This window comes from Cryptomeria japonica, chromosome 8 (assembly GCF_030272615.1).
Source record: "Cryptomeria japonica chromosome 8, Sugi_1.0, whole genome shotgun sequence".
Classification (NCBI taxonomy): Eukaryota; Viridiplantae; Streptophyta; class Pinopsida; order Cupressales; family Cupressaceae; genus Cryptomeria; species Cryptomeria japonica.
The window spans coordinates 550,191,720-550,263,808 of record NC_081412.1 but is presented as its reverse complement, the minus strand read 5'-3'; positions in this window follow the sequence as shown (position 1 = coordinate 550,263,808).

Below are 72,089 nucleotides of genomic sequence, written 5' to 3'. Positions count from 1 at the left end.
TTGGTTTGCCGATAGGCACAATGTTGGAGATCCATTCTGCATAATCAATTGGCCTAATGAAACCAACATCCAGGAGTTTCTTGAGTTCTGTTTTGACTAGCACTGCAATCTGGGGATGCATCTTACGAAGCTTTTGCTTGATTGGTTTGGCTCCTTCTGCTACGGTGAGGTGATGCATGACTAAATCTGGATCAAGCCCAGGCATGTCTGCATATGACCATGCAAAGTTGATCCGACGCTTCTGGAAGAACTCTATAAATTTAGGCTGTTCCTCTGGAGTGAGAAGAGATGCCAGATGTATGATATGAGGATTTTCAGGAGTCCCCACATTGTATTCTTTGGTTTCCTCGATGAGAATTGTTGATCGTTCCTGTTGTGCATTAGCAGGGAGAATGTCAAACCCTTCATCCTCAGGTGCCTCAAAGAGGTTTTCACCATTGGATACGCTCTTTCTTTTTACTTTTGTGGGATCAAACAGTGCCACAGTGTGGTTTTCACTGGAAGATCCATGTTTCATTGTTATATTTTTGGAGCTAAAAGGTTTGGCATCCACCCCGAAGTATGTTGCGCTATTAAGTTCAATGGCGAATCCAGCTTTGTGATCCCCGCTTGGTAGATTATCCCGTAATTCCAAAAAGTCAATGATAGCCTCATCATTTTGGAAGAGGTCAAGACATGGAGGATTTGATTGGTTCCATTCGATGAGTTCAGGGTGGATAATGGGCATTACTTCATCGATTAGGTTAAGTTCGTTAGATGTATCAGTGAGGGTTAAGACAGTGTGGCAAAGGTCATTGATGGTACTCTCCCTGTTAGAATCAGGCGTAGGATGAGACGTAGGGTCTGTGGAAGATGTTTCTAGCTCAGGTACCCAAGTGGTCTTTATCTGTGCTTCTCCGTAAACAGGGATGTCTTTGCGTGGTGGAGGTGGTGATGTGTCTTCCTCATCTGAAGTATTAAGCTGCACCGAATCAAATTCCCATTCATGTGAGTCAGTCTCTGAATCACTTTCCAGCATCCGATTGCTATACCATACTGGGATGTCTTTTGAGTTAAACACGGCAGGTGTGATTGGTTTATGTATTTTTGTAGTGATCGGTGCTGCAGGAATTGTGATGGGGATTAAAGGATTTGCTACTGGAAGTATTGGCAGTGTTGACTTAGTTGCTTCTGCTGGAACTGCTGGTGCCATAGACGCTGCCGCATGTTCTGATACAGTTGCTGCTGCTACTGGTGTTATTGATGTGATGACTACTGCGGATGAGATGACTGGTTCGATTGGTGGGATGTCTGGCATTGGTGATAGTTGCGGTGGTGTTGTGAGCCTCGAAGGGGCAGTGGGGATAGTGCTTGATGGTGCTTTGATTATAAAAGGTGTCCTCTTTGTAGTAGGTGGGCAAAATGGTTTGCTGGGTTTGCCTTTGAATCTGAGTTTAGGAAGGATCTCTTTTTCAAAGCCTAGGCCGGTATTACCTTTGGGCTTGAATTCTGGTAGCAGAGGTTCGTGTCGTCCTTGTTTGCAGTATCCCAAAGCACTCTGACCATCATATCCCATTCTTTCCATAATGAGGAGTCCTTTACCATACTGTTCCGTAGGAAGTGTAACTCGCGGTTTATCAGTGGTGATGGGATCTTTATAGAGCCAGTCTGCTAGGTCCTCATCTTGTGTTTCTTCCTCTTGACTCTTTCCAAGGATGAAAGGCATCAAGGCACATGCAGGCGTGAGTAATGGTTGTTGGAGTAACTGTGGTGGTTTACCATATGTTCTAGGGGAAGTGGGCATCTGTCCTACACAAAAGAGTTGACTCAAGTTGTATTCCTCGGGACCTTCCTCTGCGATTTTCATTTTAAGCTTTTCTTGCTTGGGTATAGGGGTGTTTGAACTGATAAGAGAGGCGGGACTTACATATGATGTGGAGGAAATGGCTTCCCTATTATTAGGAACAGTAATCTCTGGTTGATGGCTGATATTATGGCAAAAAGCAAAGGGATTTGCATCACCCAGAATTGTGATCTCTGTACCATTATGTGGGAACTTGATACATTGATGGTAAGTGGATGGAACGGCTTGCATGGCATGTATCCAAGGTCTTCCTAATAATAGATTGTATGCTAGAGGAAGGTCCAGAACCTGACAAATGATGTGCTTTACCACAGGGCCCACTCAGATTGGTAGTACTATAGCTCCTTTGGATGAACGCTCTGCATCATCATAGGCCTTGATGGTGATCTTCTTATGAGGATCCACTGATTCTACTGCATAGCCTAATGCTATGACCAACTGTAGTGTACAAATGTTCAGGCCTGCTCCATTATCTATCAAGACTCGCTTGATCCTGTGTTGGTTGATAAAGCCTTCAATGTGTAGCGAAGCATTATGAGGTTGTTGGAAAGAAGAGTTGTCACTTTCGGAAAAAGTGAGACAAGGTGATGACTTTAGATTTCCAACCATGGCTTGAAACTGGTCCGTATTCAGGTTTGCAGGGACTGACGCCTCTTGGAGTGCATGATCCAAGATAGTTTTATGAGAAGGTGATAGGCGTAAAAGCTCTAAAATGGATATGAGCGCAGGGGTTTTATCTAATTGTTCCACAAGATTGTATTGCTTTGGGACGGAGGTGGTGCCTTGTGGAGCTGCCTTGATGGTGACCTTGCCACGACGCGTAACAACATTGCAATTGGAGTTGGGATTTTTGAAGGTTATAGTTGCAATTTGTTCATTGGCATCATACAGGTGATTTACAGTGTAGTTATACGCAGCCTGCGTATAATCAGTGGTATCAGTGCCTCGCCAGGAAGTGGAAGGACCCCTTTGATCTTGTGATGGAAGTGGATTCTTGAACATCTGATGATCATTATTTGTTGTTTTTGGGTCATGTCCTTCAATCTCAATTTCTCCTCGATCAATAAGATCCTGAATAAGATCTTTCAATCGGTGACAATTGCTTGTCTTGTGTCCTCGTCCTTGATGGAACTCATAGTGTTCAGTATCTCTCCACCATGCCGGTTTGACTTGAGGCTCATAGTTTGATAGCTTAGGTAGAGTGACCAAATTCTGAGAAAGGAGTTGTCGCAACACTGTTTCAATGGGTTCCCCTAAGGGAGTGTATGTGCGTTTTTGTTTTTGTGGACGAGGTCTTGGTTCATCTTGAGATGTGATGCGACCTTGATTGGGAGGAACATTTGTGTTATTCTGAGGTGGAGGATTTTTTCCTGCAAATCGAACCACAGGTTGTGCATTTTGGATAGTTCAAGCATCCACAACCCCATCATTGACAATATTCTTGTTTTTGTTCCAGAAGTTTGGTTTATCACTATTGAAGCGCGGACGAGGACCATCTTTTGGTTCATTAAAGATTTTGATGAGTCCTTTCTTGATGAGTGCCCTTTCACATTTTAAACCCTTGGTGATCATATAGTTAAAAGAGTCTGTGTCTTTGACATCTAGGTGAAATTCCATTTCTTCGTTTAAGTTGGAAATGAAAATTTCCACTAGTTCTCGTTTAGGTAACTGAAGAGAATGTCTGCTAGACATTTGGTGCCATCGTTGCAGGAATACTGAGAATAGTTCACCTAGTTTTTGTTTGGTATTGCATAGATCAGCCATGGTGATGTCGCGTTCAATGTTATAAGAGTAATGAGATAGGAACTTCTGGATGAGTTCCTCAAATGTTCTAATGCCACCTGGTAGTCGAGAAAACCATGATGTGGTTGTTCCTCCCAAGCTTTGGGGAAAAAGGCGCATTAGGTATGTGTCTTCATATGCCACTTCAAGACAAGCGGAATGAAATTCTCTGACATGATCACGAGGATCTCCCTTTCCTCTATATTTTTTGAATTTTGGTGTTTCGAACCCGCGTGGAAAGGGTGGCATATAAAGATTCCTATCAAAAGGATAGGGACAGATGTCGTTAAGTGAGAATTGATTGGTCTTAACACCACTATGAAGTTGTTGGGTGAGATTCTCGACTTGTTGCCGCAACATTTCCATTTCATTTGGAGGAGGAGGTGGTGGGTTACCTCGAGGAATGTTATATCTGGTGTGATTTCTACCTCTTTCCTCCTCATGGCGAATTTGTCTTTCTGATGCTTGTCTTAATTGGGCAAGATCAAAGTCAGAGGGGAGTTTGGCTCCTTCTTGAGTGAGTTTTAAGAAGTGAGCATCCGCATTGCTCCTGAGTATTTCATCAAATAATCTGTTAAAGTGAGGGTTATGCTGAACCCTTTCGATTGTTGAAGGAGTGGGAGTACTTGGGTTTTCACCATTTGCATTTCCTCCAAGTGCTTCTTGAAATTCATTGAGGTTGTCCTCTTCTTCCTCAATTTCTATTTCTCGTTGCCTTGATCACGATCGGGTTTGAGCCATTTTGTTTACAAGTTTTGTTTTGAAGTTGATTGAAGATGATGATGAGTTGTTGATGAAAGATTGATGATTTAGTGGATTGTGTGGTATGTAGATCTCTAGAACTCTAAAGTAGATGTAACCGAAATTCCTTCTTCGAATTGCTTGCTTGTTTGATAAGTTTGAATGTGATAAGGTGTAGAGAAATCTGAGATGTGTTATAGATTTTGACTACCTAGTAATGAGAGGATTCACTCATGAACTAGTTTTAACCTGCGTAGATGTATCTCTTAGGATGAGCTTATCCTAGATGTAGAAATAATCTAAAAGGTGATGTGATGTGTTTGATTCAAGCAATATCTAAAAAGGGATCTTGGGACAAGAACCTTCAAATGTTTTGAGAGTTGGAACGGATTGATGATGAAGTGATGATGTATGAGTAAGATACTGGATGTTTTGTTTTCAAATTAAATAAAAACTTTGTGTTACAAATGGAACAAACTCTACCTGTTCCCTTTCAGGCATTGGTGGCACTTCTCGAGCTATGTTGTAGGTGATACAGATGTTTGGGAAGAAATTGGGATTAATCTTCCCTCCTTGATTTTTGTGATAACTCAGAGCTCTATATTGCATAAAAGCTCTGCGGTTCAATGATTCAGAATCAAACTTGTTTGTTTTACCTTGAAGGTATAGACACATGCGATGTAGAAAGACTCTATGTGAGACAAAAATTTGTCTATTAAGATAGAAGAATTTCCTCCTTTTGATCAAAGCTTTTGAGCTTAATGGTCTCCTTTTTAAGTTGATATTCTGATGACACTTTTTCTTTCGCAAGATGTGAAGAATGGTCATAAAATTTGACTCTTTGTTTGTTTTGCACTTTGTTTTTGGTATTTCTGTTTGTTTTTGATGTGTTTGGTTGTTTTGAAAAACGTTTGGTTGGATGAATACTTTGTTTTTGGGAAGTGATTTTCTGATTTTTCTTTGACAAGAAAACAAAGCAAGCACACAAACACAAGAATGTTGCCTAAAAGGCACAAATGAGTATGGGTCTAGATCAACCCAATCCTTGGACTTTGTTTTTGACCCTTCCTTTAGATGTATTTTAAGGTGTATTTCCAAAGCCTGAAGTCAGCTCAATTTGCACTAGGTCTGTAAAATGAACACACTTCAAACACTTTTTATCCCTAAGGTCAAATGGCCAGTTGTGATAAATTTAGCCCACATCTTGATATTTCTTCGACTTTGGTACTACATACCTTATGAATCTCGCCTTGGCAGGTAAGGATGTGATATACTAAGTCTTGCACGAGCATAACAAATAGATGATCCCTATGATGGGGGAGTCACCACTTTTATCAAGCCACAAGTGACTTTTCAAAAAGCTATGTTTCTACTCAAGGAAATATGTATGGTGAGTATCTTGGGAGCAAAACCATCTATGCTCTTGCACTAAATTATATCTCAAATATCCTCAATCAATAGAACGAGTGGGCTTCTACTTAAAGGTGTTTAGTCATGTTCGATGTTTTTGGACATAAGTTCATTCTGCAGTGACTCACTTAAGAGCCTTGTAAATGGTGGTGGGGCCCATTTGTCCTTTCGGCCAGTTACACTGTAGGAACAGCTATACCCAAGGCTATAGCTTTTGCTCTCACCTGATTTCTATAGCGGCTCAAAGGATTTACCGCTCGAGGTCGTTCCCAAGAGTATCGATCCCTTGGCAGGCCTCTCTTAAAAAGATAAAATTTTGAGTGTTACTAACACCTTTCTCTTGCACCTAGGACCACGAGAGCTAAGGGAGAGGATAGTGTGTGTTAGAGGTAGGACCACCCAACTGACTCTTTGCACAAGCGTGCCAAATACGTAAAACACTTGTTCTTTTTAATCCAGCATTTGCAAATGTTATTTAACTATTTGGAGATGTTGCTCCAATAGCCATGGTGTTCGTTTTAACTTCAATGGCAAAATGTGTTTGTAATCTAAAAATTTAGAAATCCTGGTCAACTTAATGAAAAACACGTTTTGCTTGAAGTAAAATTTGTTTGCAAAAAAAGATCAAAACAAGTGGATTGTGTATTTTTATTTGCACCAAATTTTTGAAGTGTGGATTGCAAATTTTAGGTCCCAATTGATGCAATGAAATCAAATTTGTATTGTTAATTTTAAGCACCAAAAGAAAATGAGTCCTAACTAGAAAACAATGAAAAAAAAATTTTGTTGCGTTTTTAAGTTCTTTTTAAGCACTAAATGAAAATTTTGTGACTTTTATGTTGGGTTGTTAACCTACACGAACAAAAAAAACAAGTTAGTAAAAACCAATGTTCAAGGGGGGCTTCCACAAGCCTAAGATACTCAATTTTTTGGTTACAAAGCGACTTGGACAACTCTCTGTCGCAATAGTGCTATTCTGCTTTTTAGACAGAAGCGCTAATTCATACAATAGTGCTAGTCTGCACTTGCAGAAGCGCTAATTTACATAGTAGTGCTGAAATAATAGAAAAATCCGAGAGGTCAAAAGCGCCAGAAGAATTTTAATAGCGCCAGAATTGTGACAAAAGCACCAGAATGTTGTCAATAGCGCTGAAACTTTTTCAATAGCGCTATTTTAGGGACAATAGTGCTAAAAGAAAATGTTTCGATAGCGCTAGAACGTGTTCAATAGCGCCGAAGTACAACCTGTGTGGCAGTTTCAACACGCAAAAATGTTAGTGCTCAAAAAAAAGATCAGAAGGTTGCGTGTTTGATTCACGTCGGGTTCACCAAATGATGCCCTCCTAAATGGCACAAGGTTAGTCTATGATCAAGTAACACAAAAACACACAAACATTAGTGTTAGTCAATCTAAAACTAAACATATGAAGGCATACCAAAAGAGACACAAAGAGACATGCTAATACATCTTATAAATAGAACAAAGATCATGAGACATCTCCAACTGCCTCTTAGCATGGCCTTAGCTTCTTCTCCCTTGTTCCTCTCCTCTCCAAGTTCCAAAATAGTGTAGCTCTCAGCAGCTTTTTGCACTATGGATGCTTATGGAGGATTGAGATTTGTAGTATAGCTCTAAATGATGAAATAAAAAGCTAATACTAATGCTAAAATGATGTATTTTAACCAAAATGATAAGATGTTAGATTGCTTATGCTAAAATGCTCTCTAAAATGTCTATAGCTTAGATGCATACAAGTTTTCAGGATCTGGATTATGAAGGAATGGGCTCTATTTATAGGAAAAATGGAGCAATGGATGGTCAAGATTAAAAGGTTTAATCAAGGGCCAAGTTTGAAAGTTGGGGATCCATGTACACAATTGGCACCAATGAAATGGTGACAAGTGTCAACATAGGGTTGGGTTTGAAAGAAGAGGTTGGAGGCATTAAATGCCTGAGAAGACCTCATGGTTATCTAAAGGCTAAGAGTCAAGCCTAAATTAAGATTACCCACTGGATTAGGAATTAATCCAAGAATAAAACCTTTGTGCAAATGATTAAGAGATAATCATGGTCAAAGCATTAAAGGCTTGATGAGACCTTTGGGTTGGATAGAGGTTGAGTCAAAACAAATGTTTTAACCATGTGGGAGGGTTGAATTAACCATTAATGGTTATTGGAGACTTTGGGGATTAAGTGGTTGAAAGTTGGAAGCCTTTAAAGGTTATCAAAGACTTTGAGGAATTAAGTGGTTGAAGGTTGAAAGCCTTTAATGGTTATCAAAGACTTTTAGGCTTTGAGAAGTGACTCCATTTGGCTTAGGAATGTGACAAAGTTTAGGGAATGGATTAGGCTAATTAGGAAGGGGTTAGAAGAATCTAGAAGGGGATTAGATTTTTGCAAGTGGATTGGTGGGTGAGGGAAAATAGGATTTTATTTAAAATAAAAATTCATTTATTTCAATAAATGTGTGCAAGTTGTATTTGTAGGAAAATGCAAGTGGGGTGGGGATTTAAAATGATTTTAAATAAATGTTAATTTATTTAAAAGAGGAAAAGGGGGATTTTAATTAAATAAATAGATTTTATTTATTTAATTAATTGGAATTTGATTTTAATGAATTAATTAAAATAAATTGAATAATTTATTTAATTAATAGAAGAATGTTTGGAGATGAATTAATTAAATATTAATTTAATTAACTGATGGCTAGTGGATTTTTAACCAAATAAATAGCAAATATTCATTTAATTAAAATGGACAAATTTATGTGACTACAAGTCTAATCCATTTTTGTAAGTCAGTGTGACTTCTTTTGTAATTCAGTAGTGAGCTCTAGGCACTTGGCCTTCCTGCATGTGCAGGCCCCTTTTGTAGGCAGTAATATTCTCTTATTGGCCAATAAGTGAATATTGTGGGTCACAAATCCCACCGAGGTTTTTTCCACATTGTGTTATGGTGTGCTTTTGATGTTGTGGTTGTTGTTCTTATTTGCTGCATCATTTCTGGTTTACTGGTACACAGTTTTAATATGTTTTTCATGTTATAAGTTAAGAAAACTATTCAACTGATTAGATACTGATTCGCCCCCCTCTTAGTATCTTTGGGAATCCTAAAAATTGGTATCAAAGCCTGGTCCTCTATTTTCAAAAGCCTAATAGCTTGAGGAAGATTCTGAGACTAGTAGAGATGGAAAATTTGAGAAAGCAATTAGAAACAGCTCTTTCAGACTATTATGTAGAAAAAGTAAAGAATATCAAACTTGAAGATGATCTAAAAGCTGCTCAGGATATTATTCAACGACTTCAAGAAAATTTCACTATAGCAAGGAATAAAAGAAGAGAACTTTGTCAGAAGATACAAAATGAGGAAGATGAAAAGGAAACTCTTAATGATCTGGTGAACCAGCTAAGACAAGATAATTGTACAATGAAGAATGAGATGCAAGATATGACTATGAAATTTTGTAAAGAAATTGAAGATAGAAAGAAGAATGAAGATGATTTGGCTAGAAGACTAAATGATGCTGGAAATGAAAATACAAGACTCAGTCATGAAAATGACATGTTGAAGACAAATTTGATGCACACACAAAATGATAGAATTGAACTCATGAGACAAAAAGGAATCCTGGAGAATAAACTGAGTGTTGCAAATCAACACAAGGAGAAATTCAAGAAAAGTTCAGAAGATTAGTGTAGATCTAGAAATTATCAGAACACTAATACACCCACCGATCAATGTTCTAAATGCAACAAAATTGGTCATAATTTAGAAAATTGCAGAATGAATGTAAGATGTTATGTTTATGGAAGATTTGGACACCTATCTAATCAATGTAGAACACATACTGGCATAGGATATGGAAAAGCTATTCAGAAAACAATGTGACTTGTTATTCTTGTAACAAGATTGGACATATTGCAAAATTTTGTAGAAGCAAGACCCCACCGGAAAATAACAAAGGTCCTAGTTTAAAAGGTAAAGAAAAGGTTGAAGAGGTAAAGTAAGAATTATCAAAACAATGGATCAGGAAGTCAGATTAGATTGTTGATGGGAATACTCCTCAACCGCTAGAACTGAGTAACACTCCACCGGCAGGAGACTCCTCATCTAACTGAAGGAAAATACTTTGGGGGTTTAGAAACAAACTAAAAAATATGCTAACATACCCTCAGTTGATGGTGAGAAGTTGAATTACATCTTTACTGGCAGATGTGTTAAGTGGCGACTTAACCGTCAAGCATTAAATGCGGTAGTTGGAGAAAAGAACATTATAAAGCAAGTATTTTGGCTCTTTTTTATTCACCGAGCATTCAAATCTTCAAGAGCGCAAAAATTATCGAGCGAAGGAATTATTAGTGAAGAAGAGAAGCATTTCATCCAAGCACTCATCCCTAAGGAAGATTGAGGTATTTATAAACATGGCATCCTCCTCTATTCCTGAATTTATAACAAACCCTACTATAATTGAGGTTATCAAGTGCCCTAGACTCATTTTCAAGCTTGTTCCCGAAATAGCTAAGAAAGATGATAACATAGGTGCATTCTCTCAAATTCCTAAAGGAGTAACATATGTTGACGATCCTAGAATATACATACACTGTCATATAGAGGAATTAGGAGATGATGAAATTAAGAAAATGTATAGAAATGTGATTTTGTGATGAAAATGGCAATATCAAACTGGAGCACAAGGTTGTGGAAACCCTAGGTTTTCTAGATATTCTTAGCATCCTTTATTTTCTTGAAGATGTGATAAGAATAGTCCTAAGCAGAGTCCATGGTGAATTCAATTCATAAAATCACCAAAGAAGTCATTAAAGTAGTAACAGGGTTACCTTCCACCGGTAGCCGGCCTGACATAACTAAAAGGGTCTCAAATGACACAATGATAGATCTAACTGACACAACATTTGACAAAAGGTCTCTAAGGGTAAATGATGTGAAGGACATCAATGTCAGACTTATCAGTATGATCTTAGGCTACAAAGCTACACATGCAAATAGGTTGAACACAGTATCTAGCCTATGTATTAAAAGTGCATATGACATGGTCAATGATAATGCTAGAGTAGATGTGTGTGGATGGCTCAAAGATGAATTGATAGACAATTTGAAAAATATCAAAGGAGATAAGAAAGGAACCTTTAGATTTGTAAATTTTCTTGTATGTTTAATGTTGTACATTACTAAGCAAGTACCTAGTATTGGTAGAAAAGATTTTGGCTTTGATATACCGGTAGGAAAGAAACTGTTGGATCTATTAAACAACATGGGAGAAAATAGAGAGAAAAACATAAACGAACATTTTCAAGCACTAAAGGCTCAAATAAAGACAAGAATAAGACTATCACAGGCAATTGTAGATAAATATCAAAAGGAAATATGCTTTGTAATTAAAAAGGATGAAATATGGATGGAGGCAGTAATCCCTAGGACAATCTAGGTAACTGAAATGGGATATGAAACAGATGATAACATTATTGAAACTTATGCAAAAGCCCTCCTTGAAGAACCAAAAGAACCCTCTGAGAAAGTCTTTGGTAGTGTTGAAATAATAGAAAGTGGTATTCAGTCTAGGAAAAGAGTCAAGAAAGTTGAACAAATAGTAAGGAAAGGCACTAGACAAGCAAAAGCAGTTAAGGAAGATGTATTGAAGAAAACTGGTATCAAAGAAAGTGAGTTGGAAGGACTTCAACTAGAAACTCATCTTTCACCGGTTGCAACTTCTTCTGAGAGTGATATGCCAGTGGTATTCAAAAGGGTAGAAAGGAAAAGAAAACCCTCACTGATACCCTCACCCACTCCTAGAAAAACAAGACAAAAGCAACAAGAAATGAGGCCTCCAATTAAGAAGCTAACTCCTAAGAAGAAGAAGGTAAAACAAGATATTGCTCCACTGGATAAACTCCTTAGTGAAATAACAGAAGATGGAAAGTTGAAAAACATTAGCAAACTGTACAATACACTTTCGGCTAATGACAAAGAAAGCATAGAAAATAGTGTAATTTTACACTTGGATATATACAAGAAATTTTTTATGGAAATTGTTGATGAAATACCCAATGACTTGTATAGAAGACTAGAAGCTAGAAGAGCAGCCATTGTTGAGCTGGACAAGAAGATAAAAATTGAAAAATTGCTTGTAAACTCACCTGATGAGATAGACAAATTAATTAGTGAGGCCAACCAGATAGTATTTTCAACTGCTGACCGACATGTAGCACTGATGGCAAGAAGAGTGAATGAGATAATAGAAGAAACTGTAGACCAATGGGACATATTCTTTGTTGAAAAAGAGAAAAAAGAAGAGCTACTAAGACCTAAGACCATCAGGGTATACCAAAAGGACAAGGATAAGGGGAAAGGAAAGGTAGGTGGACCTCCAAGCCTAAAGAGAACTAATAACTTACCCTGACCTCCTTCAGATACTCCACTGGTAGAAACTACAGATAATCAATCAGCTATTGAGAGTATGGAGACTCCACTAGAGGATACAAATCTGGAATCCAAAATTTTGTACACTATGAATATAGACACACAAGAAGTAAATGTTGTGGTTGACAAAGAAACCATTACGGATAAAAGGAAAGATGTGGCTATTGAGACACCAGCTGCAGATGTTGAGGTTGAGGTCAATTATATTATAAACATAAGCACAAAAAAACCTACTCAAACAGAGCAATCGAAAGAAGACACCACTGGTAAAACATTAGAAGAACCGATAGATGAAACTGAAAAACAATCAAGAGAACTAGAAATGGATAGTGCAGAGGTACAAACTAAGAAACTGAAAGAGCATACAGAGACTACATCTGAGAAACCGGCTATTGAGAGTTAAGAGAAACCTTCTGAGACACAAATGGAGAAGCCTTTTGAGACACAGATGGAGAAATCAGAACAAAAATAGGTTGAGACATAGGTTTAGACTGAGACAGTGCCATCAGCTATAACTGAAAAGCCTAAACCTTTGCTAATAGAAATGCAAACACAAACTGACCTACCATAGGTCGAAACAAGCATGGTTATCACTAAAAAATGACAACATGGATATTGTGAAAATAGTTGGGCAGACATCTGGTACATCAATAGTAGAATTCCAACCTACAAATGTAACAGAGGTCTTACTGGACTCAATAAAGAAAAACACAGAAAGTAATGCACAAGCCTATAAGGCTATCAATGACATGATACCTATTCTCAAATTGGTAGCACCCAAGTGCATTGTGGATAACAAATATTCTTTAGGTCAACTAGACACATTGTCTAAATTCATCACTGACAACATTTTGACAGTTGATCAAATAAATGAAGACACATTCAAAGAAAGGATGATTAAGGAGAAGGAGAAATTCTTTGAGGAAATAGTGAAGAAGACTAAGGAACAAACATAAACCTTATTATCAACAATAGGAGAAACAATTTTGGATTTTAAGAAAATGTATAGGGATATTTGCAAAACAGACATCTTGACACAAGACAGATTCGGAGATCAGAAAAACACAAACTAAGATTAACAATATTGTTGACAATCTAATAGGCACATCAGATTCATTTTTGGAGACAGAAAAGAAAATTGCAAATCTTGAAGAGAAAATTGAGAAGTTAGAAAAGGATAAAGCAAAGAGCTTAAAATGTAAACTTGGTCCTAAACTAGATTACCTCATTTCTTTGAGAAAAGAAATTTCTATGGCTCTGGTTCCCAAACTTAAGACACCTGAAGAGAAAATGCACATACTCACCGATACAGTTCAGAGAACACAAGAGGCATTAGAGGATAGCAAAAGATTCAGTGACAGTTTAAATTGTTTTTGGTGGATATATTCCTGATTGTAACCCACTGATTACAAAAATTTAGGTAGGAACCTCACTCCACTGACAATGAATGACAATGTTTGTCATTGATGTCAAAGGGGGAGTAGTGTGGTGAGAAAAAAGATCAGAACAGGACATCATCAGCACAGGGGGAGCATACATTTTTGGGCACACAATTTTGGTAAGACAATTTTGGCAGATTCTTTTTGGGCATCTTTTTGGACACTTTTTTATTTTTTCTCATGAGTGTTGCCATCAATGCCAAAGGGGGAGATTGTTGGCAAATGCACACTCCAATGAGAAATTGTAGGTGATTGAAGGTATTGTCATTGATGCCAACCTTACAATCATGTGATACCAGCAGGTAGACACAGGCATCGACACCGACAGACTCTACACCGGCATACAGTTCACCGGCACCTTGGCCGACATGAATTTTGTATAAATGTATTTTGTAATTAATTGTAAAATATTTTGTAAGCCAACATGGTGGATTGTAATATCACTCATATATGTATGAGTTCATTATATATTATTTAGAATATAATACATATGCGAAGTATGAAAAGAAGGTAGCTGACCTAAGATGTGAATTATTGGATAAGGGTTTATTTATATTGCAAAGCTTAAACCGGTACTAAATCTAGCATAGTAGATGCTGATCTAAAGTAGTACAAGACATTGAATTAGTATAATCCATTTTTGTAAGTCAGTGTGACTTCTTTTGTAATCGAGCAGTGAGTAGTGAGCTCTAGGTACTTGGCCTTCCTACATGTGCAGGCCCCTATTGTAAGCAATAATATTCTCTTAGTGGCTAGTACGTGAATATTGTGGGTCAAAAATCCCACCGAGGTTTTTCCCACACCAGGTTTCCTCGTTAAAATATTGTGTTATGGTATGCTTTTCATGTTGTGGATGTTGATCTTATTTGCTGCATCATTTTTGGTTTACCGGTACACAGTTTTAATATGTTTTTCATGTTATAAGTTAATAAAATTATTCAACTAGTCAAATGTTGATTCACCCCCCCTCTCAGTATCTTTAGGAACCCTAACATATTATAGAGATCATTACAATCAATTACAAATCAATATCGGCCATTGAATGATCATAAATCGTCACAACAAGTCGATCTAGTAGAAAATCAAATTTGCCCTTAGCACATTATGCTAAGAACTTTTCACATTCCCAAGAAATTCATTCTCCAAAAGTGCCAAAACATCTTTCAAACTCATCACGTGATTTGTGTCATGTTATCATCAACACATGAACTTGATGTAGATCACCGCCAAACCAAAAATCCATCATAAAAGCTTATCTATCAAACCACAAGTGACCAAACATGGCCAATCATTTGATTCCATCAAAACCTATCTGCTTTACCAGTTAAGGTCCTAATTTGCAGTCTTGCTTGTAAACTCTGTCAAAATGTCAAACTCTTACTCCAGTAGACCAAATCACTTAGCCAAGAAGTCAATCACTAAAAACCAACTATAAACATCAATAAACATCAGTTGAACCCGGTTGCCATCAATGCCAATATAAATAACCAATCATGTCATCTTCCTCTACCAGTACAGTCATCCACCATCATCTCATCTTCATCAATTATGACAAACATGCCAACAAAAGTAACTTTGCATGCCGAACTTATGTCAGCCATTGACATAACAAATCAAAACCTTTGTCGTTTTACTAATTTAAGTGACTATATCACTATCAGTTAAGTGTTCATCAGAATACTTGCTCTGTTCATCAAATCTCACTTGTCTAGTTGAATCAGCCAATGCGGTTAAGAACTTAGCTCCAAATACCTGTCTCCATCAACGCTATAAAACTGCATCATCCAACTCTTCATGAATCCCTGTACCGATTGAGATCCTAATTATCGATTCTTTGCTAAACCGACTTTTGTACTGATCAGACCTTACTAGTTGGCTTCCAAGACTTAGATGACCATAAAAACATTGTTTCCATCAATGAAAACACAACACTTAGTCATCAAACATGAATCTCAATCTCTTCATCACATTCACAAATTAATCATTTACTAGTTGCAAATCACCAACAATCTTTACCGGTTAAGTCAAATGCCAACATAGTGGACTCATCCATAGGAAAAGGAATAGATTCTATTAGATAGTTCAAATAACTGAAAGACAGCTGAGAGGGGGGGGTGAATCAGTTGTCACAGATTACTAGGAGCATTAGAAATTTAAAACTTTAATACCAGAACCCGAAGCAATAATACCAGAATAACAGTTAATCCAATTACACATAAACAATAATCATAGAATAAATACCATCCACACAACACCAAGATTTGTATGTGAAAAACCTGATAAAGGGAAAAACCATGCTAGGAAGCCTACCCATAGTCAGATATAATCATTTCCAATATCGGTTCCTTCTCATAAACTCTGATTTGACTTTTGTTCAGGTCATCTACTTTAACATTAGCTTTCACCACAATTCTTTGCAATCTATATGCTTTTCTTTCATTAGAATAACCAAAAAATATGCCTTCATTACATCTAGGATCAACTTTCCCAATAGTATCATCTCTCCTGATATAACATTTACTGCCAAAAATTCTAAAATACTTAACTATAGGTGTATTGCCAAACCATAATTCATAAGGTGTCTTACCGGTTTTTCCTTTGATATGTACTTTGTTGAAGGTATAAACCGTTGTACTCACTGCTTCTCTCCAGTAGATATAAGGTAGACTTGTTTCCATCACCATTGTTCTAGCAGCATCCAAGATAGTTCTGTTTTTCCTTTCCACAACTCCATTCTGTTGAGGTGTCCAGGGAGCAAAAAATTGTCTTCTTATACCATGCTTGTCACAAAAGTTATTAAACTCACCAGATGTGAATTCTCCACCATGGTCTAATCTTAAACATTTAATCTTTAATCCTATCTCAGTTTCCAATTTAGTCTTAAATATTTTAAACTTTTCAAATGCTTCATATTTTTCTCTCAAAAAGTAACCCACATCATTCTATAATAATCATCAATGATTAGCATGAAACATATATCACCATGAAAACTTTTAACTCTAGTAGGGCCACACAAATCAGTATGAATAAGATCAAGAACATCATTTGATTTATCTTGTATACTCCTAAAAGAGGTTCTAACCTATTTACCTATTTGACATTCTTTACATATCGGATTGTAGGGCTTCATAATCTTAGGTATATCTCTAACAACCTTAGTTGAACTGATCTTCATAATGTAATCAAAATTCACATGACACAACCTTTTATGCCATAACAAACTCTCATCAATCTATATAATCAAACATGTCTTTTCACCAGAGTTCAAATGAAATTTATTACCTTTTGTTTCTATATAGGTTGCAATCTCCAAGCCAGATCTATTAATGATTTTGCATTTTCCATCCTTGAACTATAATTGAAATCCCTTATCTACCATTTGTCCTACACTTAAAAGATTATGCTTCAAACCTTCAACATAATAAACATTGTCAGTATTTTTCTCACCATCCAATGATATTGTTCCTTTTCCTTTAATCATACATGCCTTGTCATCCAAAATCTAACTAGTCCACCATCAAATTCTTGCAAAGACAAAAACTTCCCTTTATCTCCAGTCATATGATGTGAACAGCTAGTATCAATTACCCATTCATCATTGTCCTCTATTCTAGTATCAAGTTCCTTCTCATCAGGTACATTCTCTTCTAGTGCTGGATCATCTTCCTTGATAGCCAGGAATACCCATTCCTTCCCATTGTCAGATCCACTAGCAGAGTCTTATGTCGATTCATCATCTGAATCAGTAATGCCTTCCTCATCCGCTATGTAGCATGATTTATCTTTTTCTTTCTTAACTCTATACTTGTTCTCATATCTAGGGTTAGGCTTAAATGATCTTGTAACTCTTTCTTCAAATCTTAAATTTCTTTCAGGACATATCGATGCAAAATGACCAAGCTTATTACATGCAAAACATTTAAAAGGTGCTTTTCCTTCATACTTACTTCCTACTAGTCCTTTTAGCAGTCTTCTAGAAAATAGTTCTTCAAGTTGCTCAAACTCATCATCTTCTCTCTTCATATCTTCTAATTCTTTTGCATATAAAGATTTCCACTCTTGCTTACAGATTGTAGATGTAGATGCATGAAAAGTAGGTTCAGTCTTCATAGCTCCAGAAGGTCCAATTTCCTCAAGCTCAAAAGTAGATAGTTTTCCAACCAAAGTATCTATATTGATAGATGTATTAGCCATTGTTCTTAATTCATTAATAATAGTAGCCTTCATTTTGTAAGCCGATGGTAGGGCTCTCAAGACTTGTGAAACAATCTCATCTTCACTTAGAGTTCCACCACAACATTGATTTTCTATAACAATCTCATTTACCCTTTCCATGAATGCAGTAATTCTTTCATCCTCTTCCATCTTCAAGTTTCCATATCTCACCCATTAACCATCAAGTTTAGCAATCTTCACTGTAGGGTCACCTTCATTAAGAGTTTGCAACTTATCCCATATAGCCTTTCTAGGTGATTTGTCTATTAATCCCATTATTTGCATATCAGAAAGTGCACACAAGAGGGCTTCTCTTTCTCTACAATTATTCTCAAGATCCTTGTATAGGTTTTCTAGAGGAGGATTTCCAGATCCCGGATTATAGGGTGTGACACCATTCTGTGTGATCTCCCAAATCTCCTTGCCAAGACATCTCAGATGAGTCTCAATCCTAATCTTCCATACTATGTAATTTATTCCTTCAAGTCTCAGTATATCCCTTTGAAAGATAGCTCTAGAAGAACTGGATGCACTTGAACTGTCAGTCGCCATAGGATCTTCCTCAAGTAGTTAAGCTTTCTGCAGAGAGGACTAAATCTTTGATACCAATTATTAGATAGTTCAGATTGCCAAAAGACCACTGAGTGGGGAGGGTGAATCAGTTGTCATAGATTACTGAAAGCATTAGAAATTTAAAAATTTAATACCAGAATAGTAGTTAATCCAAATAAGAATAAACAATAATCATAGAATAAATACCATCAACACAACACCAAGATTTGTACGTGGAAAACTTGGTAAAGGGAAAAACCATGGTGGGAAGCCTGCCCACAGTCAGATAATACTTTTGCAGTAAGTATGTGAATTTACAATGAAGGGGCCTGCACATGCAGGAAGGCCAATAACTGAGAACACACTGCTCATCACAAAAGGAGCATCACTGACTACATATAAATGTAGACTACAATCCAGAGAAGTGTTGAACTGCAAAAGATAGCATCTCCTATGCCTAAGGATAGTTCCAGTTAAACTTAATACCGAAGGACTAAATCCTCTTAAACAAACCCAATTCAATCTCCAAGGATTGACCAACTCCTCGACCTGAATGATATTACTTTATTTGCACATTACATTCCTTGACCATGACCTCTTACATTAACCATGATGATCTACAATGAGATCTTACATCTTATTTATACAAACCCTCGACCATAAACAATCAGGTCGACCACCAGACAATAAACCAATTACATAATTACAAACCATGCTGGCCTTAGACCAAACAAATAATATCAACACATAAGACATCCCATAAATACAACAATAGGTCCTATCCACATGCTACATTAATGTCAGTCCATAACCTAGATCAACCGAGACCAAGTATAGGTCCACACACTTCAACAATGATCTCAAACCGCCAAGTCTCGAATCATGATCATCAAATGCATCCTAAAACTCCATCAGAAGTTGTACCAATACCATTTATGTAGTTCATCAAAGATCTCCACCAAAAGCTCTGCCGGTGAAACCCTCGCTGGAACCAAAAACTAATCTTCTAAGAAAGAAGGATAGCATCCAATCACCAGACCAAAACCAACTGACCAAATATGAGTATAAGTATCATGAACAAGCCAATTCCATCACCAGATTATACCGAAGTCTACCGGATCATGCCGGATCCAAGTTAACTAGAAGCCACTCATCTTACTAGAACTAGAAGGGTGTCGGTAAAGCATCCAAATAGCTAGTGTTGACATCAATGACAAAACATCAATGCAACACATAATCAATTCCACCAAATGGCCAACAATCTCCCCCTTTGGCAATGATGGCAACATTATATGTGAAAAACATATAAGTACCAAGAAATGCCAAACAAGTCTCCCCCTGTGGAAGATAGCCAATCAATCTCCTGCATATATCTCTAAATATCAATATCTCTCCCCCTATGAATAATATTTCTCCCTCTTTGATAGTTACTTTTTCACATCACTATCTCTCCCCCTTTGACATCAGTGCTAAAAATCTGACAGAAATATCAAAGAAAAAACATAAATCTCTGAATCTCAAAGCTGAATACTCCCCCTAAGCAGTAGCATCCCACATCAGTGCTAGAATGAATAGTATCTTTGATAATGCATGTCAGACTAATGCCAAACCGCATCAATCAAGTCTATGTCGCAGGGGCAGAAACCCCCAATCTGAAATGATTCCTTGGATAAAGGTTTAGTGAAAATATATGCAATCTTCTCTTTAGTGTTCACATAAACTGGTATAAATTCATTTTCTTCCACCTTCTCCTTCAAAAATTTATACTTGATAGATATGTCCTCTGTCTTAGAATGAGATACTGGATTCTTTGATATATCAATAGCAGCAGATTTATCACAGTGAATAACTATCGGTGCATCACAATCCACCTTTATATCCTTCAACATTTGCTTCATCCATAAAACTTGTGTACAGTTAGTAGCACCAACAACATACTCAACTTCAATAGTAGATAAAGAAGTACATGACTGTTTCTTGTTGATCCATGAAACCAACTTCTTTCCAAGAAAGAAAGCTCCAACAGAAGTACTTTTCCAATCATCAACATCTCCAGCCCAGTCAACATCTATATATGCACATAAAGTAAATTTATCATCCTTAGGGTACCACAAAGCCATATTTTGATGTACCTTGCAAGTATCTAAAAATCCTTTTCACCACCATGATTCTAGCAATATGTCTGCCACGTTATTGTAATAACACAGGCCGGACATGTATGCACAAAGAGTTGATCTTGGCAAGGAGAAAACTTGCACATGGCAAGATTGGGGGATAAGATGCATTTCACCCAAGAAGGAGGTTAATTTCATCCAAATGCATAAAATACGACATGATGAATATCTTTACAAGATGATCCTATGGGTAAAATGCAATAATGAGGTGAATAAGGAGTAAGAAACTCTATGGTAAAGACAAAGTAAAAGGTTAGTGCTCAGAATTAAACTAGGCAAAAGGAAAAATGTATGCCTTTAGAACAGAAGAAGTATATTATTTGTAAAGGGCATTTTCAAGTCAAAATGAGAAAAATAGTGAGATCACAGAGTTGAATTTTTCTCTCATTAAAAAATAGAGGGTTTTGTTTAACTCAAGAAGGATAATTGGGAGTAAAGGGGAAATTGTTGTTATTTCCCAAGAGAAAAAATATGTAACAACATATGTTTGAGATGTAAAGATGACAATGTATACAAGGGGTGAAATAATAGGTCCATCATATGAAGGGGAAGTATTTCTGGATGGAAGATGCATAAAATGTGAGATCCAACTTCACTTGGAAGAAATTATTTTTCACAGTAAATCATGAGAAGGAAATGGAAATGAAGGGGACAAAATATTTTCTTTCATTAAAGGGAATTGTTGTGATCAATCAAAGAAAAAGTGTAGGAAGTAACATTGGCAAGGCACCTTTTCAGTCAAAAGAGAGTTTTTGCCATTTTGAGTCAGAAAGATAATGGAAGTAATAGTCAAGTGGTCTCTTTCAAAAAGGGTATTTTTCAATTTTCAAGCATAGAGGGAAAAGAGAGAGTTTATTTTAGTCAGAGATGGATAGCAACAAAAAGAGGAAATCTTGGTGGGGGTACAAAATCAAACTTGACATGTTGTGGCAATTTTTTCAGATTTCCAACTTTAGTTTCCAGTAGGTATGCAAATGCAAAATCGGGCAATTTTTTATCAGTGAGTAGGGATGAATATGACATATGCATGCAATTGTTTTCTCCATATTTTTGAAAGGTCACATTCAGATTTTAAGTTCAAGTTGAAGACCCAATTTTGGAGGAGAAAGTGCAGATTTAAAATTGAAGACAAGGACATGTGTCATTTGTTGATGCATTCTAGGGTTCCAATGTGGTCTTCTCTCTTTTCTACTTATTGATTTTTCTTCTCATTTTGAAGAGTTCCAACCTTGATTTTGTGCTAAGGCAGGCAATATTGTAAAGGATATTGTAAGGTTTTTCTTAGTTAGGTGCAGGTTTCTAAAATTTAATCTTAGTTGTGAAGTTTTTGTGCCTTCAAATGTGCTTAACAACTTTATCTTATCAAATATTTGTCTCCAACTGAGAACGTATATTTCTTTGAATGAAATAATCAAGTATTATGATCATTCTTCAAGCACAGTTTCTGCTCTGAGTTGTGTTTTATGATTGCCTTCTATTCAATGAATGGAGTAAATGCTTTCATGGATGCAATAGGATTCTGTATGTTTTTAGGTGGATCATTAAGTATGAATGTTTGAATATTTTTTTAGTAGTCTTTTTATTAAAAGTTAATAACATTCAAAAGACTTTCAAGACATGCTTGGATGTAACAACATAGGTGAACTTTTATGTGACTTTGCTGCCCTCTCTTTGGTATCAGTCAATTATTTACAATTTTTGGTTCAGTTGGTTCCATATATTATCAAAATCATTTAATTTATGCTTTTCCTTTATGTTGTAGGAGTAGGATTAGTTTAGCCTTTGTTCTCAGTATTTTTTAAGGAGAAAAAAGGTATTATGCTCAAGTAATGGTGAAATGTCAAGCACCCATTATCATGCATCTGAGAACTATCCACCTTGTTTAAATAGGTCTACTGGTTAGTTGTATAAGTTTATTATTTTTCAAACCTGCAATAGGAACACCCTTCTGAGTCTAGTGGAGCTCGAAGAGTAGATGACTTGTATATCCTTTTTTATTTACACTTTCTTGTATTTAGTCTATTGATAGTGTTGATGTCATGTCCTAGATTGCCAATCCCATAGTCTAATGTTGTGTATCTCCTTAGGACTGAAGGTAGCAAGAAAAATTGCTAACAGACCTAATTTTGGTATAACGATAATACAATGAAAATGAATGATAATGACCTTAAACCTAAGTGCAAAAAGAGGATGCTTGCAATGAAATGGACTAAAATGAAGGGTAATGACAATATGTCATAAGACCTAAATTTGAACAATCCAAAACCTAGCCCTAAGTGACATGAATTTTGAAACAAGTATATCCAATGTTTTGACAAGCAATGTTTGTAAAATATTTTGGATGTTGGATGAATACTTGGACAAAATTTTGACCTTTTTAACTTTGTTTGATATGAAACATGTTTGACATTTTGGATTTTTTGCTTGCTTTGATGACCAATGTTGTTTATGACTGCATGTGAAGATTGTTTTGCTTGCCAATGTGTGATATGTTGATTATGTCCTTTGTTTGTAATTTACCTTAACAAGAACAAAAGACAAGATGTTTGTTTGAATTTGACAAAAGACACTCATGCACTATCAACAACAAATCCTAAGGCTAGCAAGGCCAATATCTATTAGATTCCCACTTGACTCTCTTCAATGGTAGATAGACAAGTACATGACCATTTCTTACTAATCCATGAAACAAGTTTCTTTGCAAGAAAGAAAGCTCCACCAGATGTTCTTTTCCGGTCATCTATATCTCCAGCCCAATCTGCATTTGTATATGCACATAGTGTAAAGTCATCATCTTTAGGATACCACAAACCATATTCAGTTGTTCCCTATAAATATCTTAAAATCATTTTCACTAAACTCTCATGATTCTCTCTAGGATCACTCTGATATCTTGATACAATACAAACAATATTCATTATATCCGGTCTAATCTGAGTTAAATATAATAGACCTCCAATAATAGATTTATACCCTATAGGATTTATAGGAGCTAATACATATTTCTTTGTTAATTTCTCACTTGTAACCATAGGAGTACCAACTGGTTTAGAATTTTCCATAGCAAATTTCTTCAACAACTCTCTATCATACTTAGTTTGGTAGATGAAAATACCTTTATTAGTCTCATTAATCTGCAAACCTAAGAAAAATATCATTTCTCCAATCATAGACATCTCAATTCATTCTTCATATTATCAGAGAATTTCATACATAACTTATCCTCACCTCCAAAAATGATATCATCCACAAAGACCTCAACAATCAATATGTCATTATCAGTGATCTTATAATATAAGTTACAATTAGCATTAGCTTTAGTGAAACCAAGCTTCAAAAGATATTTGTCCAATCTAGCATACCAAACTCTAGGTGCTTGCTTCAATCCATATAAAGATTTCCTTAATCTTTAGACCATGTTATTGTCATCTAAAAGTGAAAATCCATTAGGTTGCTCAATGTATACATCCTCTTAAAGATCTCCATTTAGAAATGCACACTTAACATCCATCTATTAAACCTTGTATTTTTTAGGACTCGAAGGCAACTGAGAGGGAGGGGGGTGCATCAGTTGTCTATTAATTTCAACCCAAATATAACTTAATCAAACTTGATGCATAATACCAGTAAACCAAACTTAATGTCAGTTGACAGTTTAACAATTAATAATAGTATCGGTGAAGTTTACAACATCCACAACACATAACACAGCACATAACACATATATTTGTACGTGGAAACCCTGTAAGGGGAAAAACCACGATGGGAAACCTTACCCACAATAAAATGATACTACTGCAGATAGTATGTGTGTACAAATGGGGTCTGCACTTGCTAAAAGGCCAACTGCCTAGAGGTCACTTCTCAACCACAAATGAGAGTCACGCCACCTACAATTGGATGATTAAATCCAATGATAATGTACTTCTCAAAGTACCATCTCCATATGCTGGATTCAGTATCGGTTAAGCTCTGATTGTCTTCTTCAAACCTTCCTTGAATCTTCAAATTATGTCTTCATGAGTAGCTCTTCTTATATTTGCATATACCAAATATCACAACCTTATAATAACTTATGTCCTCTCCTATATCAATCTCACAATTCAGATCTTACATATATACCAAAACCTAAGACCAAATGTGTAGGTCGGCTTACTAATCAATTACAATTAAATCAATTACAAATGAATCAATATGTGATGCATCATGTTGGCTCAATTCAATTACAATAATAACCAATCAATAAATCATCTCCATAACATGTCGTGCTGATCTAGAATAGATAACGCATGCCATTCCATAACCTAGACAAATTTGCCAGTAACAACAAATATGCCAAATCGATTAGACCAATGACCAAATCACCAAAACAAGTGTCCAAACCATGTCTTCGACATAACTAAGTAATCTCTAGATGATAACAGATCATCCTTAGTGCCGGTGAACAATAAAACCTGCCAATGAACTAAATACCGGTGTCTGTCCATAAGTCACTGAACATGCTAGTGAACATAATGTGTCGGTTCAACATAACCAAATATCTTAAGAAAGATAAGTGCTAATAAGTGTTGACATCAATGACAAAACCAATGCAACACATCTATAATACCAACAATCTCCCTCTTTGGCATTGATGGCAACACAAGATGGAAAAACATCTAAGTGCTAAAGTCAGAATGCCAAAAACCAAAAACCAACAATCTCTCGAAGAGACCAATTATAAGAAATCAAAATACAAAATATCTCTCCCCCTTGGATAATGATTCCTAAATAAAATTTTTTTCCATAGATATCTCTCCCCCTTTGACATCAAATGCTAGAGTAATACAAAAACTAGATACAACTAGTTCATAGAACTAATTACAAATACCAACTTATCTAGCTACTCCCCCTGAGAAATAGCTCTCCTCCATCAAAGCCGGAAAAAGGTTTCTCTGTTAATTTCTATCGATCTGATGCTAATCTCTAATTGTCTAAGTTTCTACCAGTGAAAGTATTACCCCAAGATTCTCTCTGAGATATTCAAAGGCTTCTTTAGGTAAAGACTTTTTAAAGATATCTTCAATTTGCTCTTTAGTATTCACATAAACCAATTTCACTTCTTTTGCTTCTACATTCTCTTTTAGAAAATTCTATTTGATAGAAACATGTTTAGATTTAGAGTGAAATACCAGATTCTTTGATATATCAATTATTGTTGAATTATCACAATAAATGATTATAGGCTCTTTGCATTTTACCTTTATGTCCTTCAACATTTTCTTAATCCATAATACCTGAGTACAATTGCTTGCTGCTACAACATATTTTGATTCTATTGTTGATAATGATGTACAACTTTGTTTCTTGCTCAACCATGAAATCAATCTGCTACCAAGAAAGAATGCTCTATCAGTGGTGCTCTTTCTGTCATCTACATCTCCTACCCAATTTGCATCGGTGTATGCACTTAAATAAAAAAAATTATCTTTAGGATACCATAGGCCAAGATTTGTTGTGCCTTGTAGATACTGGAAAATCCTTTTCACTTTTGATTCACGATTTTTCCTAGGATTACTCTAGAATCTTGAAACAATACATACCACATTCATAATATCAGGTCTTGTTTGTGTCAATTACAATAAACCTCCAATCATAGATTTATATCTTGTCGGATTAACAAGAGCTAAATCATCCTTCAATGATAGTTTATCAGTTGTAGTCATAGGAGTACTTACCAGTTTAGAGTTTTCCATACCAAATTTATTTAGTAGTTCCTTCAAGTACTTTGATTGACATATGAATATACCTTTATTAGTCTGTGAAATCTGCAATCCTAAAAAGAATTTTATCTCCCCAATCATAGACATTTCAAATTCTTCCTGCATCTTGTTAGATAAGTCTTTACACAATCCATCTTCTCCTCCAAAAATGATATCATCAACAAAAACTTCAATAACCAAGATGTCATCATTAGTCACTTTGAAATATAAGTTACTGTTAGCATTACCTTTAGTGTAACCAAGCTTCAAAAGATATTTGTCCAATCTAGCATACCAAGCTCTAGGAACTTGCTTCAATCCATATAAAGATTTCTTTAATTTGCAAACCACATCTTTGTCATTTGTCAAAGAAAATCCATTAGGTTGTTCATGGTAAACTTCCTCTTCAAGATCACCATTCATAAATTCACATTTAACATCCATTTGGTATACTTTATAGTTCTTGTGTGCTGCAAATGCAAGAAATAATCTAATTGCCTCAATTCTAGATACCAGTGCAAAGGTTTCATTGCAATCAATTCCTTCTTTCTGTGAATATCCTTTACACACTAATATTGCTTTGTTTCTGATTACCTTACCATCTTCGTTAAGTTTATTTCTGAATACCCATTTAGTTCCAATTACATTTTTGTTTTTAGGTTGGGGAACCAATGTCCATGTGTTACTATTTTCAATTTGTTCCAATTCATCTTCTTTAGCTTTAATCCAATGTTTATCTTCACATGCCTCAAAAATAGTTGTCGGTTCAATTTGAGAAATTAAGCATACCTCTTCATTTTCCAGTCTTCCTCTTGTCATTACACCTTGATACTTATTTCCAATTATCTGACTTTTTTAGTGATTCAATCTTACATACCTAGGTTTATTCACTTGCTACTGTTCTTCAGTCATTGTGGAATTCTTTGATGATGTCGGTGTCACTGGATTTACATTCTGTACCAGTGCACTCAGTGTAGGTTCATTTATGATCATCTCAATTTTCAGTTCAAAATCTATAGATCTTGAATTACCTCTGAACTGTTAATCTATCTTCACATTTGCACTCTCAATGATTTTCTGCAATCTTTTATTAAAACATCTATATGCCTTTCTCTTAGATGAATAACCAAGAAATATTCCTTCATCACTTCTAGGATCAAATTTACCAACATACTCATCCCTCCTAATATAACATTTGCTTCCAAATATTCTGAAATATTTAAGAGTAGGAGTATTACCAAACCATAGTTCACGAGGGGTCTTACCAGTTTCACCTTTGATGTGAACTTTATTGAATGTATAAACCGTTGTATTCATTGCTTCTCTCCAATACACATGAGGTAGGTTTTCTTCTTATATCATGCTTCTAGCTACATCCAGAATAGTTATGTTCTTCCTTTCCACAACTCCATTTTGTTGGGGTGTCTGCGATGCTGATAGTTGTCTTCTGATTCCATTCACTTCACAAAATGTATTAAATTCCTTAGATGTGAATTCATCTCCTTGACCTGATCTTAAACATTTGATTTTCTTACCAGTTTCATTCTCTACCATTGCCTTGAATAATTTGAATTTCCCAAAAGCTTTTGATTTCTCCCTGAGAAAAGTAACCCAACACATTCTAGAATAATCATCAATGATTAGCATAAAATATCTATGTCCTTGTAGAGTTCTAGTTCTTACCGGACCACATAAATCAGTATGAATTAAGTCAAGAACATTATTGGATTTCTCTAGAATACTCTTAAAACTTGTTATAACTTTCTTTCCAAATTGACATTCCTTACAAGCCGGATTGTGAGGTTTTACAATCTTAGGTAAATCTCTTACTACCTTAGTTGTACTGACCTTTACAATGCAATCAAAATTTACATGAAAAAGTCTCTTATGCCATAACCAAATTTCATCAATATGTACAATCAAGCATGTCTTCTCATTGTTATTCAAATGAAAGATATTACCTCTAGTCTCATTACTGGTTGCAATTTCCAAACTAGTTTTGTTCATGATTTTGTATTTACCATTCTTGAATTGTAACTAAAATCCTTTTTCAACTAATTGACCAACACTCAAAAGATTATGCTTCAAACCTTCAACATAATAAACGTTGTCAGTATTGTGCTTACCATCAAAAGATATAGTGCCTTTTCCTTTGATAAAACAATCTATCATCCCCAAATCTTACTAGAGCTCCATTGTATTACTGAAAAGTTAAGAATTTACTTTTATCACCAGTCATATGATGTGAACATCCAGAATCAATGATCCATTCATCCTCTTCTTCAATTTTAGCTACTAGGGCATGTTCTATCGGTCGTACAATAAGTGTCAGTTGATCTTTTGTTATTGCAACAAAAGCCCATCCATTGTCTACCAGTTCCTCATCGGAATCATCAATACCTCCTTCATCATCATAGTAACATGATTTGTCTCTATTCTTCTTAAATCTATATCTCTGATATTTAGGGCTAGGCTTATATGTTCTTTTAGCTTCTTCTCTCAATCTTGCATGTCTATCAAGACACCTAGATTCCATATGACCAATTTTATTGTAGTTAAAACATTTAAATGGTGCTTTACCTTCATACTTACTTCCAACTGGACCTTTAGGCATTTTTCTTGCGAATAGTGCTTCAAGTTCTTCTAGTTCTTCATTTTCCTTTCTGATGTCTTCAAGTTATTTTTCATAAAGTGCTTTCCAAATAGATTTCTTAGATGACGATGATGATGTTGTAGATGATGATGCTTTGAAGGCTAAATTTGTCTTAATTGTAGCATCAAGACCAAATTCCTCAAGCTCAAAAGCTGAAAGTTTTCCAACCAAAGTATATCTAGATATTGATGTATTAGGCATTGTTCTCAATTCATTAATAGCAGTTACTTTCATTTTGTATGCCAGTGGCAATGCTCTTAAAAATTTAGAAACAATCTCATCTTCACTTAAGGATCCTCCGCAACATTGTATACTAAAAACAATTTCATTAACTCTTTCCATAAAAGAAGAAATTATTTCATCTTCTTCCATTTTCAAGTTTTCATACTTGACCCGGAAGCATTCTAGTTTTGCAATTTTGACAATGGTATCTCCTTCATTCAATGTCTCCAATTTATCCCAAATAGCTTTAGTAGTAGATCGGTCTGATAATCCCATGATTTGTTGATCTAACAATGCGCTCAAAAGTGCTTCTCTTGCTTTGCAATCATTCTCCTAATCTTTAGCCAAGTTTGGTGGATTAGGTTGACTTTGTGTAGGACCAACATAGCCATTCTTTGTAACATCCCATATGTTTCTTCCAATGCAATTCAGATGAGTCTCCATTCTTATCTTCCATATACTATAGTTAGTTCCATCAAGTTTCAGACTATCCTTCCTGAAATAGTTAGTTGCCATAGAATCTCCTCAAGCAGTTAAACTTCTGCAAAAAGAGGACCTTGCTCTCATACCAATTGTTAGGACTTGGAGGCAACTGAGAGGGGGAGGGGGGGTTGAATCAGTTGTCTATTAATTTCAACCCAAATATAACTTAATCAAACTTGATACATAATACCGGTAAACCAAACTTAATGTCGGTTGACAGTATAATGGTTAATAATAGTACCAGTGAAGTTTAATGCATGAAACAAAAAGAGAAACAACATCCACAACACATAACACAACTATTTGTACCTGGAAATCCTATAAGGGGAAAAACCATGGTGGGAAACCTTACCCACAATAAGATGATACTACTACAGATAGTATGTGTGTACAAATAGGGTCTACACATACAAAAAGGCTAACTGCCTAGAGCTCACTACTCCATCACAAATGAGAGTCACACTGACTACAATTGGATGATTAAATCCTAGATAATGTACAACTCAAAGTAGCATCTCCATATGCTGGATTCAGTATCGGTTAAGCTCTGATTGTCTTCTTCAAACCTTCCTTGAATCTTCAAATGATGTCTGTGTGAGTAGCTCTACTTATATTCGCATATACCAAATATCACAACCTTATAATACCTTATGTCCTCTCCTATATCAATCTCACAATTGAGATCTTACATATATACCAAAACCTAAGACCAAATGTGTAGGTCGGCTTAATAAGAATATTACAATTAAATCAATTACAAATGAATCAATATGTGATGCATCATGTCAGCTCAATGCATTTACAATAATAACCAATCAATAAATCATCTCCATAACATGTCGTGCTCATCTGGAATAAATAACACATGTCGGTCCATAACCTAGAACAATTTGCCGGTAACAGCAAATATGCCAACTCGATTAGACCAATAACCAAATCATGAAAACAAGTGTCCAAACCATGTCTTCTACATAACTAAGTAATCTCCAGATGATAATAGATCATCCTCAGTGCCAGTGAACAATAAAACTTGCCAGTGAACTAAACACCAGTGACTGTCCATAAGTCACTGAACATGCCAGTGAGCATAATGTGTTAGTTCAACATAACCAAAGATCTCTAGAAAGATAAGTGTTAATAAGTGTTGACATCAATGACAAAACCAATGCAACATATCCATAATAGCAATAGTATTTCTTATGTGCAACATAAGAAAGAAATAATCTCACAACTTCAATCCTAGCTACCAGAGCAAAAGTTTCATCATAATTAATTCCTTCCTTCTGAGAATATCCTTTACATACCAATGTAGCCTTGTTCCTCTCAATTTGTCCATATTCATTCAATTTATTCATAAAACCCCATTTAGTTCCAATAACATTCTTATTTCTAGGTTGGGGAACTAAAGTCCATGTGTTTTTCTTTTCAATCTGATCCAATTCCTTTTCCATAGCTTTCATCCAACATTCATCCTTGCATGCTTCATCTACTCATGCCAGCTGAATTTAAGAAATTAAAAATACCTCTTCAGCTGCCAATCTTCTCCTTGTCATCACTCCTTTGCTCTTGTCTCCAATGATCTAATTTTCTGAATGATTCAACCTTACATACCGAGGAGTCTTTTGACTTTGTATTTCTCTACCCTAATCTTTAGTTACTATTGAATTTTCTGATACTACTAGAGTAAATGGTTTAACATTTTGTTTCAATACATGTGTTAGCGATTCAGTTATTGATCATCTCCACTTCCGGTTCTCTCTCATAAGTTCTGATTTGACCTATGTATTATTCATCCACCTTGACATTAGCACTTTCCACAATTCTCTACAATCTTTTGTTATAACATCTATATGGTTTTCTTTCATTTGAATAACCAAGAAATATTCCTTTATCACATCTAGGATTAAACTTTCCAATGGAATCATCTCTTTTGATATAGCACTTACTACCAAAGATTTTGAAATACTTAACAGTAGGTGTATGACCAAACCATAACTCATAAGGTGTCTTACCGGTGTCTCCTTTGATATGAAATCTATTGAATGTATACACCATCATTCTCAAAACTTCTCTCCAATAGATATGTGGCAAATTAGCTTCCATCATCATAGATCTAGCTACATCTAGGATAGTTTTGTTCTTTCTTTCTACAACACCATTCTGCTGAGGTGTTTGGGGTGCAGACAACTATCTCATTATCCCATGTTTCTCACAATAACTATTAAATTCAGTGGATGTGAATTCACCACCCTGATCACATCTTAAGCATTTGATTTTCAATCCTGTCTCTATCTCAACCAAAGATTTAAAGTTCTTGAATTTTGAAAGGCTTTAGATTTCTCCCTTAGAAAAGTAATCCACATCATTCTAGAATAGTCATCAATGATTAGCATGAAATATGTATCACCTTGAAAACTTCTTATTCTAGCAGGACCACATAAATTAGTATAAATAAGATCAAGAACATCATTAGATTTATCTTGTATACTCTTAAAAGAAGTTCTGACTTTCTTTCCCATTTGGCATTCCTTACATACCAGATTATGAGGCTTCAGAATCTTAGGTATATCTCTAACTACCTTAGTTGAACTAATCTTTACAATGCAATAAAAATTCTAATGACACAACCTCTTATGTCATAGCCAACTCTCATCAATATGTGCAATCAAACATGTCTTCTCACTAGAGTTCAAATGAAATATGTTACCTTTAGTAAGAGTATCGGTTGCAATCTCCAATCTAGATCTATTGATGATTTTTCATTTTCCATCCTTAAATTGTAATTGAAATCTCTTATCCACCAACTATCCTACACTCAAAAGATTATGCCTTAAACCTTCAACATAGTAAACATTATTAGTGTTATTCTTACCATCCAATGATATAGTTCCTCTTCCTCTGATCATGCATGATTCGTTATCTCCAAATCTGACCAGACCACCATCAAATTCATGCAAAGATAAAAAATTCCTTTTATCTCCAATCATATGATGTGAACATCCACTGTCTATTACCCATTCATCCTTCTCTTCAACATTAGTAGTCAAGACCTTCTCTTCATTATGAATGACAGGTTCCTGAGCATCTTCCTTGATAGCCAAGAATACCCATTCCTTTCCATTGTCAGATCCACTAGATGAATCTTTTGTCAGTTCATCATCAAAATCATCAGTTACACCTTCCTCATCAGCATAGTAGAATGATTTGTCTTTGTTCCTCCTATACTTATGCTTGTTCCTCTATTCATGGTTAGGATTAAAAGATCTTCTAGCTTTCTCCTCAAATCTTGAATTCCTCTCAGGACATCTAGATGCAAAATGACCTATCTTATTACATGCAAAACATTTGAAAAGTGATTTTCCTTCATACTTACTTCCTGCTAGACCTTTAGGTACTCTTCTAGAGGGCTTCAAGTTATTCAAGTTCTTCATCTTGTTTCCTCATATCCTCTAGTTCCTTTGCATATAATTCTTTTCAATCACTCTTTCTGATTGATGATGTAGATGCCTTGAATGTGGAATCTATCTTTGCACCTCCTTGAGGACCAAATTATTCAAGCTCAAAAGCAGATAACTTTCCAACCAAAGTATCCCTATTAACATAAGTGTTATACATTGTTCTCAGCTCATCAATTGCAGTAGCCTTCATCTTGTAAGAAGATGGCTAAGCACTTAATACTTTAGAAACAATCTCATCTTTGCTCAAAGACCCACCACAACATTGAATTCCCAAAACAATTTCATTAACTCTTTCCATAGAAGCAGTAATTCTTTCATCTTCTTCCATTCTCAAGTTTTCATACCTTACCTGGTAACCATAAATTTTATCAATTTTAATAGTAGGTTCACCTTCATTCAGAGTCTCCAACTTATCCCATGTAGCTTTTGTAGATTATTTGTTTGCTAATCCCATTACCTGTTGATCTAAAGGGTCGCTCAAAGGGCCTTCTCTCGCTCTACAATTATTTTCAATATTCTTATCCAAGTCTTCTAGAGGAGGGTTGTTAGATGCCAGATCATAAGGAGTATAGCCTTTTTTAGTGATCTCCTAAGTCTCCTTGCTAAGACATCTAAGATGATTCTCCATTTGAAGTGTCCATACTTTGTAATTTGTTCCTTCATGCCTAGTGATTTCCTTCCGATAAGAAATTGAAGTTGAATAATTAGTCGCCATAGGATCTTCCTCAAGTGGTTAAGCTTCTACAAAGAGGACCAAGCTCTAATAACAATTGTACCTTCATATTTGTAGTAGTTTACTCCTACTCTTGAAGACACTTATTCAATCAGTCTTGTTCTTCAACATCAACATTCTTATACATTTTGTATTTTGTCCTCACCTTTTTGAGTTCTTCTAATACAACTATCATAGCAGCAATATTCTGATTTGATTCTTGAAGGTTTTTCCATAATAGATCATATTCCTTTGTGGTTGACTTCTTATAATGTTTGAATTCTTTCCATTCTTCTAGGGTACATAACAGTTCTCCTCCAAAGTCAAGTTCAACATCACCTTCATCTTTATCACCGCTACCAAATAATCTCTTATTGTTAGAATGAGATCCATTGTCACACTCTGATGTCTTCTCCTCATTTTCAGTCTCCTGTACCATGAGTAGATGAGTTTCCTTTCCATCTTCATTGTAGTAACAATCTAATCTTTGTTTTGTTAGGATAACCGGTGAACAACTGAGAGGGGGGTAAATCAGTTGTTAACAAATTATGAAACTTTAAGCACACAAAACCTTTTATCGGAATGCATAAACTAGATACCGGAATAGAAAATATATCAATTAAGCACAAACATAAATCATAAACCATTTACTAGGAATCCACAACACATAACACCAAGATTGTAGGTGGAAAACTCGGTAAAGGGAAAAACCATGGTGGAAAGCCTACCCACAGTCAGAAGATACTTCTATAGTAAGTATGTGATTACAATAAGGGGCCTACATGTGCAAGAAGGACAACAGCATAGAGTACGCTGCTCATCAAAAAAGGAGCCTCACTAACTACAAAAGAAATCCAGACTACAATCCAGAAATAAGAATGAACTGCAAGAATAGCATCTCTTATGCCTGAGTATAGTTCCAGTTAAGATCAATACCAAAGGTCTTAAAGCTCTTACACAAACCCAATTCAATCACCTATGATCAAAAAAATCCTCTCCATATGATTACAACTTTATTCATACACAAATAATCCCATAACCATAATCCCGTACCATGATCTACAAAGAGATCTTACATCATATTTATATTGGCAATTTGGAGGAATTGATTATGTGTTTCATTGATGTTTTGTCATTGATGGCAACATCGACTATTTTGTTTGTTTATCGATTTCCAATTGGTTCCAACAGAGTGGTTGGATTATGATATTGATCTGGTATGCTCTGGTATGCTTTGGTTTGGATCTGTCATTCATGCTATTCAAATGTGTATCATGATCAGCAGGTTGGGATTTGATGACTCAGATGCTATCATTGTTGGCATTATAGATGAATTGATTGTGTTTCATTGATTTTTTTTCATTGTTGTCAACACTAGGTGTTATGGTTGGTTACCGGCGGATAGGTTTTGGTTACCGATAAAAGATCTAGTGTTGCTGGTAGAAGCAACTATCTGGTGGACACTTTCGACATGTTTGGATCAATGAAGTATGATTGATTTTATGTGTTACATGCTTCTGGAGCATGTTTTGGTTAGTTGGTATTGATTTGGTAATTTTATGCTATCATACAATCTTGTAAAACCTTACCAGCATGGGTTTAAGGTTTAACAGGCAGAGCTTTCACTGAGAAATCCTCGCAGGATGCATAAGTGGTGTTGGTGCGGCTTCTAGATGGATTTTAGGATGCTGAAGATGTTCTTTGATCATGCCTCAACTGATTGAAGACATTGCTTTGGCATGGTGGACCCAGATTATGTCTGATGCCTATCTAGGTTATGGACCAGTATCATGTTAATGTGTTCTCTACACGTTACCAGGATGATTTATGGATTGCTTATTGTTGTTTTGGTCTTAATCCGACATGCTATATCATTGTAATATGAATATATGTAATGATCTTATTGTAATATCTTTTAGGTGGCCAACCTAATTGGTTTAGGCCTTAGGGTTGGTATAAATTGATGAAAGATCTCATTGTAGATGATGTATCGTGGTTGTGGAATGTAATATCATATGCGAAGGAGATTTGGTCAATCACAGGTGATAGAATTGGGATTAAGGAAGAGGTCAAAGGCCTCTAGTATTGAGCTTAACTGAGACTATAATTAGGCATGGTAGATGCTATCTCTAGCAGTTCATTATTCTAGATTGTTGTCCATTTATCTTGAGGTGGTTATAAGCTCTTTGTAGTCAGTGAGACTCTTTTGTAATGAGCAGTACACTCTAGGAAGTGTGCCTTTCTGCATGTGCAGGCCCCTCATTGTATCACATACTTTCTGCAAAAGTATCACCTAACTGTGGGTAGGCTTCCCACCGTGGTTTTTCCCTTTCCAGGTTTTCCACGTACAAATCATGGTTTTATGTGGTATCATTGCATTGCTTTGATTATTTGTTTTATTGTTAAGTTGTATTGCTTACTAGTCTATTTTTGCTATTTGGGTACTTAATGTTTATGTGATCTGGTTAAAGGTTATTAAGTGGTTTGGTTGATATAATCTATTAACAACTAATTCACCCCCCCTCTTAGTTGTTCACCAATTATCCTAACAATTGGTATCAGAGCTTTGGTCTTCTTTTGTAGAAGCTTAACCACTTGAGGTAGATCCTATGGAAACTAATACTTCTAATCCACCAACAACTATTTTCAGAAGAGAAATCCCAAAGCTTGATGGAACAAATTATGAGATATGGAAAATTTGAATGGAGCCTCATCTTAGATGTCTTGGCAAGGATATTTGGGAGATCACTAAGAAAGGATACACACCTTATGATCCGAAATCCGAACATCTTGCTCCTGTAGACCTGGACAAGAATATTGAAAATGATTGCAGAGCTAGAGAAGCCCTCCTATGTGCACTTATTGATCAGCAAATCATGGGATTGACTGATAAATCATTGGCAAAGTTTATGTAAGATAAATTTCAAACTCTGAATGAAGGTGATCCTACTGTCAATATTGCTAAACTTGATGGTTATCAGGTAAGATATGAAAACTTGAAGATGGGAGATAATGAAAGAATTGTTGTGTTTATGGAAAGAGTAAATGAGATTGTTATAGGAATTCAATATTGTGGAGGATCTCTGAGTGAAGATGAAATAGTTTCCAAAGTCTTGAGAGCCCTTCCACTGACTTACAAGATGAAGGCAACTACAATTAATGAGCTGAGAACAATGGAAAACACTTCAATTAACAGAGACATTCTGATTGGGAAATTATCTTCTTTTGAGCTTGAAGAATTTGGACCTTCTGGAGCTGCAAAGTCTGAACTTTCTTTTCATGCATCATCATCTACCGGCAAAAGTGATTGGAAAGCCTTATATGCAAAAGAATTGGAAGATATGAGGAAAGAAGATGAATAATTTGAGCAACTTGAAGCCTTACTTGGTAGAAGAGTACCTAAAGGACTGACAGGAAGTAAGTATGAAGGAAAAACACCTTTTAAATGTTTTGCATGTAATAAGATTGGTCATTTTGCATCTAGATGACCTGAAAGGAATGCAAGATTTGAAGAAAGAGTTAAGAAATCATTTAAGCCTAATTAGAATAGATATAGATTCAAGAAAAGTAAACAATGCTACATAGTGGATGAAGAAGGAGTAAGTGATGACTCTGAGGATGAATCAGTAGCAGACTCTGCTAGTGGATCCAGAAATGGAAAGGAATGGGTGTTCTATGCTTTAAAGGAAGATGAACCAGAACCGACTATCTTGAATGAAGAAAAGGCCCTGGCAGCAAAAGTTGAAGATAAGGATGAATAGGTAATTGATAGTGGATTCTCACATCATATGACTAGAGATAAAAGAAAATTTATATCCCTGCAAGAATACAATGGTGGTCAAGTCAGATTTTGAGATGACAAAGCATGTATGATCAAAGGTAGAGGTGTTATTTATTTAGATGGCAAGCATAATATTGATAATCTCTATTATGTAGAAGGTTTAAAGCATAATTTTTTGAGTGTTGGTCAATTAGTGGACAAGGGTTTCCAACTTTAGTTTAAAGATAGAAAATGCAAAATCATTAACAAAATTGGTTTGGAGATTGCAACTAGTACTCAGACTTAAGGTAATATCTTTCACTTGAATACTGGTAATAAGACATGTTTGATTTCTCATATTGATGAGAGTTGGTTATGGCATAAGAGGTTGTTTCATATTAATTTGGATTGTATTGTTAAGATTAGTTCAATAAAGGCGGTTAGAGATATACCTAAGATTATGAAGCCTCATAATCTGGTATGTAAGGAATGTCAATTGGGAAAGCAAGTTAGAACTTGTTTTAAGAGCATACATGATAAATCTAATGATGTGCTTGATTTGATTCACACTAAGTTATGTGGTTCAGCAAGGACTAGAAGCTTTCAAGGTGATAGGTATTTCATGCTAATAATTGTTTATTATTCTAGAATGATGTGGGTGACTTTTCATAGGGAGAAGTCTAGAGCCTTTGAGAAATTCAAGATCTTTAAAGAAAAGGTTGAAACAAAAACTAGATTGAAAATCAAATGCCTAAGATTAGATCAAGGTGGTGAGTTCACTTCTCATGAATTTAGTAGTTATTATGAGACAAATGGAAATAGGAGACAGTTATTTGGACCTAGGACTCCTCAATAGAATGGAGTAGTGGAAAGAAAGAACAAAACCATTTTGGATGCAATAAGAACTATGATGATGGAAGCCAAATTGCCTCACATCTACTCGAGAGGAGCAGTGAGTACAACAATATACACATTCAACAAACTTCACATAAAAGGTGAAACCAGTAAGACCCCTTATGAATTGAGGTTTGGACATACACCTACTGTTAAATATTTTAGAATTTTTGGAAATAAGTGCTATATCAAAAGGGATGATTCTACTGGGAAGTTTGATCCTAGATGTGATGAAGGGATATTTCTTGGTTATTCAATTCAAAGTAAAGCATATAGATGTTATAACAAAAGATTGCAGAAAACTTTGGAGAGCGCTAATGTGAAAGTGGATGAGCAATACAAAAATCAATCTATATCATATGACAAGGAACCGGTAATGGAAATGATCATAACTAAATCGACAATGCCTCAATCGGTATAGGAAACTGAGATAGCTATACTAGTACAATCAAATTCAACTATGACTAATGATTAGAGCAGTGAACTTAAAGTTCAGAAGACACCAGGGTATGTAAGATTAAATCATTTTGAAGATCAAATCATTGGAGATAGGAACAAGGGAGTTATGACAAGAAGAAGACTGGTAAATGAAGAGGTATGTCTTATTTCTCAAATTGAACCGGCATCTATTATTGAAGCTTGTAAAGATAAACATTGGTTAAAAGCTATGGAAGATGAATTAGATCAAATAGAAAAGAATGAGACTTGGATTTTAGTTCCCCGACCTAAAAATAAGAATGTTATTGGAACTAAATGGGTTTTTTAGGAATAAACTAAATAAGGATGGTGAAGTTGTAAGAAAAAAGGCTAGATTGGTTTGTAAAGGATATTCTCAAATGGAAGGAATTGATTGTGGTGAGACATTTGCACCTATAGCTAGAATTGAAGTTGTTAGACTATTTCTTGTCTATCCAACTTATAAGAAATATAAGGTTTATCAAATGGATGTTAAATGTGCATTTTTGAATAGAGAACTTGAGGAAGAAGTATATATTGAGTAACCTAATGGATTTACACTGACAGATGATAAAGATATGGTTTGTAGATTGAAGAAAGTTTTGTATGGATTGAAACAAGCTCCTAGAGCTTGGTATGCAAGGTTGGATAAATATCCTTTGAAGCTTGGTTTTACTAAAGGAAGTGTTGATAGTAATTTGTATTATAAGATCACTGATGATGATATTCTAATTATTGAAGTATTTGTTGATGATATCATTTTTGGAGGAGAAGATAAATTGTGCATGGAATTCTCTAATAATATGAAGAATGAATTTGAAATGTCCATGATTGGTGAGATGAGATTTTTCTTAGATTTGCAGATTACTCAAATTGACAAAGACATTTTTATTTGTCAAACTAAGTATCTAAGAGAATTGTTGAAGAAGTTTGGTATGGATAATTCCAAATTGGTAAGTACTCCTATGGTGACAAGTGAGAAATTATCTATCAAGGATACATCTACACTGATAAATCCGACAAGGTATAAGTCTGTGATCGGTGGCTTGTTATATCTAACTTAGACTAGAGCGGATATTATGAATGTAGTAAGTATTGTTTCAAGATATCAAAGTAATCCTAAAGAGAATCATGAATGTGCAGTAAAGAGGATATTCCGGTATTTGCAAGGAACAACATAATATGGCTTGTGGTATTCTAGAGATGATGATTTCACTTTATGTGCATATACTGATTCAGATTGGGTAGGAGATATTGATGATAGGAAGAGCACTTCTGGTGGAGCTTTCTTTCTTGGAAAGAAATTGGTTTCATGGATCAGCAAAAAATAATCACGCATTTATTTATCTACTGCAGAAGCTAAGTATGTTGCAGTAGCAACTAATTGGACTCAAGTCTTGTGGATGAAGCAAATGTTGAAGGATATCAAGGTAAACTGTAATGAACCGGTAGTTATCTATTGTGATAACTCCGCAGCTATTGACATGTATAAGAATCTGGTATTTCACTCTAAAACTACGCATATATCAATAAAGTATAACTTATTGAAGGACAAGGTACAAGGAAATGAAGTCAAATTGGTTTGTGTGAACACTAAAGAGAAGATTATAGATATATTCACTAAACCACTGTCTAAGGAATCATTTGAATATTTGAGAGACAGGTTAGGGGTTTTTGCCCCTCTGATAGAGACCTAATTGATACAGTTTGGCATAAGTCCGACATGCATTATCAGACATATTATTCATTTTGGCACTTATGAGTGGTGCTACTACTCAGTGGGAGTAGTCAACTTTGAGATTCAGAGGCTTACATTCTTGCTTTGATATTTTTGTCAAATTTATGGCATTGATGTCAAAGGGGGAGAGATAGAGATAGTGATGTGAAAAATAAATTCAGAGATGTTATTCACAGGGGGAGAGTTATTGATATTTAGGAGATTGTTGGTTGTCTTCCACAAGGGGAGACTTGTTTGGCATTTCTTGGTACTTAGATGTTTTTCACATCTAGTATTGCCATCAATGCCAAAGGGGGAGATTGTTGGCAATATGGATGAATTGATTATGTTTTGCATTGATGTTTTTTCATTGATGTCAACACTAGATATTATGGTTTTGGTTACCAATAGAAGATCTAGTGTTACCGGCAAAAGGGACTATCTGTTGGATACTTCTGACATGTTTGGATCAATGGAGTATGTTTGATTTTATGTGTTATGTGCTTCTGGAGCATGTTTTAGTTAGTTGGTATTGACTTGGTAATTGATGCTATCATACACCCTTGTAAACCCTTACTGGCATGGGTTTAAGGTTTAATTGGTAGAGCTTTCACTAAGAAATCTTGACAGGATGCATAAGTGGTGTTGGTGCAGCTTCTAGATGGATTTCGAGATGCTGAAGATGTTCTTTGATCGTGCCTCAACTAATTGAAGACATTGCTTTGGCATGGTGGACCCAAATTAGGTCCAGTGTCTATCTAGGTTATAGACCGATATCATGTTAATGTGTTCTCTACATGTTACCGAGATGATTTATGGATTGGTTATTATTGTTTTTGTCTCAAGACAACATGGCATATCATTGTAATATGGATGTATGTAATGATCTTATTGTAATATCTTTTAGGTGGCTGACCTAATTGGTTTAGGCCTTACAGTTGGTATAAATTGATGTAAGATCTCATTGTAGATCATGGAATGCGAATGGAAATGTAATATCATATGTGAAGGATATTTGGTCGATCATAGGTGATCGAATTGGGATTAAGGAAGAGGTCAAAGGCCTTCAGTATTGAGCTTAGTCGGGACTATAATCAATCATGGTAGATGCTATCTCTGGTAGTTCATTATTCTAGATTGTTGTCCATTTATCTTGAGGTGGTTATAACCTCTCTATAGTCAGTGAGACTCTTTTGTAAGGAGCAGTACACTCTAGGCAATGTGCCTTCCTGCATGTGCAGGCCCCTTATTGTATCACATACTTTCTACAAAAGAAGATCATCTGACTATGGGTAGGCTTCCCACCGTGGTTTTTTCCTTTTTGGGTTTTTCATGTACAAATCATGGTGTTATGTGGTATGGTTGCATTGTGTTGATTCCCTATTTCATTCTTAAGTTTTATTGCTTACCAGTATTTATTTCTGCTATTCTGGTACTTAATGTTTATGTGAACTGGTTAAATGTTGTAAAGTGGTTTTATTGATATAATCTATTAACAATTGATTCACCCCACGTAGCTCTCAGTTGTTCATCGATTATCCTAACAATAATTTACTCAATGGCATCATCATAATCATCATGAATTCAATCATTTGTAATGCATGCATCCATGTTTTCTAACATCATAAATGAAGTACTGCAAATCAAAAGTAAATGACATACATCATATCAATGTTATCCAATCATTGGATCATATAGAATCTAAATCCATAATGCATCAAAATGTGCACTGGAAGGTAAAATTATTCCATAACATGGTTCGATTAATTTTCCCAATAATTCTCTTGTGGCCATATACTCATTTGCAACACCAATACAATCATATAAAACAATCGCTAGTTAGGCATGCACAATGAATCGCAACATCATCAATCTAAGTACTGAAATCAATCATAATGTGGAATTACATCTTATCCACTAGTCTCATGAGGATCCTATGCTAAAAGGGTCTCATGGCCATGATGTATCAAGGTTCTATGTTGAAAGATAAATCCATGACAAAAATGAAAGACATTCTTATGATGGGTTCGGGATAGGACCCCAAACCCCTAACATATAATGATACATAGGAAAATTACGTCTAAATATCCCCCAAGGGGTCAACATTTACTAGTTTATCCATCTAACATAGCTCATCCTATTGAATCATAGAACCTTTACATAGTGTACCAATCATCCATGCAAACTATTAATAAGGTCAACCATGGTCAAACTAGGTTAACTAGAGCTTGATCGAGGAGGGGCTCTACAGTTTTCATTCCAAAAAAGTTTGACTATATCTTGAAAAATAACAAAAACATAGGTTGCATCTTTTTTTGCTAAAGTTGCACTTGGTTAGTGATGGTATGATGAAAGAATAAGTATCCGGTAGAATACTGAGAGGGGGGTGAATCAGTATATTGAAAAACCGATACAATGTTCCCAAACTCATACTCAGTCAAACAAAGTAAACATATCTCAGTCAAGATCAATATTCATAGGAATACTTGACATTAACCAGTTTAACTGTTATGACAACTTTTAATAGTAAACACCTTCAATCTTGTAAACATCAACAATACTTAATCTTAACTCAACATATTCATCTCTCAATGCTTATACTTAGCATGCCTTATTAGAAGTTGATCAAATCAACAAATAAGATCACAACCACAAAAGAATTCACCACTTGATGCAAATGTTTATAAGTGGAAAACCCAAATAGGTAAAAACCATGGTGAGATGAGACTCACAAGGATAGCTATTTGAACTCTTTCAAATTTCACCCTGTTAGGAGCCAAAGCTTGTTAGAGCTTTACAATAAGTCTTGTTAAGAACTATTTCCAGTTAGGAATCACCCGGCTAAGGGATTTACAAATATGCCTTGTTAGAAGTGCAATACCCTGTTAGGAGTAAACTCACTGGAGGATTTAAGAATCCAAGATAATGGACCACCTTGTTAGAGGATCTAGTGAGTAACCAAGCTTGTTAGAGCTTACTCAGTTAAGGGATTTTACTTCTGATGTAATTTTTAGAAAACATTAGGTTTTCTTGATCTGTCTGAGTAGCACTATCTTTGCTTGATCAGATCCTTCTAAGATTCAATTTGCCTTCACTCAAAGTGCAAATCCATTCACTAGTTGAGCAACCACACACTCAATAGGTTTTCTACCACTCTTGCCAACAACCTTTACAAACAACTTCATCGACCTTAAATACAAATCAATTAGGTTGGTAATACAACAAAAACCTAATTCTCATCATTGAGATTCCAAACAAGTCATTTCAATCTTGACCATTAGAAATAATGACAATCTCTTCACATTCTTCAAGACAATTCCAACCATTCCATTGGACTTTGTAACTCATCACACATTGTGCATTAAATGAAATCCACTTTGCTCCTTCCCTAGACAATAAGCAAATGTACCAAACCAATTTGAATTTATCCTCATACAATGATCACACGTGTCTTCATCATTACCACTCATCAAATAATAAACCAACAAACTTGATCGGTTAGGGTTTAATAGTTGATAGGGTTTACTGGTTACATTACATAGAAAGGTCTAACCCTTTACATCGGTTCACCGGTTCAACTCACAAACTTCACATACTGGTTACAACATCTTCTAAAACTCTCTTCTTACTAGTTACTATCCAATATCAAAAACAATAATATCAACAATAATATGAATACCATTTATTGGTTCAATTGACATCAATGACAACATATCATTAATGCAATCTCTATGCAAAATGCCAACAAACTCAAAATGCCAACAGTTACATTTCATTATCATTCAAAAAGTCCAAAAAAAAAAGATTAGATTCTTGTCCTAGGTTACATGATCATCTTCTAAGATTGCTTTTAGTTGCACACCATCATCATCCCAAAAATCCAAAAAGGTCCTAAAACATAAGTTGCATTGTCAATCATCTAGGTTGCATTTAGTTTCATACCCTTGTCATTTCAAAATTTCAAAAGACCCAAAACATAAGTTGCATTGTCAATCATCTAGGTTGCATTAGTTGCATACATCATCCTTAAATTCAAAAGTCCCAAAAATACTACATTGCATAGTGGCATGTCTATCAAAACAAGATTCCAAGCTCCTATGATGCAATAAATTTTGACATATCAACCGATGATTGGTCCAATAAATAATACAATACAATAATTTTGATCCAAGGCAATCACAATTCCATCAAACTCAACAACAAGGCACCATCAATCAAACTTTTTATGATGAAACAAGCATCCAAATACAAAAACTATAGGAGAAACTAGCTCGAGAGACAAAGATCTTTGAACAAAAATTTATAAACTTGGAAAATTATAGATCCCAAATGATGAAAATGTTTTAAAAATTTTAAGGTCGAAATCCAAAACTTGAGCCAATTGATGTAAAATCTCTCATCGCACAAATAGACATGATGAAAAAATTTCAAGCAACAGACACAAAATTCAACCAAGTTCCAAATCAAACTTCATTCAATCAAATCCCAAGTCAAACCTCGTTCAATCAAATTTTGAATCAACAACCAATCATCCAGCAACAAAAATTCAACCAAGTTCCAAATCAAACTTCATTCAATCAAATCCCAAGTCAAACCTCATTCAATCAAATTTTGAATCAACAACCAATCATCCAGCAACAACAACCAATGGTTCGACATATCAAACCAACACAGCCAATGGTCTAACATATTCCACAACAACAACCAATGATCCAACATACAAAACCATTGCACCAACATGTCCAACCAACACAATCAATGGTGCAATTTCAGCAATATCCTCAACCAAACACACAATGTCAACAATTGGTCCAACCAACTGTCAAGTATCAACAACAAACTCAGTCAACAAATCAATATCGATAACTACAACCAAAAATCCAAAAATAAAAGTTGCAACTCACACCAGGAAAAATTTCAAACATGTTAGACAAATTCAACCAATGTCTAATTCAAAATCAAAACATAACACCAAATCAAAACCAAAACCCTTGCAAACAAGTCCAAAATCTAAACCCAATCATGTCAAAACCTCACAAGGATTCGAATGCATCTCCAAAGAAAGGTAGCTCTTTTACACAACTCTTAAAGAAAATCCCAAGCGATTCTTCTGAGAAAGATCAAAATTGTGCACCTATATCTAGCAATGGCTCATTCCCCCATAAACAAATTGAATTTCCAATGACATATTCATGTAGGAGCATCCCCGGTTCTTGGAAATCTTGAATCAACTAAAAATATTTCCTTTTTGTTTTTGCACCTTCTGGGATTGACTCACCAGATCTTGAGGTGTTGGATTTTTGTTTGAGGACCTGATCATCTACCTTATTCCCAAACTGTGGATCATTTCAATCATTTTCCGGCAAGTTATCGCTACCGATTTCCAAGACAATTTTCTGGTACCGACTGCCTAGACCTATTTGCATTTGTAATCTACCAGAATCTACCAGATCCCTTCCGTAGCTTGCAAAGCCTTGAGTGTTGATTCTGATGTTCCTTGGAATGTGGCCGACCTTCCCTTTGATCTACACCTCATCCTTTGGATTTTTCAGAGGAATTTCTTTGGACAGAGGCTGACCTTGTTGTTTTTACACATTAGGTCTCGTTCTTCGGCATTTGATCCTTTTTTGGGCTGACCGGATGCCCTTGGATTGTATAAATCATTTAATTGAGCATTAAAATAGGAATAAGTGAAGAGATAAGACATAGAAGATAGATCTGAAGATTTGAGGTCCCGGTTGTGACCTGTTCTATAATTAAGCATGTTTTAGCAGGCCAGTAAACCATTTTTTGTAACCTGGTTGTTATCGGTTGATTGTAATCAGTTTTCATTATATAATACATTCTATTTTGTATTGCCTCCATCATATCCTTGTGTTCTCATTATGTTTACTCTTGCTGACCGGTCTAGATTGATCTCTTTGAGATTCCTCCTAACCAGTGACTGCAACCGGTGACTGCACCAAGTTGTATTAGAGCGAGCTTTCATTTTCGAGATTGCCTTGTCCTGAGAAATTTGGTTGCGGGGTGGTGGATAGTGGATCTGACTTGTAGCTATATAGGATTGGCCTGAAGATGGTGTGAAGAGCAAATAGGAATGGTGGAGCTCATGGGAATGCAGACCCTATTGTGATGGAAATGTTGTGAGGAATTGAAGCCTGGTTGGAAGCCATTGAGACAACTCAGAGAAGAGGCTGACATATTAAAAATGTGAGTGAAGATGAAGGAGAAGAAGCCCCAACAGAATAAGTAAACCCACCAGCGATTCATCCTGATGAAGAAAGGTTTTTGAGGGTTTTGAGTAGGGAGAATACTAAACCTCATTTTACCCCACCAAAATATGATGGAAAGTTAGATTCAGATGAATTGATGGATTGGATCTCAGAGATGGAGAAATATTTTGATTTTGAAGACACCATTGAAGAAAGAAAGGTGAAATATGTTTGTACCCAGTTGAAAGGTCATGCATCTCTTTAGTGGGAGCATTTGCAGGTTGATATATAGAGAAGAGGTAAAGACAAGATCAAGACATGGGATCAGATGATTGATAAGTTGAAATCAAAATTTATGCCAGTTGATTATCAAGTGAATCTATTCCAGAAGATGCAGAATTTGAGGTAGAAGGAATCTAGTGTGAAGGAGTACATTGAAGCATTTTACAAGTTGAATATCAGATCTAGACATATTGATGATTAATTTGAACAAGTTGCAAGATATTTGAATTGATTGCGGATGTCTATACAAGATGAACTCAGCTTGATCAAATTACAAAGTGTTGATGAAGCTTAGTAGTATGCCCTGAAAGTAGAAGATAAGCTGAACAAAAGACATGAGCAGAGACAAAGAGGTAGAGGTGGAAGATTTTCCAGAGGAAGATTTCAAGGAGATAGAGGATATACTGGAGGTAGATAAACATGTACAAATCAAAATAAGGACAAGGAAGTAAGCAAAGAATTTAATTCATACCGGAAAGTTGATAGAAATATCTATTGGAGGAGAGAGCTGGATGGCTACCAGAATGAGAATTTTGGAAAAGATGACAAAAGACAAGACAAGAGAGTGTTTAGAGGAACTTGTTATAAGTGTGGAGGAGAAGGACATCATTCTTTCAAATGTAAGAAGACATAAAATACTGAAAGAACAATAGTAGTGGAAGAAAGCCCCATCGGATCAGCCAATAAACCAGAGGATGTGTTGGTGCCCAAAAATGGGTGTACACTACCACAGGATAGAGACCAAGTTTATTCCTCCAAATATCTATGGAAATCCACTTCCAACTGTTAATATTCTTCAGGCTTGGACCAACTTTAACAAGGCTACAAGATCCTTCTACACTTTGGGCTTTGCAAAACCCGAGAGAGTGATCCCCATGACAATTTCTGACTTCTACACCACACTCACAAATTACACATGAAAAAAACAAGATAATATCATATAAGGCTCAATAGAAAGGGATAATGCTCAGGAATAGAAAATTCCTCAATGATCCTCAACCAATTTGGAGCATGAGATGATTATATGCGCATAACATCATACATGTAAATGAAAATATTCTATTATTCAACAAAATATAACAAATAACTAGTGATTCCAAACAGAAAATCAACATCAAGATAGTTGCAAGCTACAATCAGTTCCTTACTCCATTGGGTAGATGAGTTCATACTACATAAAATGTACTCTGATAGAATTTATCTAACAACATATAAACCTAAGATAATATTGTCTTGCAATACATCATATTTCCAAACCCAACCCAAAACTACTTATCAAAATCCCTACAAATATCACTACCACTTTGCAATTCTACTCAAGCAATTTAATTGGCCCTTTAAACCAAAGCATGAATAGAAAATACATACACCACAATAGTGCAATGAACGATAAAATCCTTGATGATATTCATTCAAAATATGATAGAACAATACACTAGATAGAAATGGGTTTGAATTATATTTCTATTGAATAATCCGACTGTCTCTGTCAAAATACAATTTATACATAACTCCTTTAAGAACCTACAGAAAATAGACACAAGACTCTTTCTATTTTTCTCTACAAATGACCTTTTACAACTTTTTCATTTCAGCTAGACTTTACTATTGTAACCAAAAATTCAGAACACTCAAGAGACAAAAATTGGAACCCTGTCTCATAGCCCTCAATTCCCTTTTATTAAAAACAAGGGAGAAAAACAAGCTTCGAGCTAGATGAAACACCTGTCATCTCAAAATCATCGCATACAACTACATTTTGTTACAAAAAATATTCCATCCTTGGTCTCGTTCATACAGGATCAAAATATATGACAGCTTTTCTAAAACTCATGATGAATTTTACCACCATCTCTATTATACTGGTTCAAAAATATCCACCACTACAAGACAAAAATTGTTAGGAACCGAGAAGGATAGTTGAGAGGGGGGGTGAATCAGTTGTTAACCAGTTGTCATAGATTATAACTCAAATTCAAATTATTCCAACTTAAACTTAGTGCTGATAAATAAAAGTTAAATGCCGATAAAACAGATTAATAGTTGTAGTAGTGCCGGTATAACTTAATGCATGAAACAGAAAGAGATACAACATCCACAACACATGACACATAGATTTATACGTGGAAACCTGGTAATGGAAAAGCCATGGTGGGAAACCTTACCCACAATCAGATGATACTACTACAGATAGTATATGTATACAAATGGGGTCTGCACATGCAAAAAGGCCAACCACCTAGAGCTCACTGCTCAATCACAAAATAGGAGTCACAGTGACTACACAATTGGATGGTTAAATCCAATGATAATGCATTGCACAAAATAGCATCTACAATGCTAGATTCAATATTGGTTAAGCTCTGAACATGAGTGCCAATAACCTTCCTTCAACCTTCAAATAATGTCTGTGTGATTCTCACAAGGATCTTCTTATCTCTGCTCTTAATATTCACTCATACCTTATTCTATCATAGCATCATATCTCACAAATGAGATCTTACAATCATTTATACAAAACCTAGGACCACATGATGAGGTTGGCTCACTAAAGATATTATAATTAAATGAATTACAAATAAGTCTCAATATGTCGACTCAATACAATTAACCAATCAATAAACCATCTCCATAATGTGTCATGTTGATTTGGAATTAGACATCACGTACTGGTCCATAACCTAGACCTATTTGTTGGTAAAGGCAAATCTGTCAAGCCGATTAGACCAATAAGAAAAAAACCAAATCCAAACTTCCAATCCATGTCTTATACATAACCAAATGATCTCCAGATGATAACAAGTCATCATCACTACTGGTGAACAATATATCTTGCTGGTGAACAATATATCGGTGACTGTGTGTAAGCCAATATCCATATCGGGACCACAATGTGTCGGTGCAATAGTAAACCAATATAGCCATAGAGCCAAAACAACAATGTAGACCTCCAAGAAGACAAGTGTTGACATTAATGAGAAAACCAATGCAACACATGACAAAGTCATCCATAATACCAACAATCTCCCCCTTTGGCATTGATGGCAACACTAGATGGAAAAACATCTAAGTGCCAAAAACAAAATGCCAAAAACCAATGACCAACAATCTCCCAAAGATAGATCAATACAATTTGTTACATAACCAAAATACATCTCCAAGAATATATCTCTCCCCCAAGGAATAATTTTTTTCCATAGATATCTCTCCCCCTTTGACATCAACTGCCAAAGCAGTTAAGAATTAAAAAAAATCAATCATACAGCTGACTAGTCCCCCTGAGCAGTAGCTCTCCTCCATCAAAGCCGGAAAAAGATTTTGCTATTAGTTCCTGCCGATTTGATGCCAATATTCATCACTCAAGTCTCTGTCGGTGGGGAAATTACCTCAAGCTGCTTTATGAGATATTCAAATGTTTCCTTAGGAAAAGGCTTAGTAAGGATGTCTGCAATTTGCTCTTTAGTATTCACATAAATCAATTTTACTTCATTTTCTTCAACATTCTCTTTCAAAAACTTATACTTAATAGAAACATATTTTGTCTTAGAGTGAAATGCCGTATTCTTTGATATATCAATTGTTGTTGAATTATCACAATAAATGATGATTGGTTCTTTTCATTTTACCTTTATATCCTTCAGTATTTGCTTGATCCATAATACCTGAGTACAATTAGTTGCTGCTGCAAAATATTCTGATTCTGCTGTAGATACTGATGTACAAGTCTGCTTCTTACTTATCCATGAAATCAACCTCCTACCAAGAAAGAATGCACTGCCAGTGGTACTCTTTCTGTCATCTACATCTCCTACCCAATTTGCGTCAGTATATGCACAAAAATCAAAATTGTCATCTTTACGATACCATAAACCAAGATTTGTTGTGCCTTGTAGGTACTGGAAAATCCTTTTAAATATTGATTCATGATTTTCTTTAGGATTTATTTTAAATCTAGATACAATACATACTACATTCATTATATCAGGTCTTCTTTGTGTCAAATATAGTAAACCTCCAATGATAGATTTGTACCTTGTCGGATTAATAAGAGTTGAATCATCCTTCAATGTCAATTTATCAGTTGTAGTCATAGGAGTACTTACCGGTTTAGAGTTTTACATACCAAATTTCTTCAAAAAGTTCCTTCAAGTACTTTGTTTGACATATCAATATACCTTTATCAATTTGTAAAATCTACAAACCTGAAAAGAATTTTATCTCTCCAATCATAGACATTTCAAATTCTTCCTGCATCTTATTAGCAAAGTATTTACATAACTCTTCTTCACCTCCAAAAATGATATCATCCACAAAAACTTCAATAACCAAAATATCATCATTGGTAACTTTTTAATATAAATTGTTGTCAGCATTACCTTTTGTATAAGCAAGCTTCAAAAGATATTTATCCAATCTAGCATACCAAGCTCTAGGAGCTTGCTTCAATCCATATAAAGCTTTCCTTAATCTGCAAACCATATTTTTATCTTTTGTCAAAGAAAATCCACCAGGTTGTTCAATGTAAACTTCCTCTTCAAGATCTCCATTAAAAAATGCACATTTTACATCCATCTAATAAACTTTATAGTTCTTATAATTTGCAAATGCAAGAAATAGTCTAACTGCCTCAATTCTGGCTACCGGTGCAAAGGTTTCATTATAATTTATTCCTTCTTTCTGTGAATAACCTTTACAAACTAATCTTTCTTTGTTCCTTATTACTTCACCATCTTCATTAAGTTTATTTCTGAATACCAATTTAGTTCCAATTACATTTTTGTCTTTAGGCCAGGGAACCAATGTCCAAGTATTATTCTTTTCAATTTGTTGTAATTCATCTTCCATTGCTTTTATCCAATATTTATCTTCACATGCTTCAATAATAGATGCTAGTTCAATTTGAAAAATTAAACATACCTCTTCATTTTCTAGTATTCCTCTAGTCATAACACCTTGATTCTTGTTTCCAATTATCTGATTCTCTAAATGATTCAATCTTACATACCTAGGTTTGTTTTGATTTACATTCATAGGCTGTTTTTCTTCAATCATAGTTGAGTTCTCTAATGATGCCAAAGTGACTAGATCTACAATCTGTACTGGTGTAATCTATGTCAGTTCATTTACAATCATTTCTATTGCTGGTTCTACAGATTTTGATTCTCCAAAATGTTCATCTATCTTCACATTAGTACTCTCAATGATTTTCTGCAATCTTTTATTATAGCATCTATATGCCTTACTTCTAGATGAATAACCAAGAAATATTCCTTCATCACTTCTAGGATCATATTTGCCAACATACTCATCTCTTCTAATATAACATTTTCTTCCAAATATTCTAAAGTATTTAAGAGTGGGAATATGACCAAACCATAGCTCATAAGGGGTCTTATTGATTTCAATTTTGATGTGAACTCTGTTGAAAGTATAAACCAATATATTCACTACTTCTCTCCAGTACACATGAGGTAAATTTGCTTCCATCAACATGGTTCTTGCTACATCCAAAATAGTTTTGTTCTTCCTTTCCACAACTCCATTTTGTTGGGGTGTCTAGGGTGCTTATAGTTGTCTTTTGATTGCATTCACTTCATAGAATGCATTAAATTCTCTAGATGTAAATTCTCCTCCTTGATCAGATCTCAAACATTTGATTTTCTTGTCAGTTTCATTCTCTACCATTTCCTTGAATATCTTGAATCTTCCAAAAGCTTTTGATTTCTCCCTGAGACAAGTAACCCAACACATTCTAAAATAATCATCAATTATTAGCATAAAGTATCTATCACCTTGTAGACTTCTTGTTCTTGTTGGACTGCATAAATCAGTATGAATTAAATTGAGAGTATTATTGGCTTTATGAGTAATGCTCTTAAAATTTGTTCTAACTTTCTTTCCCATTTGACATTCCTTACATACCGGATTATGAGGTTTCACAATCTTAGGTAAATCCCTTACTGCCTTAGTTGAGCTGATCTTTACAATGAAATCAAAATTTACATGACAGAGTCTTTTATGCCATAACCAACTTTCACCAATGTGTGCAATCAAGAATGTCTTATCACTTGTATTCAAATGAAAGATATTACCTTTAGTTTGATTACCTGTTGCAATCTCCAATCTAGTTCGGTATATGATTTTGCATTTTCCATTCTTGAATTGTAACTGAAATCCTTTTTCCACTAATTGACCAACACTCAAAAGATTATGCTTCAAACCTTCTACATAATAAACATTGTCAGTATTATGCTTACCATCCAAAGATATAGTACCTTTTCCTTTGATTAAACAAACTTTATCATCTCCAAACCTTACTAGACCTCCATGAATTTGCTTTTATCTCTAGTCATATGATGCGAGTATCCACTATCTATAATCCATTCATCTTTTTCATCAATTTTTGTTGCTAGTGCCTACTCTACCGATTTGACAATAGGCGTCAGTGAATCTTCCTTTAATGCAACAAATGCCCATCCACTATTTGCTGGATCTTCATCAGAGTCATCTATAACACCTTCATCTACATAGTAACATGACTTATCTTTGTTTTTCTTAAATCTGTATCTCTTATATTCAGGGTTAGGTTTATATGTTCTTCTTGCTTCCTCCCTTAGTCTAGCATGTCTATCAGGACACCTAGAAGCCATATGACCAACTTTATTGCAATTAAAACATTTGAAAGGTACTTTAGCTTCATACTTACTTCCTGCTAGACCTTTAGGCATCTTCCTTGCGAATAGTGCTTCAAGTTCTTCATTTTCTCTCCTCATATTTTCAAGTTCTCTTGCATAAAGTGCTTTCCAATCAGTTTTGTCAAATGATGATGATGATGATGATGCTAATGATGATTCCTTAAAAGCTAAATCAGTTTTGACTATAGCAACATGACCAAACTCTTCAAGTTCAAATGCTGAAAGTTTTCCAACCAAAGTATCTCTAGAAACTGATGTATTAGGCATTGTTCTCAATTCATTAATAGTAGTCACTTTCATTTTGTAAGCTAGTGTAAATGCTCTCAAAACTTTAGAAACAATTTCATCTTCACTTAAAGTGCCTCCACAACATTGTATTCCTAAAACAATTTCATTAACTCTTTCCATAAATGCAGAAATTCTTTCATCTTCTTCCATTTTTAAATTTTCATACCTGACCCGGTAACATTCCAGTTTTGCAATTTTAACAGTGGTATCTCCTTCATTCAGTGTTTCCATTTTATCTCAAATAGATTTAGCAGTAGATCGATCTGATAATCCCATGATTTGTTGATTTGATAATGCGCTCAAAAGTGCTTCTCTTGCTTTGCAATCATTCTCTTGATGTTTACCCAATGTCAGTAGATTAGGTCGATTCAGAGTAGGACCAACATAGCCATTCTTAGTAAAATCCCATATATCTCTTCCAATGTAGTTTAGATGTGTTTCCATTCTGATCTTCCATATACCATAGTTAGTTCCATCAAGTTTCAGACTGTCCTTCCTAAAAATATTTGTTTCCATAGGATCTCCTCAAGCTGTTAGGCTTCTGCAAAAAGAGAACTCAGCTCTGATACCAATTTTTAGGAACTGAGAAGGACAACTGAGAGGGGGGGTGAATCAGTTGTTAACTAGTTGTCATATATTATAACCCAAATGCATATTATTCCAACTAAAACTTAGTGCTGGTAAACCAAAGTTAAATGTCGATAAAATAGATTAACAGTTATAGCAGTGCTAGTATAACTTAATGCATGAAACAAAAGAGAAACAACATCCACAACACATGACACAGAGATTTATACATGGAAACCTGGTAAGGGAAAAACCACGGTGGGAAACCTTACCCACAATCATATGATACTACTACAGATAATATGTGTACACAAATGGGGTTTGCACATGCAGAAAGGCCAACCGCCTAGAGCTCACTACTCAATCACAAAATGGGAGTCACACTGACTACACAATTGTATGGTTGAATCCAATGATAATATACTACACAAAATAGCATCTACAATGTTGAATTGAGTACAGGTTAAGCTCTAAACATGAGTGCCAATAATCTTCCTTCAACCTTCAAATAATGTCTGCATGATTCACACAAGGATCTGCTTATCTCTACTCTTAATATTCACTCATACCTTATCCTATCATACAATCATATCTCACAAATGAGATCTTACAATCATTTATATAAAACCTAAGACCACATGATGAGGTCGACTCACTAAATATATTACAATTAAATCAATTACAAATAAGTCTCAATATTTCAGCTCAATACAATTAACCAATCAATAAACCATCTCCATAACATGTTGTGCTGATCTGGAATCAGACATCACGTACCAGTTCATAACCTAGACCTATCTGCTGATAAAGGCAAATCTGTCAAGCCAATTAGACCAATAAGTAAAACACCAAATCCAAACTTCCAATCCATGTCTTTTGTTAGGTCCCGGAGACAACTGAGAGTGGGAGGGGGGGGGTGAATTAGTTGTCTAATAATTTCAAACCAAAAACTTATTGACAAGCTTAATGCTTAATGCCGGTAAACCAGTTAAGTATGCCAGTAGACAGTGTTAACAATAAATTGCTATACTGGTAAGGATTAATGCATGAAACATAAACATAAAGTCATCCACAACACATGACACCAATATTTGTACATGGAAACCCTGTAAGGGGAAAAATGACGGTGGGAAACCTTACCCACAATCAGATGATACTACTGCAGAGAGTAAGTGTACATAAATGGGGTCTGCACATGCAGAAAGGCCAACAGCCTAGAGCTCACTGCTCAATCACAAAATGGGAGTCACACTGACTACAGTTGGATGGTTAAATCCAATAAGAATGTATTGCACAAAATAGCATCTTCATATGCTGGATTCAGTACCAGTGTAATGCTGATATGCTTCTACAAAAACCTAGCTTCACCTTCAAATGATGTCTTCATGTATATTCTTGCTTGATCTCGCATATACCTTCACTTAATTATTTTTCACATTCCAAATTTGATCTTACAAATAAGATCTTATATTTATACCATACCCTAAGACCAATTTTAGTAGGTCGGCTCTACAAGATATTACAATAAAAACATTTTACAAACAATTTAATATCCGATGCAATAACTGATTGAACATGTTAGCTTAATGCATTTACAACAATAATAAATCATTTCCATAATGTGCCATGCTGATTTGGAAAAGATAAATTTACCGGTGTAACCCTAGATAACCTGGACCTATTTGCCGGTAAAAGCAAATATGCAAATATGAATATACCAATGATTAATTCTTCAAAAAAAAGTGTCCACACGATATCTTCAATATTACCAAGTGTCTTCCATATCATTCCAGGTACCAGTGAACAATATATCCTGCCGGTGAACCATATACCAGTAACTGTTGCACAGTTTACTTGCTTGTCGGTGAATGTTGTTGGATCTTCAGAGTAGGTGTTGACATCAATGACAAAACCATACTAAAATACCAACAATCTCCCCCTTTGGCATTGATGGCAACACAAGATGGAAAAACCATCAAAGTGCCAAAACATAAATGCCAAATACAAAAACCAACAATCTCCATTTCTCCCCCTGGGAGTAACATGTGTTTATCCAATGATTTAATACCAATCTCTCATACCATTTTCTCCTTAAATGTGTTTTTCAAAATCTCTCCCTAAAAAGATAATGTGTTTTTCCATAGATATCTCTCGCCCTTTGACATCAAATGCCAAAGTCACAAAAAAAGTCAAGTTCATACAAAATACCAACCAATTCAATATACCAACTACTCCCCCTGAGTAGTAGCTTCCTCATCAAATACTAGAATAAAAGATTTGTCTTTTTAATTCCACCGATTGATGACAATCATCAACTATCTAAGTCTCTACCAGTGGTGGTATGACTCCAAGCTGATCTCTGAGATACTCAAAAGTCTCCTTAGGAAAAGGTTTTGTGAAAATATCTGCAAGCTATTCTTTAGTATTCACATAAACCAGTTTTATCTCTTTTTCTTCAACTTTTTCTCTTAGAAAATTCAGTTTGATAGAAACATATTTTGTTTTAGAATGTAATACCAGATTCTTAGATATATAAATTGCTGTAGTGTTATCATAGTATATAGTAATAGGTTCCTTGCATTTTACCTTTATGTCTTTCAACATTTGTTTAAGCCATAATACTTGTGTACAGTTAGTTGCTGCTGCAACATATTTTGATTCTATTGTTAATAAAGATGTACAACTCTGTTTCTTACTTAGCCAAGAAACTAATCTCTTTCCAAGAAAGAATGCTCCTCCAATGGTGCTCTTTCTATCATCTATATCTCCTGCCCAATATCTGTGTATGCACATAGATCAAAATTTTCATCTTTAGGAAACCGTAATCCAAGATTTGTTGTGCCTTGTAAGTATCAAAAAATCCTTTTTACTGCTGATTCATGATTTTCCCTAGGATTAATCTAAAATCTAGAAACAATACATACTGGATTCATAATATCTGGCCTAGTTTTTGTCAAATACAATAAACCTCCTATCATAGATTTGTATCTAGTTGGATTAACAGGTGTGGATTCATCCCTTTGGGATAATTTGTCATTTGTAGTCATAGGTGTGCTTACCGGTTTAGAGTTCTCCATCCCAAATTTCTTTAGTAATTCTTTCAAGTACTTGGATTGACTAAAAAATATACCTTCATTAGTCTGAGAAATATGCAAACCTAAAAAGAATTTTATTTCTCCAATCATAGACATTTCAAATTCTTGCTGCATTTCAAGAAAAAGTTCCTTACATAATCCATCTTCTCCTCCAAAGATTATATTATCAACAAATACTTCAATAATCAAGATGTCATCATTAGTTATTTTGTAATATAAATTGCTATCTGCATTCCCTTTAGTAAAACCAATCTTCAAAAGATACTTATCCAACCTTGCATACCAAGCTCTTGGGGCTTATTTCAATCCATATAGATCTTTTCTTAACCTGCAAAACATATCATTGTCATCTGTTAAAGAAAATCCATCAGGTTGTTCAATATATACTTCTCCTTCAAGATCTCCATTCAAAAATGTACATTTAATATCCATTTGATAAACTTTGTAGTCCTTGTGAGCTGCAAAAGCCAAGAATAATCTAACTGCCTCAATTCTGGCTACCGGTGCAAAGGTTTTGTAGTGTCCACCCTTGATTCGACTTATTTTGACTAGAGTTGACTTTTATATTTCGCTTGATAGACTTATCTAGACTATATTTTGATGATTTAGAAGATGATTACTCATGTGCTTCAGTGACTTATGATTGATGTTAGATACTATTGGACATATGTTATTTTGATGATCTATATGGATGTTGGTACTATCATGATTGATCATGTGATTTGACGATATATGTACTCAATGGATTTTATATGCTCACTATGTGATGGATTATTGATAGATTAGATTTATCATGGTTTTGATGATGATTATGATTATACTAACCCTACTTTATGTTTACATATGATGAGATGTTTATGAGATGTGTTTGACTATTATTTGACTGTCTTCGTGATAGAGACGATTCCACATCACTCATTGCGAGTGGGATGTGTCATCGCGATTCTCTATCACTTGCTTGTTCTATTTATGTATATGTATATATGGTATTGTCGTTTTGTAGTTGCAGGATTTTGCAGGTACCAGACATTGACTCCACCTAGCTTCACAAGTCTAAGCATGTCTTAGTTCCAATGGCTTATGTGGTTCGGAGATGGCGTGAGATTCCCTTCACATACTCTAGGTCTAAGTTATTCACCATGTTTAGTCAGCATCTTGACATAATTTGCCATGTCAGTTAGTAAACTTGGTCCTTTGGTATTGTGAGTCCAGTTTATGCCGGTTGATTTACTTGATGATGTTAGAGTAATTATGTGTAGTTTTCTATTTGGAAATGTTTATTTTAATGTATTTAATTTATAAGTTTTCAATATTTAATTATTTGATATTTATATTTATTTGATAATTAACATTTATTGATTTTATGATTATTTTAATATTTGATAAGCTTTATTGTTGTTTAATATTTATTTAATATTTGCTACTAATCTTTAATGGTATTTGACTATTTAATTATTTATTTGACTTTCTATGGTTTAACATTTATTTGATATCTTTTATCTATTTGGTTCTTTAATTTATTTTATTAGCTTTTGGTTTAATTGATTTTAATTCTTTTTTGGATTAAATTTATTTTCATCTTATATTTATTTAATAGTTTGACTTTTTATTTCTAAGTGGGGTGTATGAGCACAATAAATTAAATAAAGAAATAAAAACAATCCCACTTAGTTGAATAAGTATATTTTATTTACTTTATCTACCCTTCACTCTCATTGGTTAAATTCAAAATGGGTGAATAAATTATATTATATGGTGGGTTGTTATAATATACTCCAAAATGGAATATTTTGATTGGCTGAAATTGAGGCTAGGGTTTTTGGATTATTGTTGCTTTTAATTTTCATTCCCGTGAAGTTTTTTTGGTTGGATTTTTGCTATTTTCTGGAAATTTCTCTAGCAAGTTTTCTTCCTTGGTTTTGGATTGCTGCTCTCTTGGTTTTTGGCTGGAGCTTGATTGGATTTTGGTTTGGCTTGTGGGAGCTCTTCTTCAACTAGAAACCATCACACTTGCAGGTTGGAGGATTCTCCATTGGTTTCTTGTTTTGCTTTTAAATTTTGAAACTTGTATGCTTCGTGTTTGATTTGATTAAAAAATAATAATAATAATAATTTGGTTTATGTATTCTCTTTAATCTTCCTAGATTTGGAATGGGTAGCCGTGGGATTTTAGATTCTTTACTTGGTTTATAGTTCTGGAAATAATGTTTCCTGTGCATTGCCCATGAATGTTCAAAATAAGGAATATCTTGCAGATTTTGTATATGTCTTGTGTGAATTATTTTAATGAGATCTCTATTGTATATTAAGGATATTTTAACCTCGTAGATGAATTCTTATAGAGATTGTAAATCTGGGAAAGAGGAGAGTCTTTGTGAGCTCCCATTCTGGCTCTGCCGTAGAGGAGACTCACATGACTTTTTCCCCTTTTTATTTTTTTTTACACATCCCTTTGTGTATGGATGTTATTGGTTATGTGGAATGTCTTTTTAAATGTATTTAAGTCATATATTATTCTTTCTATATTTTAGATTCAAGGTTGTAGAATTTCCTCAATTTTTGACAGTGCTCGAGATGTTCTTCCTCAAAAAAGTCTGCATTATGTTTTCAATTGGAGTTCCTTGGGTGAATTTTATTATTTTATTTTGTTCACATATTCTTATAGTTTATTTCATGCTGATTCCAACGAGTATAAATACGTCATATTTGGTTGTTTATATTTCGAGCAGTTTTGATTTCACACTTAAGTAGTTTTTTGCCAAAATTTATCTTTTTTTTATGCGCTAAAATATCAATCATATGTGCCATTATGTGTATGTTTAAAGTTTTATCCAGTTTGAAGTCTATTTGAGGTCAGTTGGATTTGGGGTTATACCAAAGGCTTTTTGAGGGCATTTATGATGTTGTTTAAAATTATTTATGATTGGTGATGTCTTTATATTATTTATTTATTTTTGTTTTGTATGCATTTTACTCCATTTGAGTTGTTTGTGCTTCCTCTCTTGTTGATGCACCAAGAGAGAGATTGAGATTCTTGTGATTATGTGCTAGCAAGTGGATAGGCCTTGCTGAGATTATGTGATGATTCATTTCAGATTTGATGCCATTTCTTATGGCCTTGATATGTTTATTTGGCCAAGAGGCTCATTGATTTTTGGTTCTCATGATGTTAACTTTCACATGTTTCGTGATTATGAGATGATATTGTTGTTTGCATATGGATTATTTGTGATTTTAGATTTATGTATATTCTCAGATTCAATTATGATTCTAGAGGCTCTCGTGTTGTCATGTTTGAGACCATGTTAGGGGGGAGTGGGCTTCCTTGTGATGACTGGGGTCACGAGAGATAGGCTTGCATGAGGTTCCTTTTAAGGATGCATGAAGTCTAGACCACTAGGGCACATTGGAGTTTTCCATGATTTGTAAATAAGTGATAACCTAATAATTGATGGGTTGGGTAGTTAGATTAATTAATAAGATGATAAATTGATTGTGCCTCATGACTTAGTCCTAGGGAGGATTTTTTAGGATAAGCATGACAAGGCCATGAAGACGGTAAGCTAATCTCCCTTAGTCTCTCATAGGTTGAGATGGCTCCACATGTCCATCAGGCTAGCGCCTTGTGTTATTATGTTATCGTGTTATGAGGATGCCATGTGATAACACTCCACTCCTACATGTGTTTCCCCTTATTGATTTATGGTTATTCTTATTGGATGCACTTATGTCTTGATGAGTTTTATGCCTCTAGGAGTTCATTCTTGTTATATTGTGTAAGTTCTTGCTTGAGAGTCTTTGTGTGGTTAGTCTCCTTGGTTTTAGGTGCCAGCTTAGGTTTAGAGTGTGTGTTGGGACCTTGTGTCATCTCCTAGCATGGGGGGTGGTTCCTTTGGTTCCACATGGTCGGGAGGTTGGTGCTTTTTAGCCATTGGGATGTTCTTTTGGATTCTACTTGCATGGATGTGGATTCTTCTTTATGATGTACTATGGATGTACCTTATAGTAGATTTATGTAATGGATAAGATAAAATGTATGTAATGTAACACTTTTTGTATATCATAGATAGAATCTTGTAGTAGAAAGAGCTATGCTCATGATGTATTTAATGTACTTATATTTGTAAATGAATTGTAATTGGAAATTGGAATTAAGGCCTAGTTGTATTGTACTATTGTAGAGAGGTGATCTTATTAGTCATGGAAATGAATGGATTATAGTTGGAATAGAATGGAATTGCATTATGGATCAGTTGTATTATCTCATGGGATGATTAGAGGCAGTTAGAATGTTAAATAATCTTGAAAGAGGAATGCTCATGGAGTAATAAATGAATATGTTATAGGATGTTAAATGGATTTAGTAAACATGTATGATTCATATAGATGCATTGGTAGAAAGAAAATTATGCATATCATGGGAAGTAAGTAATGTTGTAGGTTGCATATCTCATGAGTAGATAATTATATTATGATGCAATAATGAAGGTGAAATATATCTTTCATGTGCGTGGTATGCTATTGTGGAAATGAATTTAAGTAATGATGCTAAAGTACCCTAGGGAAAGATTAATGATGTTGTGATATTTCCGCTTGCGTTAATTCATGAAATGAGTAATGATATATGTTCATATTGGTTAATTGATGAATGAATGTAAATAGATGGAGATGTTATGCATTGCATTAATTGTTATTAGATGTTAATTAAAAAAAAATGTAGATCCATTTGTATATTATTGTTTAGTTTCTTTAGGGTATTTTGGCGGGCATTACAACTTGGTATCAGATCCTATGTTCAACACTAGGTACTCTCGTTTCGATTGAGCCCATTGTGCATTTTAGCATTTGGCATGGGGTAGCCCAGCGGTTTTATCCTTGCTATTTATTTTCTTGTTATAGTTTTCTTAGATGTTTAGTCTCCTTTGCATTTTTTTAAGATAAGATGCCTGTTAGGGGTAGAGATCATCGCCGTGCCGGTCGTATGGGTACTCGTAGGAACCCTCGCCCTGAGGTTTTTGAAGAGTCACACCATGAGGAACAGGAGTAGGAGCAACCTAGAGATGATCCGATCCTACAGTTGGTAAACGTGCTTCAGGAGCTTCTTGGTCACCTAGGACCAAGACAGGAGGAGAACTAGCAAGAGGGATCTCGTCATTTAGAGCATCGAGGGAGAGAGCGTTCACGTTCTCCTAGGAGAAGAATTGAGGTGAATTAGGAGGCACTTGCAGCTAGTCACATCAGGGATCTAAATAGGACTCATCCTCCTACATTTGATGGCTTAGGTAGTGGCATGGAGGCAGAGACTTGGCTATTGGACTTAGGTAGGTGTTTTGCTATGCACTAGTGTAGCAGTAACACCAAGGTGAGATGTGTGATTTTGCATCTTTGCAATTTTGTGATGACATGGTGGCACATGGAGGAACAAAAGTTGCATTTGGACATAGAGACGATATCATGGGAGTTATTTGTGGAGCGGTTTCATGCCAGATTTCCTTCAGATCATTGGAGGCAGAGGAAGGTTGATGAGTTCCATGATTTGAGACAACAGAGGATGACTGTGGAGCAGTATGAGTGCAGATTCTTTGAGCTTAGACAGTATGTTGGATATGTAGATGATGAGCCGATGTTGATCCAGCACTTTGTTAGAGGTCTGAATGATCGTATTGGTGGAGAGGTTCGGATGCACGAACCTAAGACCTTAGAGGCAGCGGTGGATAAGGCGAGACTAGCGGAGGAGAATATTTCATTAGCATCAGGAGAAGCGACTGGAGGACAGACAATTAGTGCACCTATTATAGGATCTACGATGAGAGGACCACAACAACAGTCTTTAGGATATGCTAGGAGCTATCCTTCTTCTTTTCATAGTGGTCAGCAGTTTAAGAAGAAGTTTTCTCAGGGACAGAGCTTTGCTTGAGGTGCCAGATTTCAGGTTGATGGGAGCCACAATCGTCAGCATGATAGGAGACCTACTCCTTCCCAACTGGCACAAAGTTCACAGCTAGCTTCTAGTAGAGGCAGTGTTCAATAGTCAAGTACAGCACGATGTAGTAGACTGTTTGTCCGGAGAGATTGCTTCACATGTGGACAACCAAGTCACATTGTCGTTCATTTTCCTCAGCGTACTTCTCAGATGTTAGGGCAGCAAAAGCCAGCTACTTCTGAGCCTACAGTTGGAGATGCAGGCAGTTCTCATCGCATTTTTGCGGTGGTTGATAACCGTCAGGCTGAGCATCAGGCCACCATTGTAGAGACATCAGGTGTGATAGGTGGTATCTCTTGTTCCATGTTATTTGATTCTAGAGCATCAGACTCTTTTATTTCTCCTTCTCTTGTAGAGCGATGTGGGCTTGCTATGACAAAGCAGGACAATAGGTGGTAGGTAGAGTTAGCTACTAGGTCGAAAGTGGTAGTGGATTCCCTTGTGCTCAAATGTTCTTTAGTTTTAGGAGATTGGTAGACTTCTGTGGATCTTTGTGTTATGTATTTGGGATCTTATGATGTGGTTCTTAGAATGGATTGGCTTGGATCTCACCAAGCGTAGATAGATTGTAGAGGTAAGAGAGTGCAGTGGAAGGATGGTAGTGAGAAGAGTGTGGAGATTGTAGGTATTTAGAGACCTATCTCTCTTTGCATGATTTCTGCTATGCAGATGAAGAGGTGTGTGCGTAAGGGTTGCCAGTTGTTTGCGGTTAGAGTGAAGGATGTGGATGGGGAAGTTAGCTCAAGGGATTTACTGCAACAGTATCCCTTTCTTCAAGACTTTGCAGATGTTTTTCCTAGTGAGATTCTAGGTATGCCCCCTCGGCGAGATATAGATTTCAGGATTGATTTGGTGCCAAGAGCTGAGCCTATTTCTAAATTTCCCTATCGGATGACCACGCAGGAGCTGGATGAGTTGAGAGTTCAGTTAGAGGAGTTGTTGGCGAAGGGATTTATTTGTCCTAGTGTGTCCCCTTGGGGTGCACCTGTGCTATTTGTGAAGAAGAAGGACAGATCTCTTCAATTATGCATTGATTACAGACAGCTTAATAAGGTGACAGTGAAGAACCGATATCCCTTGCCTTAGATAGATGATTTATTTGACCAGATTAAGGATGCCAAAATATTCTCTAAGATTGACCTTAAGTCCGGGTATCACCAGTTGAGGATTTAGGAGGCAGACATTCATCGCACAACTTTTTGTACTAGATATGGTCATTATGAGTTCACAGTGGTACCTTTTGGTATCATAAATGTACCTTCGGTTTTCATGAGCTTGATGAATGGTGTATTCAGGTTGTATTTGGATAGATTTGTATTAGTATTTCTGGATGATATTTTGATTTATTCGAGATCCGTTGATGAGCATGAGGATCATGTGAGGTAGGTTTTGCAGTGTCTTAGGGAGAATCAACTATATGCCAATTTGGCAAAGTGTGATTTCTTCTAGACAGAGGTGAGGTATCTTGGTCATGTGATTTCTGGAGAGGGTACTACAGTTGATCCCTTGAAGATACAGGCAATTGTTGATTGGCCAACACCCACTAATGTGGGAGAGGTGCGTAGTTTCATGGGTTAAGTAGGATATTATCGCAGATATGTTTAGGATTTCTCTAGGATAGCTCATCCTATCACTTATCTTTAGAGAAAAGGGAAGAATTTTGTTTGGACAGAGCAGTGTGAGAAAGCATTTCAGATCCTTAAGGAGCATTTGACCAGTGCACCTATTTTAGCAGTACCAGATCCTTTGGGAAATTTTGTGGTGTGCACAGATGCTTCTTTGGAGGGTCTAGGAGCAGTATTGATGTAGGATGGTTGTGTGATTGCATATTAGTCATGTAAACTTAAGAATCATGAGCAGAACTATCCCACCCATGATCTCGAGTTAGCAATAGTGGTTCATGCTTTGGTTAGGTGGAGGCACTTCCTTCTTGGACATAGATTTGAATTGCACAGTGATCATCGCAGTTTGCAGTATATCTTCACACAGCTGAATTTGAATGCTAGACAAAGGCATTGGATAGAGTTCTTATGTGAGTATGACTTTGAGGTGATATATATTCAGGGTAAAGAGAATGTGGTAGCAGATGCATTGAGTCGTAGGAGGCATGAGATTTTAGCAATGTCTCTTAGTGTGGATTTGAGGAGCCGTATTCTTAGTGCCCTTTCTTCGGATGTATGGTATCAAGAGATTATTGCAGAGGTTGCCACAGGTCGAGCTCTTGAGGGCAGATATGCTGGTTACTTAGTAGAATCAGATGGACTTCTTAGGCATTTGGGACACATTTATGTTCCACCATTAGATGGTCTTCGAGTTTTGATCATGTCAGAGGCACATCGTGCACCTTACTCGGCACATCCAGGTGTCAAGAAGATGCACGTGGATTTGAAACAAATATATAATTGGTCTGGTATGAGGAGAGATATTGCAGATTTTGTGGCATGTTGCCTAGAGTGTCAGTGAGTGAAGGCAGAGCATCAGCATCCCGCAGGATTATTACAGTCACATTTGGTTCTAGGATGGAAATGGGATATTATATCTATGGATTTTATAGTTGGATTTCCCATGTCTTTACATCATCATGATGCTATTATGGTCACTGTAGTAGATTGACCAAAGTAGCACACTTTTCTCCAATCATGTCTTCATATACAGTAGTGATAGTAGCTCGAGTTTCCTTGGAAGGAGTTGTGAGGTTGCATGGTATTCCTTGGTGGATCATATCTGATCGCGATCCAGTGTTCACATCAGCATTTTGGACAGCTCTTCAACATGATTTGGGTACGCAGTTGAACTTTAGCTCAGCTTATCACCCTGAGATAGATGGGCAGACAGAGAGGGTGAACCAAGTATTGGAGGATATGTTGAGGATGTACATAATGGATCAGTAGTCTCATTGGGAGGACTACCTCTATTTGGTTGAGTTTGCATACAATAATGGTTACCATAGCTCTATAGGTATCTCTCCTTATCAAGTGTTATATGGTAGACAGTGTCGTATGCCCTTGAGTTGGGATCGTTTAGAGGATAGAGTGCATATCGGATTAGAGATGTTGTAGGATATGGAGGATCAGGTGGCTCGAATCAGAGAGCATTTGTTGGCCGCTCAGGATAGACAGAAGAAATATGCGGATTCTCATCGAGTGTAAAGGCAGTTCTCTATTGGTGACAGGGTATTTTTGAGAGTTCACCCATGAAAAAGTCCGATCCGTTACGGGAAAGGCTCTAAGTTAGCACCTCGGTTTGTTGGACCTTTTGAGATTCTGGAGCAGATTGGTCCTATGGCTTATCGCCTTGCCTTGCCATCTAGCTTGTCCCGCATCCATGATGTCTTTCATGTTTCAATTTTGAGGTTATACCACCTTGATATTTCGCATGTGTTGGATTGGAATGCTTTGTAGGTCGAGGATGGGCAGCTTTCTATGGAGCCCGTGTGCATTCTTCAGCACAGAGAGATGTCACTCAAAGCCTGAAGCGTAGAGCAGGTAAGGGTCTAGTGGGATCTAATTGATGATTCTTTGGCTACATGGGAGGATCCAATGCAAATGAGAGAGCTATAGCCCTATTTGTTCTCAGGCTTCCAAGAGTAAGCCTAGGCAAAGGGGGGGAGGATGTAGTGTCCACCCTTGATTCGACTTATTTTGACTAGAGTTGACTTTTATATTTCATATGATAGACTTATCTAGACTATATTTTGATGATTTGGATGATGATTACTCATGTGCTTCAGTGACTTATGATTGATGTTAGATACTATTGGACATATGTTATTTCGATGATCTATATGGATGTTGGTACTATCATGATTGATCATGTGATTTGATGATATATGTACTCAATGTATTTTATATGCTCACTATGTGATGGATTATTGATAGATTAGATTTATCATGGTTTTGATGATGATTATGATTATACTAACCCTACTTTATGTTTACATATGATGAGATGTTTATGAGATGTGTTTGACTATTGTTTGACTATCTTCATGATAGAGATAATTCCACATCACTCATTGCGAGCAGGATGTGTCGTCGCGATTCTCTATCACTTGCTTGTTCTATTTATGTATATGTATATGTGGTATTATCGTTTTGTGGTTGTAGGATTTTGCAGGTACCAGACATCGACTCCACCTCGCTTCACAGGTCTGAGCGTGTCTTAGTTCCAATGGCTTATGTGGTTCGGAGATGGTATGAGATTCCCTTCACATAATCTATGTCTAAGTTATTCACCATGTTTAGTCAGCATCTTGGCATAATTTGCCATGTCAGTTAGTAAACTTGGTCCTTTGGTATTGTGAGTCCAGTTTATGCCGGTTGATTTACTTGATGATGTTAGAGTAATTATGTGTAGTTTTCTATTTGGAAATGTTTATTTTAATGTATTTAATTTAAAATTTTCAATATATAATTATTTGATATTTATATTTATTTGATAATTAACATTTATTGATTTTATGATTATTTTAATATTTGATAAGCTTTATTGTTGTTTAATATTTATTTAATATTTGTGAGTAATCTTTAATGGTATTTGACTATTTAATTATTTATTTGACTTTCTATGGTTTAACATTTATTTGACATCTTTTATCTATTTGGTTCTTTAATTTATTTTATTAGCTTTTGGTTTAATTGATTTTAATTCCCTTTTGGATTAAATTTATTTTCATCTTATATTTATTTAATAGTTTGACTTTTTATTTCTAAGTGGGGTGTATGAGCACCATAAATTAAATAAAGAAATAAAAACAATCCCACTTAGTTGAATAAGTATATTTTATTTACTTTACCTACCCTTCAATCTCATTGGTTAAATTCAAAATGGGTGAATAAATTATATTGTACGGTGGGTTGGTAAAATATACTCCAAAATGGAATATTTTGATTGGCTGAAATTGAGGCTAGGGTTTTTGGATTATTGTTGCTTTTAATTTTCATTCCCGTGAAGTTTTTTCGGTTGGATTTTTGCTATTCTCTGGAAATTTCTCCAACAAGTTTTCTTCCTTGGTTTTGGATTGCTACACTCTTGGTTTTTGGCTGGAGCTTGATTGGATTTTGGTTTGGCTTGTGGGAGCTCTTCTTCAACTACAAACCTTCACACAGGTTGCAGGTTGGAGGATTCTCCATTGGTTTCTTGTTTTGCTTTTAAATTTTGAAACTTGTATGCTTTGTGTTTGATTTGATTAAAAAAAAATAATAATAATAATTTGGTTTATGCATTCTCTTTAATCTTCCTAGATTTGGAATGGGTAGCCATGGGATTTTAGATTCTTTACTTGGTTTATAGTTCTGGAAATAATGTTTCCTGTGCATTGCCCGTGAATGTTCAAAATGAGGAATATCTTGCAGATTTTGGATATGTCTTGTGTGAGTTATTTTAATGAGATCTCTATTGTATATTAACGATATTTTAACCTGGTTGATGAGTTCTTATGGTGATTGTAAATCTGGGAAACAGGAGAGTCTTTGTGAGCTCCCATTTTGGCTCTGCCATAGAGGAGACTCACATGAATTTTTCCCCTTTTTATTTTTTTTTACACATCCCTTTGTGTATGGATGTTATTGGTTATGTGGAATGTCTTTTTAAATGTATTTGATTCATATATTATTCTTTCTATATTTTAGATTCAAGGTTGTAGAATTTCGTCAGTTTTTGACAGTGTTGGAAATGTTCTTCCTCCAAAAAGTCTGCATTATGTTTTCAATTGGAGTTCCTTGGGTGAATTTTATCATTTTATTTTGTTCACATACTATTATAGTTTATTCTGTGCCGATTCCAACAAGTATAAATACGTCATATTTGGCTGTTTATATTTCAACCAGTTTTGATTTCACACTTAAGTAGTTTTCTGCCAAAATTTACCTTTTTTTTTATGCGCTAAAATATCAATCATATGTGCCATTATGTGTATTTTTAAAGTTTTGTCCAGTTTGAAGTCTATTTGAAGTCAGTTGGATTTGGGGTTATACCAGAGGCCTTTTGAGGGCATTTATGATGTTGTTTAAAATTATTTATGATTGGTGATGTCTTCATATTATTTTATTTTATTTTTTTGTATGCATTTTACTCCATTTGAGTTGTTTGTGCTTCCTCTCTTGTTGATGCACCAAGACAGAGATTGAGATTCTTGTGATTATGTGCCAGCAAGTGGATAGGCCTTGCTGAGATTATGTGATGATTCACTTCAGATTTGATGCCATTTCTTATGGCCTTGATATGTTTATTTGGCCAAGAGGCTCATTGATTTTTGGTTCTCATGATGTTAACTTTCACATGTTTCATGATTATGAGATGATATTGTTGTTTGCATATGGATTATTTGTGATTTCAGATTTATGTATATTCTCAGATTCAATTATGATTCTAGAGCCTCTCGTGTTGTCATGTTTGAGACCATGTTAGCGGGGAGTGGGCTTCCTAGTGATTACCGAGGTCATGAGAGATAGGCTTGAATGAGGTTCGTTGTAAGGATGCATGAAGTCTAGACCACTAGGGCAGATTGGAGTTTTCCATGATTTGTAAATAAGTGATAACCTAATGATTGATGGGTTGGGTAGTTAGATTAATTAATAAGATGATAAATTGATTGTGCCTCATGACTTAGTCTTAGGGAGGATGTTTTAGGATAAGCATGAGAAGGTCGTGAAGATGGTAAACTAATCTCCCTTAGTCTGTCATAGGTTGAGATGGCTCCACATGTCCATCAGGCTAGCGCCTTGTGTTATTATGTTATCATGTTATGAGGATGGCATGTGATGACACTCCACTCCTACATGTGTTTACCCTTATTGATTTATGGTTATTCTTATTGGATGCACTTATGTCTTGATGAGTTTTATGCCTCTAGGAGTTCATTCTTGTTATATTGTGTAAGTTCTTGCTTGAGAGTCTTTGTGTGGTTAGTCTCCTTGGTTTTAGGTGCCAGCTTAGGTTTAGAGTGTGTGTTGGGATCTTGTGTCATCTCCTAGCACGGGGGGTGGTTCCTTTGGTTCCACATGGTTTGGAGGTTGGTGCTTTTTAGCCATTGGGATGTTCTTTTGGATTCTACTTGCGTGGACGTGGATTCTTCTTCATGATGTACTATGGATGTACCTTATAGCAGATTTATGTAATGGATAAGATAAAATGTATGTAATGTAACACCTTTTGTATATCATAGATAGAATCTTGTAGTAGAAAGAGCTATGCTCATGATGTATTTAATGTACTTATATTTGTAGATGAATTGTAATTGGAAATTGGAATTAAGGCCTAGTTGTATTGTACTATTGTAGAGAGGTGATCTTATGAGTCATGGAAATGAATGGATTATAGTTGGAATAGAATGGAATTGTGTTATGGATCAGTTGTATTATCTCATGGGATGATTAGAGGCTAGTTAGAATGTTAAATAATCTTGAAAGAGGAATGCTCATGGAGTAATAAATGAATATGTTATAGGATGTTAAATGGATCTGGTAAACATGTATGATTCATATAGATGCATTGGTAGAAAGAAAATTATGCATATCATGGGAAGTAAGTAATGTTGTAGGTTGCATATCTCATGAGTAGATAATTATATTATGATGCAATAATTAAGGTGAAATATATCTTTCACATGTGTAGTATGCTATTGTGGAAATGAATTTAAGTAATGATGCTAATGTACCCTAGGGAAAGATTAATGATGTTGTGATATTTTTGCTTGCATTAATTCATGAAATGAGTAATGATATATGTTCATATTGGTTAATTGATGAATGAATGTTAATAGATGGAGATGTTATGCATTGCATTAATTGTTATTAGATGTGAAAAAAAAAAAAAATGTATCTCCATTTGTATATTATTGTTTAGTTTCTTTAGGGTATTTTGGCGGGCATTACAGGTTTCATTGTAATTAGCTCCTTCATTCTCATAATATCCCTTACACACTAGTCTTTCTTTATTTCTGACAACCTTACCATCTTCATTAAGTTTGTTTCTAAATACCCATTTAGTTCCAATTACATTTTTATCTTTAGGCCGGGGAACTAATGTCCAAGTATCATTTTTCTCAATTTGTCCTAATTCTTCTTCCATAGCTTTAATCCAAAATTTATCTTCACATGCCTCATTGATAGATGATGGTTCAATTTGAGAAATAAGACATACCCCTTCATTTGCCAATCTTTCTCTTGTCATAACTCCTTTTAATTTGTTTCCAATTATCTGATCTTCAAAATGATTCAATCTTACATACCAAGGTGTCTTATTTTGTTGTTGTTCTTCAATTATTGTGGAATCTT